We start from the raw sequence: 72,089 nt of genomic DNA on the forward strand, positions 1-72,089 counted from the left end.
GCGGGACGACGGCCATGGTCCTGTTGTTGCCGCTCGCGGGATGGTGAAGGCGAGGGAGATCTGGCGTGAGGGCCTTGCTCCTTTGGGCGATGGATGGTAGAGGAACGGAATCGAGAGGAGGCTTGGGGCTATGGGAGAGCAAGGAGGATCTCCTCCCTTGGATCGTGCGCGCGAGGCAGGGCGCTCCGGCTCGGCAGAGCGAAGGGATCGAGGGAAGGATTGGGTTGGTTGGTGGATGGATCGAACAGATCCCGAGGAAGAAGGTAGGTAGGTGGCGGCGGGCAGGGGATGGATGGGACATTGCTCCTAAATTTTAGGGTTAGGGTCTAGTTATATAGCAGGTAGATTAGTTTAGGGGCTACTCGGGCCCTCCGGTCATAATCAGACGGTCCGAGATGAATATGTTAGGTAGCCCAATAAACAAAACGGAGATGTTTTGTAGACGTTTGGGGATGATCCGGATCCAACGGTGCCGACGGCCCGGGTCGGGTACGGGAAGTTTCGGACACGCACGCGAGGGGGTTTGTGCACTGAGCAAAGAGGGGTCTCCGGACCGTGCGATCGCATTAAACGGCTCTGGACACGAAGAGGGGTAGGCACGGGCCTAGGTGGACTGTGGAGAGCGGGTTGGTCAGAGAGAAGAGGGGAGAGATGTAGCCCGGCACAGTTTCCGAAGACCGAAAACGTCCGACGAAAAGACCGGCTATACTGCCACTATAGTTTAATGGTTGTGCTATCAAACGGACTCCAAATGCGATGAAACTTGACAGGCGGTCTATCTACACTATAATAAGACCGCACGCCAACTTTCAACCCATTCCGAGAACATTTTCTGGCCACTTATAAAATACTATTTAGGAGGTGCCGCGGGCGCGTGCGAGTGTGTCTGGGATCGAAACGGACAACTGACGGAATTGGGGAAACCCGAACGGATGCAAGTTTTGAAAACAAGATGATGCAATGCACATGATGACATGACAAGATGCAACACGCAAACAAATGACAAGGCAACGACAACGAATAACTGGAAGACACCTGGCACATCGGACTCGGGGCGTCACAACACTTCACCTCTACGAGAGGATCTTGTCCCGAGATCTAGGATGGCACCGGAGAGAAACGGAAGAGGAAGGGAAGAGGTAAAACTAAGTTGCTTCTTGGACAAACGAGTGAAACCAAAGAACCTTGCGAGGTTGAGCAAATTGAAAGAAAGAAAGCAACGGAGAAGAACGAAGTTGAAAGCACTCCGTTAAGAAAAAGGAACAAGGAAGAACAAATGTGGGCAGCACTCCGGTTGAAAAGTGATGCAAGACTTGATAAGATGAAAAGAACTTGAGCAGAGGACATAACACTCCGGTTAAATGGATAGGCAAAAGAAAGAAACCTAATCTTGACAAAACAAGATGATGGGTCGAAGAGAGCAACATCACAATGTCTCCGGAAGAAAAGAATAGAAGTTAGATCATTGTAATAAAAGAATGGAGTTGAAAATGCCAACTTCTGCCACAAATGAGCTTGGAAAGCACCCTTCCAAGAAGGTTAAAACGGAGTTGTTGGAAAAAAACAACAACGAAACGAATAAGTTTGTAGTGGGCTTATGGAAAACATCTCAAAATTATGAGGTGAAATTCTGCCGCTATGGAAACAATGGATGTGGATCGATATGAACAAGGAGACGAGAAACTTATTTCACCGGTAGGATAAATTAAGAACTTGGATCATTTATAAGCACCATAATTAGCAACAATCCTTAGGGAAGGCTTTAGGTGAAATATAACCCAAGATAACCCCAAAGAAGATATTGATGGGTTTAAATATCTCATTCTTGTGAATGAAGAATGATATATTACCACCTCAAAAGATAAGGGAGAAACAATTTCACTCTGGATTGCAAGATGAAGAATGCTTGAACTCCTCTGAAAAGAATCTTGATGAACGTTTCGAGAACGGATTAAGTCCTTGATGAACCATCATGTAGAGCCTCCATGAAGAACTTCGGTAAAAGAATGATCAAACAAAAGGAAAGAGAAGTTGAAAACACAAGGTGAAGCCTTGTAATGATATATATGGATCTTCGTGGTGATGAGAGCTTGGAGCTCCGGGAAAAGAAAAGATGAATCAAGTGAAACCGAGAATTTGATGAGCCTCCGGAATAAGGAATTAATCCCTTGGATGAAACAATAATAAGAATTACGTTATGCGTATCCTTCATCAATTTAAATTAATGACATTCCACGGATTTGGCATACCACTTATTCTCATAGAAAAACGATTGAAAAGAGAAATAGTGCAAACTTGAGAAAGGTCTCCAACGATCCACCGGTAGGATTGAAACAATGAATGAATTGATATGATAACGAATGAAGAGAACTCTTGACCGAACCACCGTAAGAATTGAAAATGAAAGAAGAAAAGATAAAGAAACACCAGGAAGAATTAGCAAATGAACAAAGATGCTTGAGAGAATTTAGATACAATTGAACGAAGGGATCCCGGGCTGATTAGAGAATACTTGAATGATGCACCGGTAAGATTTGGAGGCTGAGAGCTGAAAACTAGAATGAATAATCCCGAAATGATGGTATTTGGGGAATCAAACTGAAAAGAATCTTGAATTGCTCCAGATGGGTGAAAAGAATTCCGACAATCAAATACAATGATGAGAGAATGGCAATAAGCTAGAACCATGAATCTTGAAGAGAAAGGAGCAAGATTTAGAGGAAAAATCTTCTTCGGTCTTCAAAAATTCTAGAATGACGACGAGAACACCACCAAGAATCGTTGAGATACTCTAGGATGACGAATAGAAAGGTTGAGCCAACGGTGAAAGAATTTGAAAGATCTTGAAGAAGGACACATGACTGATGATAACTCATTCTTACGTCAAACTTCGAAAAGAAATTTGAGGATAGCTCCGGGAAAATAAGAAGAGTCAGGTAAGATCCTAGGAAAAGACCTGTGGGTTAGGGCCCACTCAAAAGATACACCGTTGAATGATTTAAAAGAGAGATTGCACCGGTTGAATTAAATGGCTTGAATGAGGTAACAACCTCGAAATAGTTTGAATTGAATACAAAGTGGAAACACGAATCTTCGAGATATCCTGAGCACTCCAGAACAATTGAATAGCAAGCGGGGAAATGATTAAGAGGTGCACCGGCATGAGAAGACATTTGAAATGAGGAAAGGATCTGATCGACAAAGCTTGACTTGAATTCACCGGATAAAAAGAGAACGAAGAATGATGAACTAGAAGCTCCGTTAGTATCTTCCTGAGAATCACCGGATAAGAACATTGAAAGAGAGGAGTAAAGAGGCTTCACATCCATAAGATGGATACTTGATAAAGAATTCCGAGTCCTTGAAGAAACAAGGGTGGGAGGGCGGGAAAACAAAGACAACATGGGACGAATAAAACAAATAACGTTGAGAAGACTTTGAGTTGATCTTGCGGATGTTGAAAATGATCAGATCGACTTGACGAGAAACACGCCGGTTGGAAAGAATTGACATGACAACCTCAATGATCAAGAAGGATTAGTATTCACATAGAAATATGAGAACACCACTTAGGCAAGGTATGGAATCAACATTTGACTTTGAAGCAACTCGAATACCACAACTGAAAACAAAACAAAGGATTAGCTTGCAGAATAAGCCAGAACAAACATATGATAGAGATTTCGTCCGAAGTTTTCGTGGTGGGTCCCACACGGGCTCGATTGTACAGTACCATCATGTACAAGGCAGTGCACATGACATACGAAGCGTCCCCGAGTCAGCATAGCCAAGGACTCTTTAAGACACAACGAGACCACTGTAAAACCAACCATGGATAGGCGGACCACTAGACGTCGAACCCCAATTTCATAGCATACATCTGTCAGAAAGATATCCTAGGAGCTACTTGAATTCCCACTTATAAACTCCCGAAACTTTCTAGTTATGTAATCAGGTGTTGGGGATACAGGGGAAGCATAATATCTCACCCAAACTAGCAAATCCTACATCCAGTTGTATCCATCCTTCAACACATAACCAAGAAACCTTTGGAAATCATTTACCTCCACCTTCGAAAAGCATCCATTATACAAGTTATGGCAATACTCCCGAACTCCCGTCCCAGTACTGGGTGGCGTCGAGGTTATCTCACCAACAACTACATAAAAGAGATTTCGATGTCGGCGAAACTCAGGTATTCCAGAACTGCAACGATAAAATTGTGACGACAACACCTCGGAGCTCAACTCCCCGGGACACTGCCACAACCCTTAAATGTCAGGAGGCACCAAGAACAATGTTCTCATCACAAAATCATCGAAACGATTCCAAAATACCCGCGTGATCCTAAAAAAAATTAGTGAAAATTTGAGAAGAGAAGAGTCAAAACTCTACGTCAGGATGCCTCACCAGAGTGATGAAGGGACTGAGGAGTAAAAAGAATCCTACTCTCTGATATATATAATCCTAAAGACTCAAACCATTTTTCTAGACTCAACAACGCCAGCGATTCGATCAAGCAGGGGGCTCCTAAGTTAGGGAAGGCTTTGATACCAACTTGTAACACCCTCGATGCGGCTATATCTCCCACGTGTCGGAGCATGACTTAGAGGCATAACCGCATTGTAGGCATGTCGCAATAGGGGTAATCTTTACACATCCCATGTATTGAATAACAAAGAGGTACAGAGTTGGCTTACAATCGCCACTTCACACAATACATAAATATAGCATTACAACAACCAGATACAATCAAGGTCCGACTACGGAACCAAAATAAAAGAATACTACCCGAAATGCAAAAGATCCCCGATCGCCCCGACTGGCTCCACTACTAATGAACTGAAACGAAACAACACGATGAACAAGATCTTCATCAAGCTCCTCCTTGAGCTTGGTTGAGTCATCTGCACTGGTATCATCGGCACCTGCAACTGGTTTTGGAAGTAAACTGTGAGTCACAGGGACTCAGCAATCTCACACCCTTGCGATCAAGACTATTTAAGCTTATGGGTAGAGAAAAGATATGAGGTGGAGCTGTAGCAAGCACTAGCATATATGGTGGCTAACTTACACAAACGAGAGCGAGAAGAGGATCAAAGCACGGTCGCGAACTAGAAGTGATCAAGAAGTGATCCTGAAACTACTTACGTTCAAGCATAACTCCAACACTGTGTTCACTTCCCGGACTCCGCCGGAAAGAGACCATCACGGCTACACACATGGTTGATGCATTTTAATTAAGTTAAGTGTCAAGTTCTCTACAACCGGACATTAACAAATTCCTATCTGCCCATAACCGCGGGCACGGCTTTCGAAAGTTCAAAACCCTGCAGGGGTGTCCCAACTTAGCCCATCACAAGCTCTCATGGTCAATGAAGGATATTCCTTCTCCCAGTACAACCCGATCAGACTCGAAATCCAGGTTACAAGACATTTCGACAATGGTAAAATAAGACCAGCAAAGCCGCCCGAATGTGCCGATAAACCCCGATAGGAGCTGCACATATCTCGTTCTCAGGGCACACCGGATTGTCCAAGGTTCCGGTAGGCCAGCCCAGAGTTGCCCCTGGTGGCCACCGGCAGCTGACAGGTTGGACCAACACTTAGAGGAGCACTGGTCCGGGGGTTTAAAATAAAGATGACCCTTGAGTCTGCAGAACCCAAGGTAAAAAAAGGCTAGGTGGCAAATGGTAAAACCAATGTTGGGCCTTGCTGGAGGAGTTTTATTCAAGGCGAACTGTCAAGGAGTTTCCATTATAACCCAACCGTGTAAGGAACGCAAAATCAAGGAACATAACACCGGTATGACGGAAACTAGGGCGGCAAGAGTGGAACAAAACACCAGGCATAAGGCCGAGCCTTCCACCCTTTACCAAGTATATAGATGCATTAATTAAATAAGAGATATTATGATATCCCAACATATATCCATGTTCCAACAAGGAACAAACTCCATCTTCACCTACAACTAGCAACGCTATAAGAGGGGATGAGCAAAGCGGTAACATAGCCAAACAACGGTTTGCTAGGACAAGGTGGGTTAGAGGTTTGACATGGCAATATGGGAGGCATGATAAAGCATGTGGTAGGTATCGCGACATAGGCATAGCAAAAGAGCGAGCAACTAGCAAGCAAAGATAGAAGTGATTTCAAGGGTATGGTCATCTTGCCTGAGATCCCGCAAGGGAGAAGAACGAGTCCACGAATAAGACAAACGGACGTAGTCGAACGAATCCTCACAACTCCGGAACGAAACCGAAGCTAACGAGAGAAGCAACCCGGAAAGAAGCAAGCAACATAGTAAACAACCATCACATAAACATGGCATGATGCACAATCAAGTATGATGCATGTCCGTTTAATGAAGCATGGCATGGCAAAGTGCACAAGAAATCCTACAAATTAAGTGGAGCTCAATATGCAACTCCGTTGCATATTGATGGAACACCACATCAATTATTTAGTTCACTCTCGGTTAGGTACTCAACAATATTAAATGTTGTTAACCATGGAAAGGGGTGAAGCATAAGTAAACTAACTATCTAGTCAAGTTTAAATGAGGCCGGAAATAACAAACAACAATTCCGGAAACTCCTCATGTGCATATTTTAAGGTTTGGTACTGTTCTGCCCTAAACACAATTTTAGAGTTGTTAAACATGCAAAGTAAAGCCACCATGTTAAACTAGGAATTTTTCTACCCCATTTACATATAAAGTTTGTTAGGTTTGGAGCTACGGTTATAAAGTTATGAATCAAAGTATTTTAGCATGGCATAGGAGCAAAATTACACAAACAGCATTTTAAACATTTTAAACATAGATGAAAGTTGGATATTATTAAATTAGACAAAATTCTAGACATTTTACATATAAACTTTGTTTTAATCCCATGTACGGGTGAGAAGTTATTAGATGCATGATTCTAGGGACCAAACTGCAAAACTGGTTTTCCCTGGAAAATTAGCAAATTGCAGGGCAAAGGAAAAAAACTATCGGGTCGAATCTGACGGAGCTAGGCTGCTCACCACGGGCTGAGGCCCAGTCGGTGGAGGTGTAAGGCAGGCAGAGCCAGCTAGGCCGAGGCGAGGCCGGCCCAGGCGCGCGCGGATCTGGCGGTTGACTCGATCGAGTCAACGTGGTCGAGCGGGAGCTGGCGCTGGTCGTCGTTCTGAAGGAAAACGGCAGCGGCGGGTTCAAGGCAACGCAGGAATGGACAAGGGCGGTGCAGGGCCGGGACGGCACGGTGACACAGGACTTGGGGGCGCCGGCGGCGGGGATGGAAGCAGGGGCGCGCCGGCGGAGGCTGGACGAAGCGCGCGAGGAGGCAGGCGCTCGTGCCCGACCTCGCAAAGCAGGACGGCGGTGGCGGACTTGGCGCGGAGGCTGAAGATGGCGGGGTTGAGGAGGAGCCCGGGCGCCATGGACGCCATGTGAGGGAGCTCGGGGAAGCAGCTGCAACGGGAGGCGGTGACGAGGTCCTGGCGACGACGGAAGGGAGCTCCTGCAAACCACCCATGGCGGGTCAGGGACAGAGAGAAAGAGAAAAGGGAGTGAGAGAGGGACAGAATAAGAAGGGGAGGAGCGGCGGGGTCGAGCTTTTGCTGCGGGGGCGGCGGAGCTTGCTGTGACGGCGGGAGGCAGCATGGATGCAAAATCAGCGGTGGCTGGTCTCGAAGAAGCGGGACGATGGCCATGGTCCTGTTGCTGCCGCTCGCGGGATGGCGAAGGCGAGGGAGATCTGGCGCGAGGGTCTTGCTCCTTTGGGCGATGGATGGCAGAGGAATGGAATCGAGAGGAGGCTTGGGGCTAGGGGAGAGCAAGGAGGATCTCCTCCCTTGGATCGTGCGCGCGAGGCAGGGCGCTCCGGCTCGGCAGAGCGAAGGGATCGAGGGAAGGATTGGGTTGGTTGGTGGATGGATCGAACAGATCCCGAGGAAGAAGGTAGGTAGGTGGCGGCGGGCAGGGGATGGATGGGAAATTGCCCCTAAATTTTAGGGTTAGGGTCTAGTTATATAGCGGGTAGAATAGTTTAGGGGCTACTCGGGCCCTCCGATCATAATTAGACGGTCCGAGATGAATATGTTAGGTAGCCCAATAAACAAAACGGAGATCTTTTGCATACGTTTGGGGATGATCCGAATCCGACGGTGCCGACTGCCCGGGTCGGGTACTGGAAGTTTAGGACACGCACCCGAGGGGGTTTGTGCACTGAGCAAAGAGGGGTCTCCGGACCGTGCAATCGCATCGAACGGCTCCGGGCGTGAAGAGGGGTAGGCACGGGCCTAGGTGGACTGTGGAGAGCGGGTTGGTCAGAGAGAAGAGGGGAGAGATGTTGGGGATCGTAGCAGAAATTTAAAATTTTCTACGCATCACCTAGATCAATCTATGGAGTAATCTAGCAACGAGGGGAAGGAGAGTGCATCTACATACCCTTGTAGATCGCTAAGCGGAAGCGTTGCAAGAATGCGGATGAAGGAGTCGTACTCGTAGTGATTCGGATCGCGGTTGATTCCGATCTAAGCGCCGAACAACGGTGCCTCCGCGTTCAACACACGTGCAGCCCGGTGACGTCTCCTACGCCTTGATCCAGCAAGGGGAGAAGGAGAGGTTGGGGAAGACTCCGTCCAGCAGTAGCACGACGGCGTGGGGGTGGTGGAGGAGCGCGGGACTCCAGCAGGGCTTCGCCAAGCACTACGAGAGACGAGGAGGGAGAGGGGTAGGGTTGCGCCAAGAGAGAGAGATCGAATCGTGTGTTGGGCAGCCCCCATACCTCAAGTATATATAGGGGAAGGGGAGGGGGTTGTGCCCCCTCTAGGGTTCCCACCCCAAGGGGTGCGGCAGCCCCTGATCCCATCTAGGGTGGCAGCCACAAGGGGGAAAGGGGGAGGCGCACCTGGGGTGGGCCTTAGGGCCCATCTGCCCTAGGGTTTGCCCCCCTACCCTCTTGGAGGCGCCTTGGGCCTTGGTGGGAGGCGCCCCAGCCCACCTAGGGGCTGGTCCCTTCCTACTATTGGCCCATGTATGCCTCCGGGGCCCGTGGCCCCTCCCGGTGGACCCCCGGACCCCTCCGGTGGTCCCGGTACACTACCGGTGATGCCCGGAACATTTCCGGTGGCCAAAACCATACTTCCTATATATCAATCTTTACCTCCGGACCATTCCGGAACTCCTCGTGACGTCCGGTATCTCATCCGGGACTCTGAACAACATTCGGTAACCGCGTACATACTTTCCCTATAACCCTAGCGTCATCGAACCTTAAGTGTGTAGACCCTACGGGCTCGGGAGTCCTGCAGACATGGCCGAGACAACTCTCCGGTTAATAACCAACAGCGGGATCTGGATACCCATGTTGGTTCCCACATGCTCCATGATGATCTCATCAGATGAACCACGATGTCAAGGATTCAATCAATCCCATATACAATTCCCTTTGTCTATCGGTACGATACTTGCCCGAGATTCGATCGTCGGTATCCCGATACCTTGTTCAATCTCGTTACCGGCAAGTCTCTTTACTCGTTCCGTAACACATCATCCCGTGATCAACTCCTTGGTCACATTGTGCACATTATGATGATATCCTACCGAGTGGGCCCAGAGATACCTCTCCGTTACACGGAGTGACAAATCCCAGTCTCGATTCGTGCCAACCCAACAGACACTTTCGGAGATACCCGTAGTGCACCTTTATAGCCACCCAGTTACGTTGTGACGTTTGGCACACCCAAAGCACTCCTACGGTATCCGGGAGTTGCACAATCTTATGGTCTAAGGGAATGATACTTGACATTAGAAAAGCTTTAGCATACGAACTACACGATCTTGTGCTAGGATTAGGATTGGGTCTTGTCCATCACATCATTCTCCTAATGATGTGATCCCGTTATCAACGACATCCAATGTCCATGGTCATGAAACCGTAACCATCTATTGATCAACGAGCTAGTCAACTAGAGGCTTACTAGGGACATGGTGTTGTCTATGTATCCACACATGTATCTGACTTTCCTATCAATACAATTCTAGCATGGATAATAAACGATTATCATGAACAAGGAAATATAATAATAACCAATTTATTATTGCCTCTAGGGCATATTTCCAACAAGAGATGCAGCCCGGCACAGTTTTCGGAGACCGAAAACGTCCGACGAAAAGACCGACTATACTGCCACTATAGTTTAACGGCTGGGCTATCAAACAGACTCCAAATGCGATGAAACTTGACAGCCAGTCTATCTACACTATAATAAGACCGCACGCCAACTTTCAACCCATTCCGAGAACATTTTCCGGCCACTTATAAAATACTATTTCGGAGGTGCCGCGGGCGCGTGCGAGTGTGTCTGGGATCAAAACGGACAACGGACGGAACTGAGGAAACCCGAACGGATGCAAGTTTTGAAAACAAGATGATGCAATGCACATGATGACATGACAAGATGCAACACGCAAACAAATGACAAGGCAACAACAACGAATAACTGGAAGACACCTAGCGCATCGGACTCGGGGCGTCACACCCGATGATCGGCGGGCCACTGAGAACAAATGTATCTTTAAGAAGAAGACATACGTTGATGGTAATGTCACCGTCTATAAAGCTCGACTTGTCGCAAAGAGTTTTCGACAAGTTCAAGGGGTTGACTACGACGAGACTTTCTTCCCTTAGCGATGTTGAAGTCTGTTAGTATTATGTTAGCAATTGCTGCAAATTTTCGATTATGAAATATGGTAGATGGACGTCAAAACAATGTTCCTTAACAGTTTTCTTAAGAGTTGTATATGATGCAGCTAGAAGGTTTTGTCGATCGTAACAAACCTTAACAAAACTCGAAAACACATCTAAAAATGGAGCCCTCCCACCAACAAGGTCCGGGATCCACCGCGCCCCCATGACCCTATAGGCCACCAGAAATGAGGCGGACCGACGCCGGCGGGAGGCGAAGGAACCCTAATTTTTAGGGGAGGAGACGGTTGTGTGAGGCCCGCTATTTTTTGCATCTCCCTCCTTAGAGACAAGTGTAGTGACAATTACCTCTAATTATGCGTAATTGAGAGAAAGAATAGATAAGGATCGTAACATCTAGCATATACAAAGGCATGATATTAATTGATTGTTTCATCTGCTATGTAGAATATTTGTTGGAATAGAGGAGAGGCGACAAGAGGGTGAGCTAAGTCCAAAAGCCGGCGAGCGCTTCATCCTTGTGGCCGCCTCTTCATATCTCTCCACTCATCCCTCCCTTCACCCTCCACCTCTCGTCTTCCCACGCCCCGCCAGGGATGGGCAGCTCGAGCTCGGCTCCAGCGCCCGTGGCCGCATTGGCCGCACCCTTGGCTGCCCACGCCCATGGCTGACTTAGTTTTTTTTTTTTTTTTGACGTTGAAAACTGGGAGCTTTATTAATTTAGAATACAATCTGCAGCTAGTAGAAGTGCTACATCACTTGGGACATCCTGAAACCAAACCAAACATTGGTTAGATGTTCCCTCCTTGCAAATTTAACTACAAATCTGCAAGCTCATTTTGAGTACAACTAATTTTAACTTGCAAATTTAGCTTTTTTTTACATCCAGACTATGTCCGCGGACGACACAAAATTTTATAAGTCAGCGCCATAAGCCTACGTGATGTCCATTTAAGGGACAGCGTTGGAGATGCCCTAAATCATGTGGGGTTTGAAAATTATTGATTTGGAGAAGAGTGACACTGCATCGCTGCTTCATGCCAAGTCTTTTTAACATTTGATACCAACTCTTTTGGTTTAGTCACACTATCATATAAAATTTATTTTATTAGTAGAGATTGAAAAAAAAATGGCTCATTCTTACTGAAGCGGATTTGGTGCCACCACCCGAATGTACAACGAGTCAACGAGTCAACGATGGCCTTGCATGCATCATTGCTAATGGCGTGGAAGTAATCCATACGTAAGGCAATATGCACATTCTTGCATTGTGACATCTGTAGGCCGTCATATGAGCAACCAATAGCTGAGTACAAAGCTTAGAAATTCAGAAACACATAAATTAAGCTATACTTGTCTTACAGAGTTGCAGTTTACATAACCAATAAACGGTGGAGAATACGCAACCAATACTGGTGGCAAATTAATTACCACATTTCAACCTTGGATGGAAGATACAATTCCAGAGATCTTATGCTTCCTTGGGAAGGGGATGGCAGGTACAACATATCATTTCTAGAGCATATGACAACAGGATGTCTTCCGTTTGAATGTCTGCTCTATTGGTCAACCACATATGATGGATCTAGTTAGCTGTGTCCTCAGCTGGTTAATCAATCAATGACGTAGTTCGGGTTAACAGCCAGGATTCTGTGCTCCGATGCCCTTGCTGCAGCACCTTCTGCTGCCGCTGTTCCTTCGTCTATGACTACAAGATGGCCTTCCCTCTGTATCAGCCTCTGCAGATGCACACCCATCCACAAAATTTCAGTAAACATGCAAAGGACTTTTGACTATATGCCTTTCACGTATTATGAACATAGATAAATGATAGGTTTATACCTCTATAATGGCTTTGATGCACTTTACTTCCTCCTTCACCTCTTCTGTAGAACTATATGCACCTTGGGCATTCTGCTGCTCAACATACCAAATGATTAGATCCCCTTGCTTCATGCCAGCCAGAACATCCCCTGCATCACCAAAGTGAAAGAACATCAGTTTCAATTCCTGGGCTAGCTGGGAGTGTGAAAGTTTGCAGTTGTTACAAAATTCTTAAGCATCGCACAATATATTACAAGTGGGGGCTAGGGTATAAAATCACAGGCACATAACTAATCTATTTTCCTGTAAAATTCTTGCAAAATATCTATGAAATTTCCCAGTTCCAAGCATCCCTAAAAGATTTGAGCCATGGAGACTTAAGGAAGAAGCATAATTAGCACATACATAAGCTATAAATTACCAAATAGGTGCATTACCAAATAAGGGTAACGTCTGTGTTTCACGGTATTACCAAATAAACATAGCATTTTAAAACACTTTGTGCTTGAACCTAGAGCCTACCGCAGAGTGCCTTTTCACTTGTCCAGGAAAGGGACCATGCTACTGTAGCTAGAGTGTAAGTGAACGAGTATAGATGGCTCATGGCGTTTGGAATGGCTTCTAATCTAAAATTACAAGATACTTCCATTCTTCATGGGAAGTTGGTAATGGTGAGGTGGCCATGATTGCTGCTAGGGTAAAACAAGAGGAAGCAAGCCATACAAAATCAAGAATATAAGTATGTATCAGCATCAGTACCGTCTTTCTTGACTGATTCTTCGTGTTGCCGCAGTCTCATGACCAAAGCTTGTGTAACTCTCTGGAAATGTTCTTCAGTAATAACCAATTTCTTCTTAATCACCTCTGCTGGTTCATCTTTTAGAGTTTTGACATTGAAAACAAGCGGCAACAATTATTAGAACAAAACAAACTGAGCAAAACCAATATCCATTTTAGAAATAGTGAGAAACTCACCTGGACCATCTTGTTGAGTAGCATCTCCTTGTACTGGCTGTTCATCATCATGATCAAGAGGTGCATCTTGAAAATCAGATAGGTCAACTTCACTTGATTCCACACTGCAAAAATTAATAAGCTTCTTTGTTAATGATATCATCATCAAAATATAAATGCTTCAAAAGGTCAAATAGTAAGCAAACTCACCTTATTATGGATGTTTTGAGTAATTTAACTGCCATGCGAACATGAGCGGGGAGAACCTAAAAGATTTTAATACCAAAAGAAGTTAGCAGCAAATTATGGAGGCAAATCAATCAATGCAAGGTAAATACAGGGAGATTGTAAGTTGATAGTATCAATCACAACAAGTACATTTACTTTACAAACATAAATGGTGATGCTTCAAGAATAAAACTGCAGACAACCAATCCTAATATTGACATATGCATGCAATTAACTTACAATTCTTTCCAAATGGCTTCTGGCAATAGCTTCTGACAGCCTGATTAGCGCCTCCAGTTGCCTAACTGTCATCCTGTAAGCAACCCTAGTACCAGGAGTACTGTCGCCTCTACGGAGGACAACATATGATTCGACCAGAACTTTCTTTGCTTCAGAACTCAACTGCAATGACATAAATAATAACAATAAGTTGATTAATAGCCAAACTCCCTTTTCTTAACTGAGTTAAGGGGCAAACCTGAGGTTTCAAAGACTTTGCAAAAGCAAAGTAGCGCTTCAATTCTGCAGTGCTAAATGCAGGGGAAAGTGCTTCTTCACGTTTTTGATGGACTCTCACAATGTGATGAGCAATGTGGTAGTCAGTGTTTTCATCAGGTTCATCAATCATGATGTATACCAGATCAAATCTTGAAAGAATGGCTGGAGGTAGTGCCACATTGTACTGGCAGGGATTGCAGCAGTATCAGATTCAACGAAGATCTCATGATTCAAACAGAAAGGGATTTGAACCTTCTGGATTCACAAGATAGATTTAATTTAAATTTCTTGACTTACCTTAAGTGGTTTTGACTTGTCATACCGTCCTCCTGTGGGATTTGCTGCTGCCAGTATTGAAGTTCGTGCATTCAAAGTTGCTTGTATTCCAGCTTTTGTTATGCTGATGGTTTGCTGCTCCATTGCTTCATGTATAGCAACCTACAATGGACAAATAAAATTGTCACTCAAGGTTTCACATCAGTGAGAAAAATAAGGCATGGGCAGTAATAGCCAAAAAAATATAGGCCTACCTGATCCTTTATATCCATCTTATCAAATTCATCAATACAACAGATGCCATTATCAGCTAACATGAGTGCACCTGCCTGCAAGAAACAAAATTGGCAGCAACAAGGAAAGACATAAGAACTAGCAAGATTGTACATAAACCAAGTGACACCTAGCCAGCAGTTTACAACAGATTCTAGCTCTGTCCAACTCAGTTCAGCATTCACAGTGAGAAAACATGTTAAAATGCAATAAGAAAAGCTAATACTTGTACATATACGGTATGATCTCTATCAAGAGAGATTTTGAAGAAAATATTTTACCTAAGCAGACTTCTATCAAGCAAATGATGAAATATAATGGCTTCACCTTCATCAAAGCAGACTTTGTGGTAATGATAGAAATGGATTGGGTTGCTATTCAGATTACCTCAATACAAAATTCACCGGTCTCAGGTTCTTTCGCAACAGTTGCTGTCAATCCAGCAGCAGACGAGGACTTCCCTGATGTGTAAACAGATCGCGGAACAATACCAGCAGTGTATCTGAAAATTGGATTACACATTTTAAATTTCATTGACTGGCGAAGCATCAAGTCACAGGACAAATTTGAATTGCAGGAAACAAATTCCACAGCTGCTACAAATCTGAGCATCAGCATTTTAACCAACAGAAATCATGACACCTTATATGGTATTTTGACAAGCAAATCTGTGTGGACCGTTAGTAATTTCTAATCTAGACGATTACATTTCTATAAAGTTGGCCATATTCATGATCTTTTAAAAGATACTCCCTTCGTCCCACAATGTAACATGTTTTTGCAAGCTATTTTAGCTTGCAAAAACATCTTATATTTTGGGACAGAGGGAGTAATATACAACAAACAACAGACATAGATTGGCCAAATTCAACAAAAGTCATTCATAAATTCATTAGTTCTTAAAATGAATCCATAATTCACCAATGGTTCTTCTATTGAATGCATGGAAGCATTCTCTGGATGATACTATGGGTCATAATATCATCACTACACTGAGCCATCCTTATCTCATGGTCATGATATCATTTATGCAAGCATTGGCAATTTATCTTGAGAAGCAGCAGTAACAAGTTTATATAGCCAGAGATCATTGCATTGAATAGCATCACAGGACAAGAAAGAACCATGGGCATAAGAATACATAAGAAAAAAACTTACTTTAAAAACTGAGACTTTGCGCAACTTGGATCTCCAACAATACAGACATTTATGTCTCCTCTAAGGTTTATGCCTTCATGTGTTATCTTGTGAACGCCACCCAAGAGCATAAGGAGAAGTGCCCTCTTTATTTCTTGATGACCAAAGACAGTAGGACATATGCTATCAACTATCTTATTAAAAAAATCAGGAGTGTTTCTCATCCTAACAACCTCATCCTCCTCCTCTTCCTGTTAAAGAGACAGTCAAGAGAAATAGTTTATGTTATAAACCCACAAAAAACAGAAAGGAATGCTCATGGCTGCTACCCAATATGTAATCTAATACTCCCTCCGTCCCACAATATAAGATCGTTTGTCAAGCTGGCTTGAAAAACAATGTTATATTGTGGGACAGAGGGAGTATATAATAGATTCACATGCAAAACTCCATGTTCATAATGTAATAGGTTCACATAACACTTCAGAAAATAAAAATAGTAAGATGAGCTTACTTTGTATGCATGCTCAAATGAAAAATAATAAGACAGGCATTGATCAAACCAACATGACAGAACAATATTGCTATGCAAAGATAAGTACTTGCAATGGTTTTCTTGGAATGGGCAAGTGATTAGTCATATTTTTGAAACAGTACCTCTCCTCTAATTTACTTTATGGAAACACTAGTAGTTCTTGTGGCATAAGAAGAACTTACAGTGAACTTCTGTCTCTCGCTGCCATCACCATCTATGTCACGGTCCCTGATGTCCACGTCCCTCCTGCCATCCGCCACCTAGCAATGTTAAAGAGAGATGAGAAACTTGCATGAGAAATTACCATTTACCAAATTAGATTTCAGTCAGGAGAAAAACTGAGGAAAGCCTATTGCTGAAAATGGTGCGCACCTGCACTGAGTTGGCCACAAAAGCAAGGCGATATGAGAGATCTCGTACTCCAAGGGACTTCAAGCCCTTTACACCTTCTTGGACACCTGACCCATTCTTCCGCTGAGGACCTTCCCGGCGACACTCTGCTCTCTCACCAGGTGAAGTTAATGCCATAACATCTGGAACAGCAACAACCGTTCCCGTAAATATGACCCTGAAATTGGCAAGACAGAACATTTTAATAACATGAACTCAACCAAACCACAACAAAGTAACAGTAAATGGAGTTCCTCCACTCACGTATCCCCAGCTCTAGCTTTCTCAACAATCTCATGCCGCAGAATGACATCCAGGGAACGAGGTAGTGACCCAGCGGGTATCTCTTTTGATGTCTCCTGCATCCTGACCCGCTGCCAATCCGTAAATTTGCTATCCTGACGGAGAAGGGCCCATCTTGATCGGTTTTGGCATGTTGCATTAACGCATATTATTGGCTGAAGTACATGAGTCCATCATTAGATACATTGCTTGAGAAATAATAACTAACAGAAGATAAGGTTGAGAGTAGCGACCTCAGTATACTTGAACTGCTGGTCTACATTTTTAACAACATTTCCACAATCAAGGCACTTGAAGGTGCCTTGCAATAACTCAGGTCGGACCTCACTCGTCCTTGTTACAACCCCCGTTACAGCTGTGAGCTTACCAATCTCTGCTGTCCCCAGCTCTCTCAACCTAATATAGTAGAAAATTCAGTCAAAAAAATTGGCAGCCACCAAGATATTAGATTACACCTATGATCTAACAGAGCAAAGTGTATAGAATTTAGACTGCAGTGTCAACTGGATCTAAAATCAAATTCTACAGACACTGCTCCTTGAATTCATTTAATGTCTGTAGTAGTATTAGTATGCAGCAGTTAAAGACAGAAATTTGAACAATTATAAAGGTTTTGCCACATTTGTACGATTAATTGGTTCATTAACCACACAAAACATACTTCAGAAGCAAGTGCAGACCTTTTCAGCATCGGAATGTTGTAGAAGGCAATATTAATATCCTTGTTGGGGCTGTCATCGGAGATTATTGGCGCACGGTTCTCGCCAGCTCTGTGCTCCATCACAAACCTCTTGCACGCATTGCGAAGGTACGGCTCAAACCTGATGCAATCAAAAACGCCATGAGCAACCATTTCCTCCTTGTAACAAACGAAGAAACAAATCAATGGGTACTAGTAACTCGCAAGAAAAGAAAAACGAAACATCCCCATCTCACCTAAGGTACTCCTCGGAGATGGCCTTCTGGAGGACGTCGTTGAAGCGCATGACGTGCGCGAAATCGACGTACATGGTGGTGGACTCACGCGACCGCATCGCCTCCATCTCTACATCGTAGAACGGCTCCGCCGCATCCGGCTCCTTGAACCTAGGGACCCGAGAAGCCGAAGGTATGAAACACAGAGGACCATGAGGAAACCCTAGAAATGGAGGGGAAGGGGGGGAGGGGGGGGGGGGGGGCGCCGCCGGCGGCGCTGGTCTCACCGCTTAAGGAACTCGAGGAAGATGTTCTCCACCCGCGCCGCCTTCTCGTCCACGAAGAAGCCGCCGAACGCCTCCATGGCCGGCGAACCTTCTGGATCTAGACGAGTGTTTGGTGATTTGGGGGGAAGGGGGGGGGGGCGGTTCTGGCGTCTGAGTGCGCGGTGAGAGAGGCAAGGGTTTCGGGTTGGGGATGAAAAGGGGGAGGGGGGTACTGTTGGCGGGAAGGTGGCGGCGGCTTGGCGCCAATTCTTCCCGCCAAAAACTGGCTGGCGCCTGGAGGAAGGGTTGGGGTTTCTATGGACCTGGTCCGTGCACTGTTTGCTCCCTGACATGTGGGCCACACCACTTGAGGAGAACATGGGCGAGCGGATACTCCGTGCCCCGGGTGCACCGTGCAGGGGAGTCGGTGTGGCGACCAGGTGCCTCGTTCTTGGGCCCGTGTTGGGTTTGTGGTGAATGGGCCGCACGTTGGACTCTCCACGCAATGCGGAAGCAACTAATCAATGGCCCAAGAACGAGGGATATACAGAAACTATCAACGCCAGCAGGGCACCCGCCAGGTTTGGGTACGGGTGGAGTTACCCCATACCCTTATCCATCCCCTTTGAGCTTACCCATCACCCGTACTCATACCCGTCAACAAATACAATTTTTTCCCATACCCATCACCCTGCAGGGTCAATGGGTACCCACGGGTAAAAATACCCACGTGTGCACATATCAACTTGTGCAAGAAATAAGCATAAACGACAACATATCAACATAATTTATAGACATCAATGCATCGTAACAACATCACATACTTATAAACAACAACACATCATAAACGACATTACATTCTTATAAAAAACAGCACTTACTCGTAACAGCAACATATCATAAACAAAAATACATTCCCGTAAAGAACATCACTTATTCATAGGCAGCAACACATAGTCATTTATTTTAAGTCACAAAATCACGACAAAGTATGCAGGTAATTTGATCGTACATAAGGCCACAAAATGAGCATCCCAATAAAGTTTCGACATTGTAACTAGTTCAATTAAAATAAACTCAACCAATCCGACAATAGCATAACGAAGACCTTGGCGCAATAAGTCTTCAATCTTGAGCATAACTCACGGAGTCCATCTCTCTACATCTCAAAGGGCCAAGTCTTGGTTGGAAACATGAATATAGTCATTTTTTCAGAATTTTTCTTGTAGCATATGCACTCAAATACTCAATTGGCAAAGGAAATGTGTTGGTGAATACTAACCTGCATCCCCTCTTGAATGTCTTGAAGGCATGTCCAAAAGCTAGCATCTCCTTTATGAACATCTAGAACAAACAATTTGTAGAGATGATGAAACAATGATTAGCAATAGTTAAATAACGAGTAAGTTTAAACAAATTACATTATTTGCTCACCTTTGCATTTGTTTCTAAGCCAATTTTGGGAGCACACCAAGACTTCCACCATATTAGGAGTTAGGCGGCTCCTATGCTCACTAAGTATTCTGCCACTTGTGCTAAATGCCGACTCTGAAGCAACTGTTGTCACGGGAATGGCAAATATATCTCTGGCAACCTTCCTTAATGTTGGATATCTTGTTCCAGCTACTTTCCACCAATCCAACACACTAAATACTTTTGTGTACGGCACTAGGCCATCTGTCAAGTACATATCTATTTCACCTTGTAGCCGAGCTGCTGCAGGACTTTGCTTGGCAACAATGTCATTGAAAATATTCATGATGGCTGGAGCTTTCATTGAAGAAAGCAATTCTTCACATGGTTTATATTCATCTACTTCCACTTCATACTCCTCTATCAGTGAATGTAGTCTAGCTACTAATGCATCAACCAACTCCACACACTCATAAGAAGATGGCTCAATGCCATGAAGCATCGCAAAGCAAGCAGTCAACATATGCCTCTTGTACCGAGGATCAAGAAGTGTAGCCATCCCCATTAGATCTTGAATGTCCGTCCAATACTTTCAAATTTAGTAGTCATTTCCACAGAGAGTTTTTTGATAATTGGGTTGCTAGAAGTGGCCCACTATCTCATTTTCATTTTAATCTCACAGATTCTAGGGAAGTAAACATTAGCAGTCACATAATTAGTTTCGGAGAACAACTTTGTTATCTCATAGAATAAGCCAAGTCTCTCCACCATCTCTGCAGCAAACTCCCATTCTTTATCACTAGGTAAATGCTCATATTGTTTGTCAACTTGTTTTGCACGTTCAAAAACAACTCTGTATGGTAAAGCTACTTCTAGCATCATGAAAGTGGAGTTCCACCTACTTTTGCAATCAAGAATCAACTTTCTTGTTATTTTAATTTTTTTAAACTTAGCCATCTCCTCAAACTTCTCTATCCTTTTTCCTGTTGCTATCCAATATGCCACACTTTCCCTAATGTTTTCTATAGCTGACTTCATAACATCCAATCCATCCTTAACTATAAGATTTAAGATGTGTGCACTACAATGCATATGCAGCAGAGTACCTTCCAAAGGGAGCTTCTCCTTCCCTATCTTCCCCATAATCATCTCAATTGCCTTGTCATTGGTGGTGCAGTTATCCACAGTCACAGTCATCAGTTTTTCATCAATATTCCATTGAAGCAGGGAATCATAGAGCACTTCACATATCACTTCAGCTGTATGAGGAGCTAGAACATATACAAACCTGCAGTATTCAGCAACATATAGTCATAAACAGCAGCACTTCATAGAAAGCAACACATACTAAACAGCAACACTTCTTAATCAGCAACACATCATAAACAGCAGCACATCATAAACAGCAGCACATCATAAACAACAGTATATGATCAGCAACACATACTATACAACAACACATAGTAGTACCTCATGATAACATTTCGAAGCTTCCAAGATTCATCAATGAAATGAGCTGTAATAGCCATATATCCCTTCTTTTGGTGGTCCGCAGTCCACATATCTGTAGTGATAGCAACCCTAGATTGGTTCATAGTCATGTAATCAGTTGCCTTCTTTCTTTCTTGGTTATAATCTTCCTCAATATCTTGCCTAAAAGAAAAAAGAAGAGGATACCATATGTTACCTCTTCATTGCATAGAATAAGATAAGCAAAAATAAATCAAATAAACCCATGGCAAAGTATACCTAATAGTATTTCTTGTATGTAGCTTGAATAGTGGCCGAAGTGCATGAACAAACTTCCTAAAACCAGCATGGTCCACTATAGACAGTGGATACTCATGCAACACCAACATGTTACCGAGCTCTCTTCTAGCAACCTCTTGATCAAACGTATAGCTCTCCAAAAAAACGTTACCGTCCTCCTTAGCATTCATCCTCAATGATGGCTGACTCAATGTTTTGCCTCCCTTCATCTTCAACATCTTGAGAGTACAAATCTTTAGATGAGAAGCAAGATGCTTTGTGCCTGCTCTAGGTCCTGAAGCAAGTTCCTTGTGACAATAGTTACACTTTGCTTTCCATTGTCCATTGATCCTCATCTTCTTCATTTCCAACCAAACTTTAGAAGTTAGCTTCCGTTTGCCTGCTTCATTGACCTCTTCCACCTCCTCCTCCTGTCCATCTTCATCATCTAAAAGAATGACATGATCTGCATCTTCATCCATTGGGGCAGATGCGTCACAAGGAGCATCTACCTGGCTGGTTGAACTTGTACCACTGCAAAAAGAGCATAAATGAAAAAATACATCAAATTCTTGTAGTCTTCTTAATATAATACTTGATTCTATATGTGCACTGAAAGTACGATGCTCATATATGCATCGTAACATCTCTACATATCATCTATATATATATATGCAAAAAAAGTGTATTCATCGCAGCAACTATAAATAGTTAATTTTTTGTTTTCAGCATTACTTTCTTTTCGGTCGAACGATTTTATTTTGCAGGCAGAGTTAATTTCGATTTGTATAGCACTTTGTGTTTTTATTAACTGCAACTCATCATTTTTCTGACCAAAACGTGCATCTGCAGTGTTGTCTTAAATAGGCCTGAATCTTACTGTATTTTGTTAACTGTAAATAGTCTGAAACAAGTTAGAATGTCTCTGCATTTTTACCCCTGGGAAGGTACATGCTTACAAAAGAAGAAATGATCAGTTACCACCTCACATTAAATAGATCTAAAATCTGCCACCACCGATTCTATCTCTGCTATTACAATGCTAAAAAATCACACAGGGTCTGATGTACGTACTAGCACACAATTTGCTACGCTGAGCTCATCTCAGTAACAAATACATTTTTTCTCTTATATAAAAAGATCTCATTCATCACAGCAGCTATATACATCATGCATAGGCAGAAAACCAATACTTATCAACTTATATATGCAGGAAAAAAACATCGTATCATCACATATCTATACATCTATGTATAGTCTATGAATGCATAAAATCATACACAAAATTCAAACTCACCATGCCAAAAGAGCCTTGCTTTTGTTCTTGTGCTTGGTGACAGTAGAGGGTCGACTAAGCGGGCTAGGGCGAGGCGGCCGGCTTGAAGTGTTGTGACGGGGCTACACCATGGACGCCGAGGCAGGAGGTAGAAGTCCTTTACGTCGGCCCGGGGCTTGGCCCTTTCCTGGCGGACGGAGACGGACGGCACCACCCAACGATGGTGTTAGGCTTGGGACCAGGGTAGCCGCGCCATGCCCATGCTCCTTGTAAGTGCATCTAGTGCCACCCCTAGTTGGTTTTGGAGTATTGACGACAAACCTAGTTGAGGGACTAATGTGTTTGTGAGAATTGCAGAATAACACAGGTAGAAGTCCCTCATGATTCGGTTTTACTAACAGAGATGACCCCTAAAAATGTATGAAGACATTGAAGTCAAAGGTGGTATATGAAGATATTCACATTGAAGACTATGACAAGAGAAGACACGATATGAAGCCTATGGAGCTCGAAGATTTAGATCTTTCGTAGTTCTTTTTCTTTTTGTGTTGAGTCATAGGAACCACCGTACTGTTAAGTGGGGTCCAAGAGAACCAGTCAGAGTGACTGGAGTGATGCCTGAACCAAAAACCTATGTCTTCGAGTGAAGACTATGAGAACGAATCTTGTCCAGAGTCGGACAAGTCAGCTTTGCTTGTAGCCCAAGTAAAGTTGCCGTGTGAGTTTGAAATTTGACCGTTGGAACACGTGTTAGTTCCTTAGTGACCCAGGGTCATTTCGGACAAATCAGGTCGGGTTGCCAAGTGGCTATAAATAGCCCACCCCCTACAACCATAAACGGTTGGCTGCTCAGATTGAGAGTACGGCTTTTGTTGTTTGAGAGCAACCCACCTCGAAGCCTTTGAGAGAGAATTCCTTGCGAGGATAAAAGCCCTAACCACCAGAGCCAGAGAGAATTGGGCATCACTTAAATCTTCTTATCTGTTTGATCTGAAGACTTATTACACTTGAGGACTGTGCATCCTCCAGCCGGTTAGGCGTCGCGTTCTGAGCTTCCAAAAGACATTATGGATTGCCAGTGAACGAAGTCTGTGAAGGTTTGGGAGTCTACCTTGAAGACTTACCAGAGTGATTGGGCAAGGTCTATATGACCTTAGCTCAAGGAGAATACGGTGAGGACTGGGTGTCCTGAGCTGCGTGTTCAGGACTGGGTGTCCGGGACTGTGTGTCCTAAGGTTTAAATACCTAGCCGCTCCAACCAGACGTACAGTTGTCACAGCAACTGGAACTGGTCCAACAAATCATTGTCTTCAACGAGTCACTGGTTTTATCTTCACTTCACTTTACTTACTGTTTTCCTTGTGAAGTCATTGTATGTTTGGTTTATCATTTGTCTTCACTGAGTGATTGTGTGTTCTGTTTGGCTTCACAATATCTTCCTACCCGATCCTTACTACCTAGCTGCTATTAGTCTTTGTGCTTTCAATTCATTGAATACTTGACTATGGTTTGCCTAGTGTAGTCTACCTTCCGCTGCATGGTAATAGGTTTAATTTTATTGTTTGTCTTCAAAACTCCCATGTTCTGAAGACTTTCATAAAAATCGCCTATTCACCCCCCTCTAGTCGATATAACGCACTTTCACTCCTGGCCCTGATGGTTGCCGCCGTCTGACTCAGTCCGCATGAGCGCGAGCTGCATCTCCTTCTCCTGGTCGCCGTCCTCGCGCAAGCTATGGTCCTCATCCCCAAGATCCATGGCGTCCGAGCGGCTGAAGCGCTGGCAACGGCGAGGCAGCGAGTAGCTGGACGCAATGGCAGCAGCGACTAGGGATGCACGAGGAGGCGAGGAGCCGAGATGAGATCAGGAGGAGATAGAAGGATATCAATCTCCGTCTCTTAGAATATGGGACGTGATCTCTATTCATTATTCACCAAAGCCAAATCACCCTAATCACGCAGATTCCTTCTATGTTCTATCATTCCATGTACGTGTGTATGTGGGCTACATGTATCTCGTGGACTAACCGATTTTGTGGGAAGTTAGATTAGATATATGAGTAGTGATTAGTGATGGCCCACTTAACAGATTTTACGCGGGTATATGGGTACACGGGTATGGGTTATTATTGGGGAACATAGCAGAAATTCAAAAAAATTCCTACGTGTCACCAAGATCTATCTATGGAGAGACCAGCAACGAGGGGAAGGAGAGTGCATCTACATACCCTTATAGATCGCTAAGCGGAAGCGTTCAAGAGAACGGGGTTGATGGAGTCGTACTCGTCGTGATCCAAATCACCGATGACCAAGTGCCGAACGGACGGCACCTCCGCGTTCAACACACGTACAACCCGGTGACATCTCCCACGCCTTGATCCAGCAAGGAGAGAGGTAGAGGTTGAGGAAGACTCCATCCAGTAGCAGCACAACGGCGTGGTGGTGGTGGAGGAGCATGGCAATCCTGCAGGACTTTGCCAAGCACCACGGGAGAGGAGAAGGACTTGGGAGAAGGGGAGGGCTGCACCAGAACATTGGTATGGCTGCCCTCCCACCCCCCACATATATATAGGGGCAAGGGAGAGGGGGGGAGGCGCATCCTTGGCCCTTCCTCCAAGGAAGGGCGCGGCTAGGAGGAGTCCCTCCTCCCCAAGGCACCTCGGAGGTGCCTTCCCCCTTTAGGACTCTTCCTTTCCTTATCCTTTGGCGCATGGGCCTCTTGGGGCTGGTGCCCTTGGCCCATATAGGCCAAGGTGCACACCCCTACAGCCCATGTGGCCCCCCGGGGCAGGTGGCCCCACCCGGTGGACCCCCGGGACCCTTCCGGTGGTCCCGGTACAATACCAGTGACCCTGAAACTTGTCCGGTGACCAAAACAGGACTTCCCATATATCAATCTTTACCTCCGGACCATTCCGGAACTCCTCGTGACGTCCGGGATCTCATCCGGGACTCCGAACAACATTCGGTTACCACATACAAACTTCCTTTATAACCCTAGCGTCATCGAACCTTAAGTGTGTAGACCCTACGGGTTCGGGAGACATGCAGACATGACCGAGATGACTCTCCGGTCAATAACCAACAGCGGGATCTGGATACCCATGTTGGCTCCCACATGTTCCACGATGATCTCATCGGATGAACCACGATGTCAAGGACTTAATCAATCCCGTATACAATTCCCTTTGTCTATCGGTACGATACTTGCCCGAGATTCGATCGTCGGTATACCGATACCTTGTTCAATCTCGTTACCGGCAAGTCTCTTTACTCGTTCCGTAACACATCATCCCGTGATCAACTCCTTGATCACATTGTGCACATTATGATGATGTCCTACCGAGTGGGCCCAGAGATACCTCTCCGTCACACGGAGTGACAAATCCCAGTCTCGATTCGTGCCAACCCAACAGACACTTTCGGAGATACCCGTAGTGTACCTTTATAGCCACCCAGTTACGTTGTGACGTTTGGCACACCCAAAGCACTCCTACGGTATCCGGGAGTTGCACAATCTCATGGTCTAAGGAAATGATACTTGACATTAGAAAAGCTTTAGCATACGAACTACACGATCTTGTGCTATGCTTAGGATTGGGTCTTGTCCATCACATCATTCTCCTAATGATGTGATCCCGTTATCAACGACATCCAATGTCCATGGTCAGGAAACCGTAACCATCTATTGATCAACGAGCTAGTCAACTAGAGGCTTACTAGGGACATGGTGTTGTCTATGTATCCACACATGTATCTGAGTTTCCTATCAATACAATTCTAGCATGGATAATAAACGATTATCATGAACAAGGAAATATAATAATAATCAATTTATTATTGCCTCTAGGGCATATTTCCAACAGTCTCCCACTTGCACTAGAGTCAATAATCTAGTTCACATCGCTATGTGATTAACACTCAAGGTCACATCCCCATGTGACTAACACCCAAAGAGTTTACTAGAGTCAATAATCTAGTTCACATTACTATGTGATTAACACTCAATGAGTTCTGGGTTTGATCATGTTGCTTGTAAGAGAGGTTTTTAGTCAACGGGTCTGAACCTTTCAGATCCGTGTGTGCTTTACAAATCTCTATGTCATCTCCTAGATGCAGCTACCACGTTCTATTTGGAGCCATTCCAAATAACTGTTCTACTATACGAATCCTGTTTACTACTCAGAATAATCTGGATTAGTGTCAAAGTTTGCATCGGCGTAACCCTTTACGACGAACTCTTTTACCACCTCCATAATCGAGAAAATTCCTTAGTCCACTAGTTACTAAGGATAACTTTGACCGCTGTCCTGTGATCCATTCTTGGATCACTCTTGTACCCCTTGACTGACTCATGGCAAGGCACACTTCAGGTGCGGTACACAGCATAGCATACTGTAGAGTCTATGTCTTAAGCATAGGGGACGACCTTCGTCCTTTCTCTCTATTCTGCCGTGGTCGAGCTTTAAGTCTTAACTTCATACCTTACAACTCAGGCAAGAACTCCTTCTTTGACTGATCCATCTTGAACACCTTCAAGATCATGTCAAGGTATGTGCTCATTTGAAAGTACCATTAAGCGTTTTGATCTATCCTTATAGATCTTGATGCTCAATGTTCAAGTAGCTTAATCCAGGCTTTCCATTGAAAAACACTTTCCAAATAACCCTATATGCTTTCCAGAAATTCTACGTCATTTCTGATCAACAATATGTCAACAACATATACTCATCAGAAATTCTATAGTGCTCCCACTCACTTCTTTGGAAATACAAGTTTCTCATAAACTTTGTATACACCCAAAATCTTTGATCATCTCATCAAAGCATACATTCCAACTCCGAGATGCTTACTCCAGTCCTTAGAAGGATTGCTGGAGCTTTGCATACTTATTAGCATCTTTCAGGATTGACAAAACCTTCCGGTTGTATCACATACAACCTTTCCTCAAGAAAATCATCGAGGAAACAATGTTTTGACATCCTATCTGCAAGATTTCATAAATAATGCAGTAATCGCTAATATAATTCCAACAGACTCTTAGCATCGCTACGAGTGAGAAAGTCTCATCGTAGTCAACTCCTTGAACTTGTCGGAAAACATCTTAACGACAAGTCGAGCTTTCTTTAATGGTGACATTTACCATCACTGTCCGTCTTCCTTTTAAAATCCATCTGCACTCAACAGCCTTACGACCATCGAGTTGTTCTGCCAAAGTCTACACTTTGTTTTCATACATGGATCCTCTCTCGGATTTTATGGCCTCGAGCCATTTATCGGAATCCGGGCCCACCATCGCTTCTCCATAGCTCGTAGGTTCATTGTTGTCTAGCAACATGACTTCCAAGACAGGATTACGTACCACTCTGAAGTAGTACGCATCCTTGTCATCCCACGAGGTTTGGTAGTGACTTGATCTGAAGTTTCATGATCACTATCATAAGCTTCCACTTCAATTGGTGTAGGTGCCACAGGAACAACTCCTGTGCCCTGCCACACACTAGTTGAAGAGACGGTTCAATAACCTCATCAAGTCTCCACCATCCTCCCACTCAATTCTTTCGAGAGAAACTTTTCCTCGAGAAAGGACCCGATTCTAGAAACAATCCCTTATTGCTTTCGGATCTGAGACAGGAGGTATACCCAACTGTTTTGGGTGTCCTATGAAGATGCATTTATCCGCTTTGGGTTCGAGCTTATCAGCCTGAAACCTTTTCACATAAGCGTCGCAGCCCCAAACTTTTAAGAAATGACAGCTTAGGTTTCTCTAAACCATAGTTCATACGGTGTCATCTCATCGGAATTACGTGGTGCCCCTTTTAAAGTGAATGTGGTTGTCTCTAATGCCTAACCCATAAACTATTGTGGTAATTCGATAAGAGACATCATGGTATGCATCATATCCAATAGGGTGCAGTTATGATGTTCGGACACACCATCACACTATGGTGTTCCAGGCTGTATTAGTTGTGAAACAATTTCCACAATGTCTTAATTCTGTGCCAAACTCGTAATTCAGATATTCATCTCTATGATCATATCATAGATCTTTTATCCTCTTGTCACGACGATCTTTCAACTTCACCCTGAAATTACTTGAACCTTTCAATAATTCAGACTCGTGATTCATCAAGTAAATATACTCAACATCTACTCAAATCATCTGTGAAGTAAGAACATAACGATATCCACTACATGCCTCAGCACTCATTGGACTGCACACATCAAAATGTATTACTTCCAACAAGTTGCTTTCTAGTTCCATTTTACTGAAAACGAGGCTTTCAGTCATCTTGCCCATGTGGTATGATTTGCATGTCTCAAGTGATTCAAAATCAAGTGAGTCAAAACGGTCCATTTGCATGGAGTTTCTTCATGCATATACACCAATAGACATGGTTCGCATGTCTCAAACTTTTCAAAAACGAGTGAGCCCAAAGATCCATCAACATGGAGCTTCTTCATGCGTTTTATACCGATATGACTTACGTGGCAGTGCCACAAGTAGGTGGTACTATCATTACTATCTTTTGGCATGAACATGTGTATCACTACGATCGAGATTCAATAAACCATTCATTTTAGGTGTAAGACCATTGAAGGTATTATTCAAATAAACAGAGTAACCATTATTCTCCTTAAATGAATAACCGTATTGCGATAGACATAATCCAATCATGTCTATGCTCAACGCAAACACCAAATAACAATTATTTAGGTTTAACACCAATCTCGATGGTAGAGGGAGCGTGCGATGCTTGATCATATCAACATTGGAAACACTTCCAACACATATCGTCAGCTCACCTTTAGCTAGTCTCCGTTTATTCCGTAGCTTTTATTTCGAGTTACTAACACTTAGCAACCGAACCGGTATCTAATACCCTGGTGCTACTAGGAGTACTAGTAAAGTACACATCAACACAATGTATATCCAATATACTTCTATCGACCTTGCCAGCCTTCTCATCTACCAAGTATCTAGGGTAATTCTGCTCCAGTGGCTGTTCCCCTTATTACAGAAGCACTTAGTCTCGGGTTTGGGTTCAACCTTGGGTTTCTTCACTAGAGCAGCAGCTGAATTGCCGTTTCATGAAGTATCCCTTCTTGCCCTTGCCCTTCTTGAAACTAGTGGTTTCACCAACCATCAACAATTGATGCTCCTTCTTGATTTCTACTTTTGTGGTGTCAAACATCGCGAATATCTCAAGGATCATCATATATGTCCCTGATATATTATAGTTCATCACGAAGCTCTAGCAGCTTGGTGGTAATGACTTCGGAGAAACATCACTATCTCATCTGGAAGATCAACTCCCACTCGATTCAAGCGATTGTTGTACTCAGACAATCTGAGCACAAGTTCAACAATTGAGCTTTTCTCCTTAGTTTGTAGGCTAAGAAAATCGTCGGAGGTCTTATACCTCTTGACGTGGGCACGAGCCTGAAATCCCAATTTCAGCCCTCAAAACATCTCATATGTTTCGCGACGTTTCAAAAACGTCTTCGGTGCCTCAACTCTAAACCGTTTCAACTGAACTATCACGTAGTTATCAAAACGTGTATGTCAGATGTTCGCAACATCCATAGACGACGTTCGAGGTTCAACACACTGAGTGGTGCATTAAGGACATAAGCCTTCTAAGAAGCAATGAGGACAATCCTCAGTTTACGGACCTAGTCCGCATAATTGCTACTATCAACTTTCAACTAAATTTCTCTAGGAACATATCTAAACAGTAGAACTGAAGCGCGAGCTACAACATAATTTGCGAAGACCTTTTGACTATGTTCAGGATAATTAAGTTCATCTTATGAACTCCCATTCAGATAGACATCCCTCTAGTCATCTAAGTGATTACATGATCCGAGTCAACTAGGCCGTGTCCGATCATCACGTGAGACGGACCAGTCATCATCGGTGAACATCTTCATGTTGATCGTATCTACCATACGACTCATGCTCGACCTTTCGGTCTTCTGTGTTCCGAGGCCATGTCTATGCACATGCTAGGCTCGTCAAGTTAACCCTAAGTGTTTTGCATGTGTAAAACTGTCTTACACCCGTTGTATGTGAACGCAAGGATCTATCACACCCGATCATCACGTGGTGCTTCGAAACGATGAACTTTAGCAACGGTGCACAGTTAGGGGAGAACACATTCTTGAAATTGTTATGAGGGATCATCTTATTTACTACCGTCGTTCTAAGTAAACAAGATGTATAAACATGATAAACATCACATGCAATCAAATAATAGTGACATGATATGGCCAATATCATATAGCTCCTTTGATCTCCATCTTGGGGCTCCATGATCATCTTGTCACCGGCATGACACCATGATCTCCATCATCGTGTCTTCTTGAAGTTGTCTCGTCATCTATTACTTCTACTACTATGGCTAACACTTTAGCAATAAAGTAAAGTAATTACATGACGTTTAAGTTGACATGCAGGTCATAAATAAATAAAGACAACTCCTATGGCTCCTGCCGGTTGTCATACTCATCGACATGCAAGTCGTGATACCTATTACAAGAACATGATCAATCTCATACATCACATATATCATTCATCACATCCTTTTGGCCATATCACATCACATAGCATACCCTGCAAAAACAAGTTAGACGTCCTCTAATTGTTGTTTGCATGTTTTACGTGGCTGCTATGGGTTTCTAGCAAGAACGTTTCTTACCTACGCAAAAACCACAACGTGATATGCCAATTGCTATTTACCCTTCATAAGGACCCTTTTCATCGAATCCGATCCGACTAAAGTGGGAGAGACAGACACCCGCTAGCCACCTTATGCAACTAGTGCATGTCAGTCGGTGGAACCAGTCTCACGTAAGAGTACGTGTAAGGTCGGTCCGGGCCGCTTCATCCCACGATGCCGCCGAACCAAGATAAGACTAGTAACGGCAAGCATATTGAACAAAATCAATGCCCACAACTACTTTGTGTTCTACTCGTGCATAGAAACTACACATAGACCTAGCTCATGATGCCACTGTTGGGGAACGTAGCAGAAATTCAAAAAATTTCCTACGTGTCACCAAGATCTATCTATGGAGAGACCAGCAACGAGGGGAAGGAGAGTGCATCTACATACCCATGTAGATCGCTAAGCGGAAGCGTTCAAGAGAACGGGGTTGATGGAGTCGTACTCGTCGTGATCCAAATCACCGATGACCAAGTGCCGAACAGACGGCACCTCCGCGTTCAACACACGTACAACCCGGTGACGTCTCCCACGCCTTGATCCAGCAAGGAGAGAGGGAGAGGTTGAGGAAGACTCCATCCAGCAGCAGCACAACGGCGTAGTGGTGGTGGAGGAGCATGGCAATCCTGCAGGACTTTGCCAAGCACCACGGGAGAGGAGAAGGACTTGGGAGAAGGGGAGGGCTGCACTAGAACATTGGTATGGCTTCCCTCCCACCCCCCACATATATATAGGGGCAAGGGAGAGGGGGGGAGGCGCAGCCTTGGCCCTTCCTCCAAGGAAGGGTGCGGCTAGGAGGAGTCCCTCCTCCCCAAGGCACCTCGGAGGTGCCTTCCCCCTTTAGGACTCTTCCTTTCCTTATCCTTTGGCGCATGGGCCTCTTGGGGCTGGTGCCCTTGGCCCATATAGGCCAAGGTGCACACCCCTACAGCCCATGTGGCCCCCCGGGGCAGGTGGCCCCACCCGGTGGACCCCCGGGACCCTTCTGGTGGTCCCGGTACAATACCAGTGACCCCGAAACTTGTCCGGTGACCAAAACAGGACTTCCCATATATAAATCTTTACCTCCGGACCATTCCGGAACTCCTCGTGACGTCCGGGATCTCATCCGGGACTCCGAACAACATTCGGTAACCACATACAAACTTCCTTTATAACCCTAGCGTCATCGAACCTTAAGTGTGTAGACCCTACGGGTTCGGGAGACATGCAGACATGACCGAGATGACTCTCCGGTCAATAACCAACAGCGGGATCTGGATACCCATGTTGGCTCCCACATGTTCCACGATGATCTCATCGGATGAACCACGATGTCAAGGACTTAATCAATCCCGTATACAATTCCCTTTGTCTATCGGTACGATACTTGCCCGAGATTCGATCGTCGGTATCCCGATACCTTGTTCAATCTCGTTACCGGCAAGTCTCTTTACTCGTTCCGTAACACATCATCCCGTGATCAACTCCTTGATCACATTGTGCACATTATGATGATGTCCTACCGAGTGGGCCCAGAGATACCTCTCCGTCACACGGAGTGACAAATCCCAGTCTCGATTCGTGCCAACCCAACAGACACTTTCGGAGATACCCGTAGTGTACCTTTATAGCCACCCAGTTACGTTGTGACGTTTGGCACACCCAAAGCATTCCTACGGTATCCGGGAGTTGCACAATCTCATGGTCTAAGGAAATGATACCTGACATTAGAAAAGCTTTAGCATACGAACTACACGATCTTGTGCTATACTTAGGATTGGGTCTTGTCCATCACATCATTCTCCTAATGATGTGATCCCGTTATCAACGACATCCAATATCCATGGTCAGGAAACCGTAACCATCTATTGATCAACGAGCTAGTCAACTAGAGGCTTACTAGGGACATGGTGTTGTCTATGTATCCACACATGTATCTGAGTTTCCTATCAATACAATTCTAGTATGGATAATAAACGATTATCATGAACAAGGAAATATAATAATAATCAATTTATTATTGCCTCTAGGGCATATTTCCAACAGTTATGCTATCCCATACCCATACCCACTCTGCGCGATGGGTTTAATATTTTTCTATTTATATATCCATGGGCAATTTTTTATTTCATACCCTTAGCCTAATAGGGTTTTTACCCGGCGGGTACACGGGTAATGGGTACCCATTGCCATCTCTAAACGCTAGTACAGCGGACTAATGCAAGCCGGGAGCCCAAGTCAGCTCTTTGGCAACCTCCGCCACTGGATCACGTGAAGTTTAATGTTGATGCCGCTGTTTCAAGGTGGAAAATTTGGTGCGGTTGGAGTAGTATGCAGAGACGTGGCTGGCACTTTCCTGGGTGCCTCTTCTTTTACTTTTCAACACATTTGATCATGTTGCATTGGAAGCATTGGAGGTAATAGAGGCGCCGGCGCTCACGGAGGATTTATATGTGCATAAGATATAAGTGGCGTCTGATTGCAAGATCGTGGTGGATAAAATCAAGCAAGGTACAACGTCGAATCATGCGGCAATCGTACATGAAATTATAGAGCGATCGAATGCTTTTATTGCTTGTAATTTTGTCCATAAATTGAAGAGCTCAAATTTCGAGACTCACAATCGCGCTAGGCATGTACTTTCGCTCGGGGCTAGGCCGCCGTGTCTGATTAGGCCTCCCAGGAGATTTGAATTTTATCCCTGTAAATGTTGTAACAATTTAAATAAAGCATGGCGAGGATATCTTAAAAAAAACTAATTAACGAGCGCTCCTTCGGGAGCCTCACAACGATCAGCGCCATTTGGCGCGCTTTTAGCCGCCCGCCATGTGTCGCGGTCTGGGCGGTTCCTTCGGATTTTCTTTTGTTTTTCGCATGCGTTTTCGGTTTTTTAAACGGGATTTTTAGGTTTTTTCGACGTTTCGATTTTCCACCGGTCTTCCTTAGCTTTTAGAACAATACAAAATCAAAAAAATTACGCAAAAAAACGTGTTTTATTTTTTCCATCCGCGAGGGTCACGGCTTTGCTTCCGCGAGAGGTATGGTTTTGCTTTCGTGAGAGTCACGGTCGTGCCTCTCGGAAACGGAAAAAATGTGTTCTTTGTTTTTTTTTCTTTTGCGAGAGGCGCGGTTTTGCTTCCTTGAGAGACACGGTCGTACTTTTACGAGAGTCATGGCCGTGTCTCTCGGAAACGGAAAAAAATAAATTTTCTGTTTTTGCTTTTGCGAATGGTTGTGTTTTCGCGGGTCGTGCCTTTCGAAAACAAAAAAACGTCTTTTTTCTTTTTTTTCTTTCTGAGAGTTACGGTTTTGCTTTCATGAGAGGCATGGCCGTGTCTCCTCAGAAAAGGAATAAAACGTGTTTTCTCTTTCGGAAATGGGAAAAACCTGTGCTCACGGTTCGGTTTCTTCGTCCGTTTTTTTGTGGAAATAATGTCAAAACCTATCAACAGGGGATCTAGTTTTGAAGATCTTGACGCTGAGAATTCAACAGTGAAAATGATTCGAGATTTGGACGCACGGTTTAAGAGATAAAATATTTTGAATAAACAAATCTAGAAAAAAGAAAAACTTCCAGATTGCGATAAGTGACGCACATGTATCGTGCCAATTGTGATAACCTGAGAAGGTGGGAGTGATCTTTGCAATGAGTATTACTCAATTAGTGATTTCGTCGCAACGTTGCATACACAAACTACCCGCATCGTTCATGGACCCAACTCCTATTTGAGGCGAATCCTATTTGGCGCTGTAGGCGCCTGTTATAGACCAGAGCAACTGGTTGATGAGCGCTCCTTTCGGATCCTTGTAACGATCACTTGCGGTGGGCTGACAGCTCATAGGTGTGGTCACGTGTCCCGTTCTGGACGCTACCTCTGAATTTTGTTTTTTTATTTCTGCATGCATTTTCGATTTTCTAACTGTCTTTTTTCTTTTTGGTTTTCCATCCCTCTTCCTTAGCTTTTGGACCTAAAAAGGAAAAAAAATTGGTTAAAAAATGTGATTTTTGCTTCTGCGAAAGGCACGGTTTTGCTTGCGCGAGACGCACGGTAGCGTCTCTTGGAAAAAATGCGTCCTGTTTTTTTCTTCGTCTTCTTCCGCAAGAGGTACGGTTTTGCTTCCGCGAGAGACACGGTTGCCTTTCGAAAACGAAAAGGAAACATGTTTTCAGTTTTTTTTCTTTCGCGAGAGGCACAGTTTTACTTCGGCGAAAGGCACGGGTTGTACTTCCGCAAGAGGTGCGGCCGTGCCTTTCGAAAACGAAAAGAAAAATGTTTTCTGTTTTTTTTCCTTTCGCGAGATGCACGGTTTTGTTCCTGCGGGAGGCACGGCCCTGCCTCTCCAAAATGAAAAAAAAATGTATGTTATGTTTTTTTTCTTTCACGAGAGACACGGTTGTGCTTTTGCGAGAGGCATAAATGCGCCTCTTTCAGAAAAAGAAAAAACCGTGCTTTTGGTTTGGTTAGAAAAAGTTCGTCAAACCTATCAATATATGATCTAGTTTTGAAGATTTCAACAGGAGGAATTCAACGGTAGAAACGGTTCAAGATTTGAACGCACAATTTACGAAATAAAATGTTTTGAATAAACGAATTTACAAAAAAGGGAAATACCCAAATTGCAACAAATAGCGCACATATAACACGTCACTCATTGATCTTTGCAAAAAATACTCTTCAATTAATTTCGGTGATAGACAAATTTACTAAACCAAAAGCACGGTTTTTTCTTTTTCTGAAAGAGGCGCATTTATGCCTCTCGCAAAAGTACAACCGTGTCTCTCGTGAAAGAAAAAAAACATAACATACATCAATATATGATCTAGTTTTGAAGATTTCAACAGGAGGAATTCAACGGTAGAAACGGTTCAAGATTTGAACGCACAATTTACGAAATAAAATGTTTTGAATAAACGAATTTACAAAAAAGGGAAATACCCAAATTGCAACAAATAGCGCACATATAACGCGTCACTCATTGATCTTTGCAAAAAATACTCTTCAATTAATTTCGGTGATAGACAAATTTACTAAAACGCGCGCACTGCGAATCGAACAGGCGACCTCACTCGTTGACACTCGTTCATGCAACCACCGCGCGATGAAGGAGGATCTGCTAAACTTCGACTCTTCTCGTTTTTATTCCTTCCTTCTCTATTTTCCCCCCTTTTTTCTTTTTTCCATTTTAGTTTTTTCTTGTTTATTTTTTCTTCCAGGTTTCCTTCCTCATCGTTTTTCGTTTATTCTTTTCTTAATTGCGTGAACATTTCCAAATTGATGATGTTTTTTTAATTTCATGAAATTTTATTTTCAAAATTAATGAAATTTTTTAGTGATTTTTTTAACAATGATGATTTGTTTTCAAACTCGATGAACTTTTTCTAGTTCGATGAACATTAATCAAATTTGATGAATTCTATTTAAAATTGATGAACTTTTTTTAAATTCAATGAACTTTTTTCGAAATTAGATGAACTTATTTTAAAATTGGATGAACTTTTTTCAGTTTTGTGAACATTTTTTCAAAATGGTAATTTTATTTTCAATATTTTGATGAAATTTTTTCAATTTTTTTGTGAACTATTTTTTACATTGATGAACTTTTTCCAAAATCATTGAACTTTTGTTTAATAGGGCAACGTTTTTCTTCATGTTCACATGCTTTTCCTGAAATCTGTGACGTTTGAGCGGCTATGAGCATTTAAATAATTAGCGCTGAGTTTTTTGAATTGGAACCAGATGTTCTAGTGCTTAGCCGAAGACCGGAAGGTAGTGTTTGTCACGAGTTCGATACGCCACGGGAATGTAGTATTTTTTTAATTCTTTTTGCGCATTTCAGCACCATTTTTGTGGCGGTTACCCTTCGTGGGCTGGCCCAGTTCAATGTGTAGCGTGCGCCGTTTCGCGCCTAGGAGCTCCCCTATTTGGCGCCCAAGGCGAGCTCCTACTCGGAGTTGTCCTGGATTCGCACAGGTTTCGAGCGAGCGACGCGATCTGCGCCGGCCCATTAATCATTTCAGCAATCCCAATTTTGCAAACCTTGTATAGATGACTAGACGGTTTTTTTCGGTCTTGGGAATCTTTTAGAAGTTTCCTGAACCGTTTTTTTCCTTACTTTTTTCTGTTGCTGTTTCTTTTTTGTTTTTCTTCTTTCCTGTTTCTTTTTTTTTGCTTTTTATCTCCTTTTTTGTTTACTATTTTTCCTTTTCAATATTTTTTAGATGTCCATCTTTTTCAAACTTTTTTTGCAAATCTAGAAAATGTTCACGTTTCCAAAAATGGTCACCTTTCAAAATTTGTTCAGGAGTTTCAAACAATTTTCACGTGTGCAAAAAAAGTTTGTGTTCCCAAAAAATGTTGCCATTTTCAAAAAATTGTTCCCAAATTTCAATTTTATTCGGGGAGTTCAAAAAAATTGTCTTTTGAAAATGTGCGCTTTTCCGAAAGTTGTTCACATTTTCAAATTTTGTTATTAGATTCAGAAAATGTTCCATTTTAAAAAAATTATAAAAATGTTCAACTTTTCTGCAAATGTTTGAGCCTTTTCAAAATATATTCATTTTTTTATTTTTTACTTTTATAAACACGAAAACAACATTTCTAATTTTATAAAGTTGTTTGGAAAATTCAAAAAATGTTTGTTTTTCCAAAAATTATTCACATGTTTAAACTTGTTCACGAGATTTAAAAACTTTTCACTGTTGCCAAAATATTATAAAAAATGAAACTTGTTCACATATTCAAATAATGTTCTGAATTTCAAAAGTTGTTCCGGTTAAAATTTATTCACAAATATGAAAAATGTTCATGTTTTCTAAATTTGTTCGTAAAGTCAAAAAATTGTTCGCATTTTCAAATTTTGTTTATGACTTTGAAAAACGTTCCTCTTTTCTAAAAATGTTATCGTTTTAAAAATCCATTCACGTTTTCAAATCTTGTTCAAGATAAAAAAAATTCCTTTTTTTCCCACAAAGTAGAGTTTTCTAATTTTTGTTCACGGATTGAAAAGTTTTCGCATTTCTAAAAATAATCCCCTTCTAAAAAATGTTCACGTACAAAATTTAAAAAGTTTCTGATTTTCTGTTGTCTTAGGTTCTTTGAGTCTCGCGCTTGTACATAAACAAGATAGGTCATTAGTAGAGATGGCAATGGGTACCCATTACCCGTGTACCCGCCGGGTAAAAACCCTATTAGGGTAAGGGTATGAGATAAAAAATTAACCATGGATATATAAATAGAAAAATATTAAACCCATCGGGCAGAATGGGTATGGGTATGGGATAGCATAACCCATACCCGTGTACCCATATACCCGCGTAAAATCTTTTAAGTGGGCCTTCACTAATCACTACTCATATCTAATCTAACTTCCCACAAAATCAGTTAGTCCACGAGATACATGTAGCACACATACACACGTACATGGAATGATAGAACATAGAAGGAATCTGCGTGATTAGGGTGATTTGGCTTTGGTGAATAATGAATAGAGATCACGTCCCATATTCTGAGAGACGGAGATTGATATCCTTCTGTCTCCTCCTGATCTCATCTCGGCTCCTTGCCTCCTCGGGCATCCCTAGTCGCCGGCGCCATTGCGTCCAGCTACTCGCTGCCTCGCCGTCGCTAGCGCTTCAGCCGCTCGGACGCCATGGATCTTGGGGATGAGGACCATAGCTTGCGCGAGGACGGCGACCAGGAGAAGGAGATGTAGCTCGCGCTCATGTGGACTGAGTCAGACGGCGGCAACCACCAGGGCCAGAGATGGCACCCGCCGGGTTTGGGTACGGGTGGAGTTACCCCATACCCTTACCCATCCCCTTTGAGCTTACCCATCACCCGTACCCATACCCGTCAACGGGTACAATTTTTTCCCATACACATCACCCTGCAGGGTCAATGGGTACCCACGGGTAAAAATACCCACGTGTGCACATATCAACTTGTGCAAGAAATAAGCATAAATGACAACATATCAACATAATTTATAGACATCAACGCATCGTAACAACATCACATACTTATAAACAACAACACATCATAAACGACATCACATTCTTATAAAAAACAGCACTTACTCGTAACAGCAACATATCATAAACAAAAATGCATTCCCGTAAAGAACATCATTTATTCATAGGCAGCAACACATAGTCATTTATTTTAAGTCACAAAATCACGACAAAGTATGCAGGTAATTTGATCGTACATAAGGCCACAAAATGAGCATCCCAATAAAGTTTCGACATTGTAACTAGTTCAATTAAAATAAACTCAACCAATCCGACAATAGCATAACGAAGACCTTGGCGCAATAAGTCTTCAATCTTGAGCATAACTCACGGAGTCCATCTCTCTACATCTCAAAGGGCCAAGTCTTGGTTGGAAACATGAATATAGTCATTTTTCAGAATTTTTCTTGTAGCATATGCACTCAAATACTCAATTGGCAAAGGAAATGTGTTGGTGAATACTAACCTGCATCCCCTCTTGAATGTCTTGAAGGCATGTCCAAAAGCTAGCATCTCCTTTATGAACATCTAGAACAACAATTTGTAGAGATGATGAAACAATAATTAGCAATAGTTAAATAACGAGTAAGTTTAAACAAATTACATTATTTGCTCACCTTTGCATTTGTTTCTAAGCCAATTTTGGGAGCACATCAAGACTTCCACCATATTAGGAGTTAGGCGGCTCCTATGCTCACTAAGTATTCTGCCACTTGTGCTAAATGCCGACTCTGAAGCAACTGTTGTCACGGGAATGGCAAATATATCTCTGGCAACCTTCCTTAATGTTGGATATCTTGTTCCAGCTATTTTTCATCAATCTAACATACTAAATACTTCTGTGTACGGCACTAGGCCATCTGTCAAGTACATATCTATTTCACCTTATAAAGAGCTACTGCAGGACTTTGCTTGGCAACAATGTCATTGAAAATATTCATGATGGCTGGAGCTTTCATTGAAGAAAGCAATTCTTCACATGGTTTATATTCATCTACTTCCACTTCATACTCCTCTATCAGTGAATGTAGTCTAGCTACTAATGCATCAACCAACTCCACACACTCATAAGAAGATGGCTCAATGCCATGAAGCATCGCAAAGCAAGCAGTCAACATATGCCTCTTGTACCGAGGATCAAGAAGTGTAGCCATCCCCATCAGATCTTGAATGTCCGTCCAATACTTATCAAATTTAGTAGTCATTTCCTCAGAGAGTTTTTTGATAATTGGGTTGCTAGAAGTGGCCCACTGTCTCATTTTCATTTTAATCTCACAGATTCTAGGGAAGTAAACATTAGCAGTCACTTAATTAGTTCCGGAGAACAACTTTGTTATCTCATAGAATAAGCCAAGTCTCTCCACCATCTCTGCAGCAAACTCCCATTCTTTATCACTAGGTAAATGCTCATGTTGTTTGTCAACTTGTTTTGCACGTTCAAAAACAACTCTGTATGGTAAAGCTACTTCTAGCATCATGAAAGTGGAATTCCACCTAGTTTTGCAATCAAGAAACAACTTTCTTGTTATTTTAATTTTTTTAAACTTAGCCATCTCCTCAAACTTCTCTATCCTTTTTCCTGTTGCTATCCAATATGCCACACTTTCCCTAATGTTTTCTATAGCTGACTTCATAACATCCAATCCATCCTTAACTATAAGATTTAAGATGTGTGCACTACAACGCATATGCAGTAGAGTACCTTCCAAAGGGAGCTTCTCCTTCCCTATCTTCCCCACAATCATCTCAATTGCCTTGTCATTGGTGGTGCAGTTATCCACAGTCACTGTCATCAGTTTTTCATCAATATTCCATTGAAGCAGGGAATCATAGAGCACTTCACATATCACTTCAGCTGTATGAGGAGCTGGAACATATACAAACCTACAGTATTCAGCAACATATAGTCATAAACAGTAGCACTTCATAGAAAGCAACACATACTAAACAGCAACACTTCTTAATCAGCAACCCATCATAAACAGCAACACATCATAAACAGCAGCACATCATAAACAACAGTATATGATCAGCAACACATACTATACAGCAGCACATAGTAGTACCTCATGATAACATTCCGAAGCTTCCAAGATTCATCAGTGAAATGAGCTGTAATAGCCATATATCCCTTCTTTTGGTGGTCCGCAGTCCACATATCTGTAGTGATAGCAACCCTAGATTGGTTCATAGTCATGTAATCAATTGTCTTCTTTCTTTCTTGGTTATAATCTTCCTCAATATCTTGCCTAAAAGAAAAAAGAAGAGGATACCATATGTTACCTCTTCATTGCATAGAACAAGATAAACAGAAATAAATCAAATAAACCCATGGCAAAGTATACCTAATAGTATTTCTTGTATGTAGCTTGAATAGTGGCTGAAGTGCATGAACAAACTTCCTAAAACCAGCATGGTCCACTATAGACAGTGGATACTCATGCAACACCAACATGTTACTAAGCTCTCTTCTAGCAACCTCTTGATCAAACGTATAGCTCTCCAAAAAAATGTTACCGTCCTCCTTAGCATTCATCCTCAATGATGGCTGACTCAATGTTTTGCCTCACTTCATCTTCAACATCTTGAGAGTACAAATCTTTAGATGAGAAGCAAGATGCTTTGTGCCTGCTCTAGGTCCTGGAGCAAGTTCCTTGTGACAATAGTTACACTTTGCTTTCCATTGTCCATTGATCCTCATCTTCTTCATTTCCAACCAAACTTTAGAAGTTAGCTTCCGTTTGCCTGCTTCATTGACCTCTTCCACCTCCTCCTCCTGTCCATCTTCATCATCTGAAAGAATGACATGATCTGCATCTTCATCCATTGGGGCAGATGTGTCACAAGGAGCATCTACCTGGCTGATTGAACTTGTACCACTGCAAAAGGAGCACAAATGAAAAAATACATCAAATTCTTGTAGTATTCTTAATATAATACTTGATTCTATATGTGCACTGAAAGTACGATGCTCATATATGCATCGTAACATCTCTACATATCATCTATATATATATATATATATATATATGCAAAAAAAGTGTATTCATCGCAACAACTATAAATAGTTAATTTTTTGTTTTCAGCATTACTTTCTTTTCGGTCGAACGATTTTATTTTGCAGGCAGAGTTAATTTCGATTTGTATAGCACTTTGTGTTTTTATTAACTGCAACTCATCATTTTTCTGACCAAAACGTGCATCTGCAGTGTTGTCTTAAATGGGCCTGAATCTTACTGTATTTTGTTAACTGTAAATAGTCTGAAACAAGTTAGAATGTCTCTGCATTTTTACCCCTGGGAAGGTACATGCTTACAAAAGAAGAAACGATCAGTTACCACCTCACATTAAATAGATCTAAAATCTGCCACCACCGATTCTATCTCTGCTATTACAATGCTAAAAAATCACACAGGGTCTGATGTACGTACTAGCACACAATTTGCTACGCTGAGCTCATCTCAGTAACAAATACATTTTTTCTCTTATATAAAAAGATCTCATTCATCACAGCAGCTATATACATCATGCATAGGCAGAAAACCAATACTTATCAACTTATATATGCAGGAAAAAAACATCGTATCATCACATAGCTATACATCTATGTATAGTCTACGAATGCATAAAATCATACACAAAATTCAAACTCACGATGCCAAAAGAGCCTTGCTTTTGTTCTTGTGCTTGGTGACAGTATAGGATCGACTAAGCGGGCTAGGGCAAGGCGGCCGGCTTGAAGTGTTGCGACGGGGCTGCACCTTGGACGCCGAGGCAGGAGGTAGAAGTCCTTTACGTCGGCCCGGGGCTTGGCCCTTTCCTGGCGGACGGAGACGGACGACACCACCCAACGATGGTGTTAGGCTTGGGACCAGGGTAGCCGCGCCATGCCCATGCTCCTGGCCCTGGTGGTTGCCGCCGTCTGACTCAGTCCACATGAGCGCGAGCTACATCTCCTTCTCCTGGTCGCCGTCCTCGCGCAAGCTATGGTCCTCATCCCCAAGATCCATGGCGTCCGAGCGGCTGAAGCGCTAGCGACGGCGAGGCAGCGAGTAGCTGGACGCAATGGCGCCGGCGACTAGGGATGCCCGAGGAGGCAAGGAGCCGAGATGAGATCAGGAGGAGACAGAAGGATATCAATCTCCGTCTCTCAGAATATGGGACGTGATCTCTATTCATTATTCACCAAAGCCAAATCACCCTAATCACGCAGATTCCTTCTATGTTCTATCATTCCATGTACGTGTGTATGTGTGCTACATGTATCTCGTGGACTAACTGATTTTGTGGGAAGTTAGATTAGATATGAGTAGTGATTAGTGAAGGCCCACTTAAAAGATTTTACGCGGGTATATGGGTACACGGGTATGGGTTATGCTATCCCATACCCATACCCATTCTGCCCGATGGGTTTAATATTTTTCTATTTATATATCCATGGTTAATTTTTTATCTCATACCCTTACCCTAATAGGGTTTTTACCCGGCGGGTACACGGGTAATGGGTACCCATTGCCATCTCTAACCAGGGCCAGGAGCATGGGCATGGCGCGGCTACCCTGGTCCCAAGCCTAACACCATCGTTGGGTGGTGTCGTCCGTCTCCGTCCGCCAGGAAAGGGCCAAGCCCCGGGCCGACGTAAAGGACTTCTACCTCCTGCCTCGGCGTCCAAGGTGCAGCCCCGTCGCAACACTTCAAGCCGGCCGCCTTGCCCTAGCCCGCTTAGTCGATCCTATACTGTCACCAAGCACAAGAACAAAAGCAAGGCTCTTTTGGCATCGTGAGTTTGAATTTTGTGTATGATTTTATGCATTCGTAGACTATACATAGATGTATAGCTATGTGATGATACGATGTTTTTTTCCTGCATATATAAGTTGATAAGTATTGGTTTTCTGCCTATGCATGATGTATATAGCTGCTGTGATGAATGAGATCTTTTTATATAAGAGAAAAAATGTATTTGTTACTGAGATGAGCTCAGCGTAGCAAATTGTGTGCTAGTACGTACATCAGACCCTGTGTGATTTTTTAGCATTGTAATAGCAGAGATAGAATCGGTGGTGGCAGATTTTAGATCTATTTAATGTGAGGTGGTAACTGATCGTTTCTTCTTTTGTAAGCATGTACCTTCCCAGGGGTAAAAATGCAGAGACATTCTAACTTGTTTCAGACTATTTACAGTTAACAAAATACAGTAAGATTCAGGCCCATTTAAGACAACACTGCAGATGCACGTTTTGGTCAGAAAAATGATGAGTTGCAGTTAATAAAAACACAAAGTGCTATACAAATCGAAATTAACTCTGCCTGCAAAATAAAATCGTTCGACCGAAAAGAAAGTAATGCTGAAAACAAAAAATTAACTATTTATAGTTGTTGCGATGAATACACTTTTTTTGCATATATATATATATATATATATATATATATATAGATGATATGTAGAGATGTTACGATGCATATATGAGCATCGTACTTTCAGTGCACATATAGAATCAAGTATTATATTAAGAATACTACAAGAATTTGATGTATTTTTTCATTTGTGCTCCTTTTGCAGTGGTACAAGTTCAATCAGCCAGGTAGATGCTCCTTGTGACACATCTGCCCCAATGGATGAAGATGCAGATCATGTCATTCTTTCAGATGATGAAGATGGACAGGAGGAGGAGGTGGAAGAGGTCAATGAAGCAGGCAAACGGAAGCTAACTTCTAAAGTTTGGTTGGAAATGAAGAAGATGAGGATCAATGGACAATGGAAAGCAAAGTGTAACTATTGTCACAAGGAACTTGCTCCAGGACCTAGAGCAGGCACAAAGCATCTTGCTTCTCATCTAAAGATTTGTACTCTCAAGATGTTGAAGATGAAGTGAGGCAAAACATTGAGTCAGCCATCATTGAGGATGAATGCTAAGGAGGACGGTAACATTTTTTTGGAGAGCTATACGTTTGATCAAGAGGTTGCTAGAAGAGAGCTTAGTAACATGTTGGTGTTGCATGAGTATCCACTGTCTATAGTGGACCATGCTGGTTTTAGGAAGTTTGTTCATGCACTTCAGCCACTATTCAAGCTACATACAAGAAATACTATTAGGTATACTTTGCCATGGGTTTATTTGATTTATTTCTGTTTATCTTGTTCTATGCAATGAAGAGGTAACATATGGTATCCTCTTCTTTTTTCTTTTAGGCAAGATATTGAGGAAGATTATAACCAAGAAAGAAAGAAGACAATTGATTACATGACTATGAACCAATCTAGGGTTGCTATCACTACAGATATGTGGACTGCGGACCACCAAAAGAAGGGATATATGGCTATTACAGCTCATTTCACTGATGAATCTTGGAAGCTTCGGAATGTTATCATGAGGTACTACTATGTGCTGCTGTATAGTATGTGTTGCTGATCATATACTGTTGTTTATGATGTGCTGCTGTTTATGATGTGCTGCTGTTTATGACGGGTTGCTGATTAAGAAGTGTTGTTGTTTAGTATGTGTTGCTTTCTATGAAGTGCTACTGTTTATGACTACATGTTGCTGAATACTGTAGGTTTGTATATGTTCCAGCTCCTCATACAGCTGAAGTGATATGTGAAGTGCTCTATGATTCCCTGCTTCAATGGAATATTGATGAAAAACTGATGACAGTGACTGTGGATAACTGCACCACCAATGACAAGGCAATTGAGATGATTGTGGGGAAGATAGGGAAGGAGAAGCTCCCTTTGGAAGGTACTCTACTGCATATGCGTTGTAGTGCACACATCTTAAATCTTATAGTTAAGGATGGATTGGATGTTATGAAGTCAGCTATAGAAAACATTAGGGAAAGTGTGGCATATTGGATAGCAACAGGAAAAAGGATAGAGAAGTTTGAGGAGATGGCTAAGTTTAAAAAAATTAAAATAACAAGAAAGTTGTTTCTTGATTGCAAAACTAGGTGGAACTCCACTTTCATGATGCTAGAAGTAGCTTTACCATACAGAGTTGTTTTTGAACGTGCAAAACAAGTTGACAAACAATATGAGCATTTACCTAGTGATAAAGAATGGGAGTTGGTTGCAGAGATGGTGGAGAGACTTGGCTTATTCTATGAGATAACAAAGTTGTTCTCCGGAACTAATTAAGTGACTGCTAATGTTTACTTCCCTAGAATCTGTGAGATTAAAATGAAAATGAGACAATGGGCCACTTCTAGCAACCCAATTATCAAAAAACTCTCTGAGGAAATGACTACTAAATTTGATAAGTATTGGACGGACATTCAAGATCTAATGGGGATGGCTACACTTCTTGATCCTCGGTACAAGAGGCATATGTTGACTGCTTGCTTTGCGATGCTTCATGGCATTGAGCCATCTTCTTATGAGTGTGTGGAGTTGGTTGATGCATTAGTAGCTAGACTACATTCACTGATAGAGGAGTATGAAGTGGAAGTAGATGAATATAAACCATGTGAAGAATTGCTTTCTTCAATGAAAGCTCCAGCCATCATGAATATTTTCAATGACATTGTTGCCAAGCAAAGTCCTGCAGCAGCTCTTTATAAGGTGAAATAGATATGTACTTGACAGATGGCCTAGTGCCGTACACAGAAGTATTTAGTATGTTGGATTGATGGAAAATAGCTGGAACAAGATATCCAACATTAAGGAAGGTTGCCAGAGATATATTTGCCATTCCCGTGACAACAGTTGCTTCAGAGTCGGCATTTAGCACAAGTGGCAGAATACTTAGTGAGCATAGGAGCCGCCTAACTCCTAATATGGTGGAAGTCTTGATGTGCTCCCAAAATTGGCTTAGAAACAAATGCAAAGGTGAGCAAATAATGTAATTTGTTTAAACTTACTCGTTATTTAACTATTGCTAATTATTGTTTCATCATCTCTACAAATTGTTGTTCTAGATGTTCATAAAGGAGATGCTAGCTTTTGGACATGCCTTCAAGACATTCAAGAGGGGATGCATGTTAGTATTCACCAACACATTTCCTTTGCCAATTGAGTATTTGAGTGCATATGCTACAAGAAAAATTCTGAAAAATGACTATATTCATGTTTCCAACCAAGACTTGGCCCTTTGAGATGTAGAGAGATGGACTCCGTGAGTTATGCTCAAGATTGAAGACTTATTGCGCCAAGGTCTTCGTTATGCTATTGTCGGATTGGTTGAGTTTATTTTAATTGAACTAGTTACAATGTCGAAACTTTATTGGGATGCTCATTTTGTGGCCTTATGTACGATCAAATTACCTGCATACTTTGTCGTGATTTTGTGACTTAAAATAAATGACTATGTGTTGCTGCCTATGAATAAATGATGTTCTTTACGGGAATGTATTTTTGTTTATGATATGTTGCTGTTACGAGTAAGTGCTGTTTTTTATAAGAATGTGATGTCGTTTATGATGTGTTGTTGTTTATAAGTATGTGATGTTGTTACGATGCGTTGATGTCTATAAATTATGTTGATATGTTGTCGTTTATGCTTATTTCTTGCACAAGTTGATATGTGCACACGTGGGTATTTTTACCCGTGGGTACCCATTGACCCTGCAGGGTGATGTGTATGGGAAAAAATTGTACCCGTTGACGGGTATGGGTACGGGTGATGGGTAAGCTCAAAGGGGATGGGTAAGGGTATGGGGTAACTCCACCCGTACCCAAACCCGGCGGGTGCCATCTCTGATCATTAGCACCGTTGGTTAGCAATGCACGCACAGGTACATGAGATCGTGAGATCGAACCCATGCGAGCGCATATATTTTTTTGCGAATTTTAGCGGCTACAGTGCCGATGTTTTTTTTTTTTGAGACATACAGTGCCGAAGCTGGTTTACAACGCTCGCGGCAGCCTCTATTGGGCCGGCCCAGTCGCGCTCATCCTTGTGCATCGCGTCTCTGTTTGACGCAAAACGCGTCAAATAGGACCCTCCTACTCGGCGCTCTAAGCGCCAGTTAGGGCTGCTGGCTCTAACAAGAGACAGAGTGGGGCGGCCTAGAAAACGGCTGAAAAAACATACTGGTTTTTTCATCGATTTTAAAAAAAGTTCATCGAAAAAAGATAAAGGTTCATCGATTTGAATAAAAAAGTACAAGAATTTGAAAAAAAAATCCATCAAGTAAGGAAGAAGAAGAAAAAAAAAGAGAATGAAAAAGGGAAAAATAAAAAAGGAATGAAGAATAGACGAAAGAAGATGTAACTTACCAGATTGGCCTATGTGGTGGCGCGGTTACTCAAGTGCTCCTCGATACGTGAGGTCACTCGTTTGATTCAGGAGATGGGTCGGCCTAGCCTGGAGGGAATGTGTGCGCCCGTTAGTGCAGCGTCAAATAGGGATTGCCCCGGTTAGAGTGCTTTTTGCAAACCGGTGCACACCCCTCAACAACACTGTAAATCTAAATGGGCCGGTCCAAGTATGTCTTTTTTCACCGTTTTTTTGGAACCTTTCCGTGCTTGTTATGATGGTCTGTGTGGGTGGGTTTTTTCTGGTTATTCCCCAGCACGGCTTTTGCCTGTTTTTCTTAATATTTTTATTTTTCTTGTTCATTTCATTTTGTTTTATGCTTTTCCCCATTTTTTATTATCAAATTCATGAACTTTTCACAAATCTATAACTTTTACCAAATATGAAAAAAAATCCAGTTTTCATGATATTTTTTTCAAACCCATGATTTTTTCGGAAATTAGTGAACTTTTCAAATCTTTGAAATCTTCTTTTAAAATTCACAACAAAAATGTAATCTTTTTTGGAATTTAGTAAACTTTTAAAAAAATTGTGAAAATTTTGAACTTTTTCCAAATCTCATGAATTTTTTCCATTTTTCTGAGCTTTTCCATTTTTTAAAAAGTCAATGGTCAACCGGTGTTGGTCGTCCCGTCAACGGTCGCAGGTCCACTGGGTAACCTTAAAACAAGAAATGCTGCGTCGGCCCATATACTCCAGCGCTTGAGCGCCAGTTATCTTAGCCAGCGCCTAAGGCGCCAATTAGGAGCGCTTGCTCATTGACCCGATCGGACGTCGATCTTCTTCTCTCGGGGAGCTTTCTAATCTATCTTATTGTACATTTCACCTTGATTACTTCTACACTAGTTAAATACTCATGTGTTGCCAAGAAATAACTTACATAAATAAGCGCACCAAATACCTCGTGTTGATAGTTGTCCCAAACTCTCTTCATTTTCCCGATAAAAGGCCAAGACCATACAATCAAAAGAGTTCATGGCTGTTTGGATTGCCACCCAAGTTGGCCACACTAATAAATTGAGCATGTCCTTAGGGCAACTCGAATGCGCTGACGCAAACGGATGTGGATTTGGTTTGCTTTTCGTCTGTTTGGGTCGGCCGTAGGGGGGACGTCTTGCCTCGTTTGTGTGTTTGCTAGTCAGTGCACCCAACGTAACGATGCATTTCGTCCGCGCAACTGATGACCCACAAGTATAGGGGATCAATCATAGTTCTTTCAATAAGTAAGAGTGTCGAACCCAACGAGAAACAGAAGGAAATGACAAGTAGTTTTCAGCAAGGTATTCTCTGCAAGCACTGAAATTATAAGTAACGAGTAGTTTGATAGCAAGATAATTTGTAACGAGCAACTAATGGTAACGGTAACAAAAGTGCAGCAAGGTAGCCCAATCCTTTTGAGACAAAGGACAGGCTAAAACGGTCTCTCATGATAAGAAAAGCGCTCTTGAGGGTACACGGGAATTTCATCTAGTCATTTTCGTCATGTTGGTTTGATTTGTGTTCGTTACTTTGATAATTCGATATGTGGGTGGACCGGTGCTTAGGTGTTGTTCTTACTTAAACAAATCTCCTACTTATGATTAACCCCCTCGCAAGCATCCGCAACTACGAGAAAAGTATTAAGATAAAATCTAACCATAACATTAAACTTTTGGATCCAAAGCAGTCCCTTACAAAGTAGCGCATAAACTAGGGTTTAACTTTCTGTCACTCTCGCAACCCATCATCTAATAACTACTCCACAATACATTCCCTTAGGCCCAAATATGGTGAAGTGTCATGTAGTCGACATTCACATGACACCACTAAGGGAATCACAACATACATACCATCAAAATATCGAACACATATCAAGTTCACATGATTACTTGCAAAAAGATTTCTCCCATGACCTCAAGAACAAAAGTAACTACTCACAAATGATAATCATGCTCAAGATCAAAGGGGCATTAAATAGCATAATGGATTTGAAAACATATAATCTTCTACCAAATAAACCATATAGTAACCAACTACAAGATGTAATCAACACTACTAGTCACCGACAAACACCAACCTAAGGTTCCGGTACAAAGATTGAACACGAGAGATGAATTAGGGTTTGAGAGGAGATGGCGCTATGATGTTGACGGAGATTGCCCTCCCCAAGATGCGAGAGTGGTTGGTGATGACGATGACGATGATTTCCCCCTCTGGGAAGGAAGTTCCCCCGACGGAATCGCTCCGCCAGAGGGCAAAAGTGCTTCTGCCCAAGTTCCACCTCGGGACGATGATGCTTCGTCCCGAAAGTCATCTCTTTATTTTTTTCTAGGTCAAAATGACTTATATACCAGAAGAGGGGCACCGGAGGTGGGCCAAGGAGGGCACAACCCACCAGGGCGTGCCTGGGCTCCCTGGCGCGCCCAGGTGGGTTGTGCCCACCTGGTGGGCCCCCTCTGGTACTTATTTGCTCCAATGATTGTTATATATTCCACAACAATTCTCCGTGAAGTTTCAGCTCATTTGGAGTTGTGCAGAATAGGTAGCCTGGCATAGCTTTTTCAGGTCCAGAATTCCAGCTGCCGGTATTCTCCCTCTTTGTGTGAACCTTGCATATTATGAGAGAAAATGCATTAGAATTATTACAAAAAGCATTATTATGCATAAAAATATTATAAATAACAGTAGGTAAACATGATGCAAAATGGACGTATCAACTCCCCCAAGTTTAGACCTCGCCTGTCCTCAGGCGAAAACCAAAATCGAAAACATGTCCACATGCTTAGAGAGGGAGATGTCAATAAAAATAAAATACGGACATAGAAGCATCATGTATATTATTATAACATTAACAAACTTTATCATAGAACTTTTATCACATAGCTTTTATCATAAACTTCTCATGAATAACTAACAATTCATCACAACATCGAAGTATAAAGCATAAACTCTATTGGAAACAAACAAACTATGTTCTCACTCAACTTTGCAACTACAATTCATCATCTTTTCAAGAAGGGTCACGTATCAGAGCCCTTTTGGCAAGTCCACATACTCAACCATCATATAGTCTTCTATGATTGCTAACACTCACCGCATACACGCGAGCAAAAAGTTTCAACCGGACACATAGAAAGATAGGGGCTTATATATTTCGCCACCCAACACACTCACCTCAAGGGTGATGTCAACAATAATAACTCATGCTACCCATATCCAACTGGATATATGTGCCTAGATCTTTCCTCACCACATGATGCTTGCCAAAAGAGGAAATAAAAAGGAATAGAGAGACAAAATTTGACTCTTGCATAAAAGTAAATACATAAAAGTAAAAGATAGTCCCTTCACAGAGGAAAGCAGAGGTTGCCATGCGCTTTTTTGTTTGTATGCTCAACCTCTTAGTGCAAAAGAATGTCACGTTATATTGCCCCTTATGATATGCAGTCTGTCGTTTTTATTCTTTGCCATCACAAGTTTGTACAACACTCAATTTTCTTTTACACTAAATGATCCAACGCTTTTAGAAGCAATTTTTATTGCCTTATTGCACCGATGACAACTTACTTGAAGGATCTTACTCAATCCATAGGTAGGTATGGTGGACTCTCAAAACAAGATTTGGGTTTAAGGGTTTTGGATGCACAAGTAGTATCTCTACTTAGTGCGGAATTTTTGGCTAGCAAAGATGGGGGGCAAGCACCACATGTTAAAGGATCTATGACAATATAACTTCTATGTGAATATGAACAAACATAAATCATTATGCTTCTTCCTTGTCCAACGCCAATAATTTTGGCATATATATTTTGATGGGGGCTCACAATCACAAAAGATGTCTAGGATAGTGTATTTGCATGTGAATCTTCTCTTCCCTTATTAATTCTTTCATGAATTGCACAATTGACCAATGCTATGTTTGTAAATCTCCAATAATTTTTTCTACTTATACTCTTCCTTATGTGATGTCATTACTTACCATAAGATTAGCATATGATATTTTTCATTCATTTCCTTTCCTTTTAATTGTGAAAGTAAAGAGAACAAAACTTCAAACCAAACTTTATTATATATCTCGCACATGATTACAACGATAGATCACTAAGCAAATACTCGAAAAGAAAGGATCGAACTGAACTTATATTCAACTAAAGCAAAAGATAACTGAAGATCGAACTAAGATAAGTAAAGGCAAAAGATAGTGGAGGTGATACGATACCGGGACACCTCCCCCAAACTTGGCACAAGCCAAGGGGAGTGCCCATACCGGATACTCAAGTTTCCTTTGGCGATGAACACTTCAAAAAGAGACACATTGATGTCTAATACACAACTTTATTCTTATAGACACGTGTTGAACCTCCAAGCGCAGAGTTTTGTAGGACAGTAACAATTTTTCCTCAAGTGGATGACCTAAGGTTTATCAATCCGTGAGAGGTGTAGGATGAAGATGGTCTCTCTCAAACGACCCTGCAACCAAATACAAGAAATCTCTTGTCTCCCCAACACACCCAATACAATGGCAAATTGTATAGGTGCACTAGTTCAGCGAAGATATGGTGATAAAAGTGTAATATTGATGGTAGAAATATATTTTTATATTCTGAATAAATAAAAACAGCAAGGTAGCAAATAGTAAACGGGCACAAAAACGGTATTGCAATGCTTAAAAATGAGGCCTAGGGTCCGTACTTTTGCTAGTGCAATCTCTCAATAGTGCTAATATAATTGGATCATATAATCATCCCTCAACGTGCAACGAAGAACCACTCCAAAGTTCCTATCTAGCGGAGAACATAAGACGAAATTGTTTGTAGGGTACGAAACCACCTCAAAGCTATTCTTTCCGATCAATCTATCCTAGAGTTCGTACTAAAATAACATAGAGCTATTCTTTTCGATTGATCTAACCAAGAGGTCGTACTGAAATAACACCAAAGCAAATTCAGATTCATAATATTCAATCCAACACAAAGATCTTCAAAGAGCGCCCCAAGATTTCTACCGGAGAAACAAAGACAAGAACGTGCATCAACCCCTATGCATAGATTACCCCAATGTCACCTCGAGAATTCGTGAGTTGAGTGCCAAAACATATATCAAGTGAATCAATACGATACCCCATTATCACCACAAGTATTCAATTGCAAGACATATATCAAGTGTTCTCAAATCCATAAAAGTATTCAATCCGATAACAGCAAAATCTCAAAGAGAAAAACTCAATTCATCACAACAAGATAGAGAGGGGAAAACACCATATGATCCAACTATATTAACAAAGCCCGCGATACATCAAGATCGTGACATCTCAAGAACATGAGAGAGAGAGAGAGAGAGATTAAACACATAGCTACTGGTACAAACCCTCAACCCCGAGGGTGGACTACTCCCTCCTCATTGTGGTGGCCGTCGGGATGATGAAGATGGCCATCGAAGATGATTCCCCCCTCTGGCAGGGTGCCGAAACAGGGTCTAGATTGGTTTTCGGTGGCTACAGAGTGATAGAGGCTAAGGTGTCCCGATGTTTCGATGAGATGGTGGCTATCGTTTTCTGTGGGAGTCGACCTTGACGATCCGACTACGAACGTGCAAGACGTCGCGCCTTAGCAATCGCTAAACCAACTTCCGAGGGTTATTGATCACGCCGGAGCACGATCAACCTGACCACGAGGGTCTGTTTCCTGCGAGCAAACGAAGAACAAGCAAGAAACTGAGATTGCAATCAGGATATTGCGAATATAAGATGAAAGCTTTATTGATCAAGGTGGGGTTCTGTGACGTCTTGGTCTGGTCGTTGGACACAAACGAAGTACGCGAAGTTGCAGCTATGGCGAACTTTTAATCTAAACAAAACCCAAAGTCTAAACGACGCCCTAAGGGCTGTATATATGGAGGAAGAGGGGGGAATTTCGTGGCCCTTGAGGGTGGGGTCCGAAACCAACCTAACTCTTGTTTCCCCACACATACGGACTCTAAAAATAGCCTATACTTAAGTATTTCGAAATTACATGGGCCTGGCCCATTAATAAGGTGACGCAGCACCTAGAATAGCCTATGGACGAATATTATGAAGTGGCATCTTGTATATTTCGTCCAAGGCTTCATGCACTCCTTATGGCGGCTTCAAAGTCCTGAAATCATCACTTGTAACTCCGTTCTTGATCCCCTTGCGCATGCCATCAACTCCATGCGTGTTCTTGCTCCAATGTTCATCCTTCTCCAAGCTAGGCCCTTCATTTGTAAGCAAAACAAATGTATCCAATTTAGGCAGCATCATAATCTCATGAACATTAGAATCATTACCAAGAAACGAAAGTACCTGGTAATTTAATTGGCGTGCGCGAGCTCTAGTAATTGGTCCAGTATATGTAACAGTAGGGGCTGTGGGTGTAACAATGGTATTGATGTCCTCATCATCCTCCCCTTCTTGAAACGAAGTCGTCCTCGACGGAAGCGCATCTTCCTCACCCAAATAAGGCTTCAAATCTGCAATGTTAAAAGTGGGACTAACCCCAAAATCTACAGGTAGCTCAAGTTTATATGCATTATCATTTATTTTCTCTAACACCTTAAAAGGACCATCAGCACGTGGCATTAGCTTTATTTGCGCAGATTAGGAAATCTATCTTTACGCAAATGTAACCAAACAAGATCTCCAGGCGCAAACACAACATGTTTTCTACCCTTATCTTCAGGAAGTTTATATTTAGCATTCATACGCTCAATGTTTTCCTTAATTAACTCATGCATTTTTAAAATCAATTCAGAACGTTCTTTAGCATCAAAATTAACCTTCTCTGAAGATGGAAGAGGCAACAAATCAATAGGTGCACGAGGTAGGAAACCATACACAATTTCAAAAGGGCACATCTTAGTAGTAGAATGCAATGAACGATTATAAGCAAATTCAATATGAGGCAAGCATTCTTCCCACATTTTCTTGTTATTCTTCAAAACAGCCCTAAGCATAGTAGACAATGTTCTATTGACTACTTCAGTTTGTCCATCAGTTTGGGGGTGACAAGTAGTACTAAAAAGCAGCTTAGTCCCCAACTTAGCCCATAAACATCTCCAAAAGTGGCTAAGAAATTTAGTATCACGATCTGAAACAATAGTATTTGGCACACCATGTAAGCGAATAATTTCACGAAAGAACAAATCATCAACATTAACATCATCATCGCTTTTATGACATGGTATAAAGTGTGCCATTTTCGAGAACCTATCCACGACAACAAATATGCTATCCCTCCCCTTCTTTGTTTGAGGTAAACCTAAAACAAAGTCCATAGATATATCCTCCCAAGGAACACTAGGTACAGGCAAAGGCATATATAAACCATGAGGATTGAGTCGTGACTTAGCTCTTTGACATGTAGTGCAGCGAGCAACAAAACGCTCAACATCCCGTCTCATCTTTGGCCAAAAGAAATGTGTAGCAAGTATATCCTCCGTCTTCTTGACGCCAAAGTGTCCCATTAATCCTCCTCCATGCGCCTCCTGCAACAACAAAAGACGAACGGAGCTAGCTGGAATGCATAGCTTGTTAGCACGAAACACAAATCCATCGTTAAGAACGAACTTGTTCCAAGTTCTCCCTTCCTTACAATTCTGCAATACATCTTTAAATTCAGCATCATGAACATATTGATCTTTGATGGTCTCCAAACCAAATATTTTAAAGTCAAGTTGTGAAAGCATAGTATAACAACGAGACAAGGCATCAGCAATAACATTTTCTTTACCCTTCTTGTGTTTAATGACATAAGGGAAAGTCTCAATGAATTCAACCCATTTAGCATGTCTACGGTTCAGTTTTGCTTGACTTTTAATGTGTTTCAAAGATTCATGATTAGAATGTATAACAAATTCCTTGGGCCATAAATAATGTTGCCATGTTTCTAAGGTCCGAACAAGAGCATATAATTCTTTATCATAAGTAGAATAGTTCGGACTAGGCCCACTCAATTTTTCAGAAAAGTATGCAACAGGTTTTCCATCTTGTAATAACACACCTCCTAATCCAATTCCACTAGCATCACATTCAAGCTCAAAAGTCTTATTGAAATTAGGAAGTTGGAGTAAAGGAGCATGTGTCAACTTATCTTTCAATACCGTGAAGGCTTCTTCCTGTGCGGTACCCCAAACAAAAGGCACATCCTTCTTTGTAAGCTCGTTGAGAGGTGCAGCAATGGTGCTGAAATCTCTCACAAAACGCCTAGAGAAACCAGCGAGGCCAAGGAAACTCCTCACTTGTGTGACCGTTTTGGGCTGCGGCCAACTCTCAATAGCTTCAATCTTGGCTTTATCAATTTAAATTCCCTGTGGAGTACAACATAGCCAAGAAAAGATACTCGGTCCGTGCAAAAGGTGCACTTTCCAAGGTTTCCAAACAAACGTGCATCACGTAGAGCAATAAAAACAGCACGTAAATGTTCCAAATGTTCCTCCAAAGATTTGCTATAAATCAATATGTCATCAAAGTAAACTACCACAAATCGTCCAATGAAAGCACGTAAAACTTCGTTCATTAACCTCATGAAAGTACTAGGTGCATTAGTTAACCCAAAAGGCATGACTAACCACTCATATAATCCAAACTTAGTTAAATGCTGTTTTCCATTCATCACCCAATTTCATACAAATTTGATGGTATCCACTACGCAAATCAACTTTGGAGAATATTGTAGAGCCACTCAGTTCATCAAGCATATCATCTAGCCTAGGAATAGGATGACGATAACGAATAGTAATATTATTAATACCTCTACAATCAACGCACATACGCGACGTACCATCCTTTTTCGGCACTAAAATGATAGGAACAACACAAGGACTAAGGGATTCGCGTATATAACCTTTGTCGAGCAGTTCTTGTACTTGACGCATAATCTCCTTCGTCTCCTCTGGATTGGTACGGTATGGTGCACGGTTGGGTAGCGAAGCACCGGGAATTAAGTCAATTTGATGCTCAATCCCTCGAATAGGTGGTAATCCTGGTGGCACGTCTTGTGGAAAGACGTCAGCGAACTCCTCCAAAATGTTAGTGACAGCAGGGGGAAAAGAGGAAGGCACGTCCTCGAATGAAAATAATGCCTCTTTGCACACAAAAGCATAGCAAACAGATTTGCTAAAATCTAGCTCATCAATATCAGATTTGGTGGCAAGTAAACATGCACTTTTCAATTTAATTTCAGAAACAACAGTAGATGGTTTATTATTAGGCTTCATTTGGTGCTCAAATTCTTTTGCCACAATCTGATTTTCACTCTTATTTGTCTCCTGTTTTGCTTTATTAGCTCTACTAATATCATCTTTCAAAATGGGATCAGGAGTCATAGGAAGCAAAGTAATATTTTTATCATTATGAACAAGAGTATACTGATTGTTTCTACCATGGTGTACAGAATTTTTATCAAATTGCCATGGTCTACCAAGTAATAAGGAACATGCTTGCATAGGTACCACATCACAATCAACATAATCAGCATATGTAGAGATACTAAAATGCACACGAACAGTACGTGTTACCTTAACCTTGCCGCTGTTGTTGAACATTGGATGTAGTAAGGATGTGGATGTGGTCTTGTGGTGAGAGATAGCTTCTCCACCATCTCCATGCTAGCCAAGTTATTGCAGCTCCCTCCATCTATGATCACGCGAACAGAATGTTCCTTCACAACTCCCTTTGTATGGAACAAATTATGCCTCTAATTTTGCTCAGCTTGTGTAACCTGCACACTCAAAACACGTTGAGCAACTAAACATTCATACCTGTCAGCATCTTCAGGAGCCATGTATTGTGTCTCATGATCAGAATCGTCTCCACCGTGTTCTTCACGTGTAATAAGAGCCAAAGTCTCCTCATCATAGTCACTAGCGGACTCATACCCACCATCCTCAGTAACAATCATCACACGCTTAGATGGGCATTCTCTCGCATAATGACCTCCACCCTTGCAACGTCGACAAATAATATCATGTGTTTGCCCTGTTGATGCCATGGATGAAGAAGAGCTCTTTGCAGGCCCAGAAGGTGTGCTCTTGGCAGATAGTGGTGATTGTGCCTGCTTTATTGTATCACGGTTGGAGGTGGCAGCCGACGGAGGCGCCGGTGTAGCAGAACGTGTGGAAGTAGATGATGCACGTGGTGTCCATGATGAAGGCCGACCTGCAGAAAAGTTAGTCCGCGCCAATGCCTGTCGATCCTGCACTTCACGTTCAGCTTTACAAGCAAGATGGAATAAACGAGTGATATTAGTATACTCCTTATACTCTAGAATCGTCTGAATCTCTCTATTTAATCCACCCATAAAACGTGCAAGCATAGCTTCATTCTCCTCAACAATACCACATCTAATCATGCCAGTTTGTAATTCCTGATAATATTCTTCTACAAAAATTTTTCCCTGTCTTAAGCGCTGCAATTTTTGAAGTAATTCACGTTGATAATATGGTGGAACCCAACGAGTACGCATAGCAGTTTTCAAAGCAGCCCAAGTAGCCGGAATAGGATATATTCTACAATGCTCAGACCACCAAACATATGCAAAACTAGTGAATGCACAAACAGCAGCAGGAACACGTCTCTCATCGGGATATTGTAAACATGTAAATTGTTGTTCAGTTTCTAACTCCCAAGTAAGATATATATCAGGAACATATCTACCCTCAAATGGTGGAATATTCAATTTTAGTTTAGGGAGATGGTCATGATCTCGTACCTGAGGGTGAGCCCTACCATTGGCATTATTTGCATGTGGACGACCTGGTGGTTGCTGTGCTGGTGGTGGCACGTAGTTCTGATTTTGATCAACCTCATCCTCATAATATCCCACATAATCATCCTCCTCCACATCAGCAGTAGGAGCCACAGAAGTATCAACAGCAGCACCAGCAGTTTGGCCCGACTGAAGAGGGACACGGCTCGCTCGGCGGAGGGCTGTTTCCCGACGTGGAGGTAGTCGATGTTGTTGCTGTTGTTGCAGAGGTGCGGCAGGAGCAGCCGATGGTGGTGGTGGAAAACGCGAAAGCAATTCAGCAAACTTGTTATCGAGCTTTGTTTCAAACGTCTTCTCCATGCCATCTATCTTCTCCATGGCCTCTTCAAATCTGTTTATCACATCTTGCACCTATCCACTCATCATTTGCTGAAACGTATCATGAAGCTCCTTGTTCGTCAAGTTCTCCCAGTCAGTCTCGTCGGCTTGTGATCCTGGCATGGTTAGCAGCAATAGAAACACACAAGAATATGATCCTATAGACTACTAACAAGTGGTGGTGGTGGCGGGTGTCACAAATCCGTCAAGCAAATCTCAAATTCTTACCAGTTCTTACCCAGCAGCAGGCGGTGATCGGCAACCGTTGTAGTCAAAACTCTCAAAAGCTTGGATAGAGCGATTGCCAGAGAGAGTCAAACGCACAACGTAGATGTATGTGGAGCTGGGAAGGCTTATAGTATGGTGGCAAAAAGGGTCAGCAATAATCAATTCAGAGATGCAAAGTTGAATAAACGCTCAACGATGGTACTGTGCTGGTCCTAGGCTAGACCGTGCTAGAGACGCGAGCCTAGAACACTAACAAAATCACGGCGCTGCACGTAAATAAGGGAAAAGCACACTCTGGAACTCTTTTTTTTCGCTCTTTTTTTTGCGCTCCTTTTTTTGCGCTCCTTTTTTTGCGCTCCTCTTTTTTTTGCGAAAAATCACTATAATGGCGAGTGTCTCAAAACTCTTCCCTCGTCAAACTGATAGGATGGGCACGAATTTTTTTTCACTTTTTTTCGGAAATCAGGGCAGCGACGACGAAAAAGTGTGACAAGCACTATGATGGCACGTGGCTCAAAAGACTCAGAAAAGCCTAAAAATAGGATAGGGAAAAAAAATTTGCCCGTGAAAATTTTGGCCTAAAAACTGCCCGGGGGTCTCCAGACTTTTTTTTTCCGAGACCTACGCAGGCAAGGAAACACGAATCAGAATTTAGATTGATCTCAAGAACAAACCTAATATGAGAAGAACTCGGATTGGTGGTGGATATATGGTTGTGGTATATGGCAGCGGTGGTGGTATATGGTAGCGGTGGTGGTATATGGATACAGATTGGTGGTGGTATATGGATACAGATTGGTGGTGGTATATGGATATGGATTGAGAGCAGTGGCGGATAAGCAAAAGTGGTAGATGGGCGATGATGATGGTGCGGCGGCGTGACAACTTATGACCAGAACTCGAAACTCTAAAAGACTAGACTCTAAGACCAGCAACTTGACACGACGATGCAACCGCAAATTCAACAAAGCAAAAACCCTAAAAAGATTATGCAAAGGCTCAGATTGGTTCGGATATGATGAACTAACCCTAATTTTTTTTCTGGCTTTTTCGTGGACTGTAGGTATGAAGAACAGACTCGATCTAATCTATGAAAAACTATAAAATCTCATCGAGTAACCTGGAAATCTGATACCACTTGATAGAGGCTGAGGTGTCCCGATGTTTCGATGAGATGGTGGCTATCGTTTTCTGTGGGAGTCGACCTTGACGATCCGACTACGAACGTGCAAGACGTCGTGCCTTAGCAATCGCTAAACCAACTTCCGAGGGTTATTGACCACGCCGGAGCACGATCAACCTGACCACGAGGGTCTGTTTCCTGCGAGCAAATGAAGAACAAGCAAGAAACTAAGATTGCAATCGGAATGTTGCGAATATAAGATGAAAGCTTTATTGATCAAGGTGGGGTTCTGTGACGTCTTGGTCTGGTCGTTGGACACAAACGAAGTACGCGAAGTTGCAGCTATGGCGAACTTTTAATCTAAACAAAACCCAAAGTCTAAACGACGCCCTAAGGGTTGTATATATGGAGGAAGAGGGGGGAATTTCGTGGCCCTTGAGGGTGGGGTCCGAAACCAACCCTAACTCTTGTTTCCCCACACATACGGACTCTAAAAATAGCCTATACTTAAGTATTTCGAAATTACATGGGCCTGGCCCATTAATAAGGTGACGCAGCACCTAGAATAGCCTATGGACGAATATTATGAAGTGGCATCTTGTATATTTCGTCCAAGGCTTCATGCACTCCTTATGGCGGCTTCAAAGTCCTGAAATCATCACTTGTAACTCCGCCCTTGATCCCCTTGCGCATGCCATCAACTCCATGCGTGTTCTTGCTCCAATGTTCATCCTTATCCAAGCTAGGCCCTTCATTTGTAAGCAAAACAAATGTATCCAATTTAGGTAGCATCATAATCTCATGAACATTAGAATCATTACCAAGAAATGAAAGTACCTGGTAATTTAATTGGCGTGCGCGAGCTCTAGTAATTGGTCTAGTATATGTAACAGTAGGGGCTGTGGGTGTAACAATGGTATTGATGTCCTCATCACAGAGCCTTGCAGCGGCGAAACTTCTGATCTAGGTTAACACCCATGGTTTCTGGAATATTTGTGAATTTATAGGGTAAAGAGGAGGTGCGGGAGGCCACCGATGGGTTGTGCCCCCCTCGGGGCACCCCTTAGGTGCTGCTCTGGCCCATCTTGGGTGTTCTGGTCCATAAAAAATCTCCAAAAAGTTTCGCGGTGTTTGGACTCCGTTTGATATTGATTTCCTGCGATGTAAAAAGGGAGAATTACATTTTTACCCCTAGTTGGTTCCTACCCACGGGTTTTGCCCTTACTTTTCGAGCTTGCTCAGTTTTGCCCTTACTTTTTCCATCGAGGTCCCTCGAATGCCCTTTGATCGTTTGACCAAAACTTTGAAAATTCATAACTAATTCATATGAACTCAGAAAAATGCAAATAAGATATCAAAATGTTCAGATAAACATTACCTTTCTGGGCATATCATTTGCATTCAGGATAAAAGCATCGTTTAAACTACACGAGGTAATTAATGTTATTAACATTATTAAAAATAAATAAGTATAAACAATATTTTTTTTGTGAATAAAAATTATATGCAAATGTAGGTGATGTTTTCTGAGCATCCTGATACCTTATTTGCATTTTCCTGAGTTCGTATCAACTTGTTATGAAGTTTCCAAATAATGGTCAAAGTCGTTAGAACATTCATAACAAGTTGATATAAACTCAGAAAAATGCAAATAAGTTATCAGGATGTTTAGAAAACATCACCTACATTTGCATGTAATTTTTATTCATGAAAAAATATATTGTTTATACCTATTTATTTTTAATAATGTTAATAAAATTAATTACCTCGGGTAGTTTAAATGATGCTTTTGTCCTAAATGCAAATGATATTCCATAAAGGTAATGTTTATCTAAACATTTTCATATCTTATTTGCATTTTTCTGAGTTCGTATGATTTAGTTATGAATTTTTAAAGTTTTGGTCAAACAGTCAAAGGGCATTCGAGGGACCTCGATGAAAAAAGTAAGGGCAAAACTGAGCAAGCTCAAAAATTAAGGGCAAAACCCGTGGGTAGGAACCAACTAGGGGTAAAAATGCAATTGTCCCATGTAAAAAACAAGTAAAAAACAACAACTGTCACTTGGCACTATGTCAATAGGTTAGTCCTCAAAAATGATATAAAATGATTATAAAACATCCAAAAATGATAATATAACAACATGGAACAATCAAAAATTATAGATACGTTGGAGACGTATCAGCATCCCCAAGCTTAATTCCTGCTCGTCCTCGAGTAGGTAAATGATAAAAACAGAATTTTTGATGTGGAATGCTGCCTAACATGTCATCTCATATTGTTTTCTTTATAGCATGGACATTTGGACTTTTATATGGTTCAAAGCTATATTCTAGTTTTGACATGAGACTTAAATACTCAAGCATATCAACAAGCAACCATGTCTTTCAAAATATCAACGCTAAAATAAGTTATCCCTAGCCCATCATGCTCAATCATTGATCCATTCATGAAACTCACTCGCATATTAGCTACACCCAATGCTCAAGTACGGTCATAGTGCCCCCTAGTTGGTGCTTTATAAGAGAAGATGGAGACTCAAAATTAAAAATAAAAATTGCATAAAGTAAAAGAAAGGCCCTTCATAGAGGGAAGTAGGGATTTGTAGAGGTGCCAGAGATCAAAGCGAAAATTGAGAGATAAAAACATTTTGAGAGGCACACTTTTCCCACCAACGAAAACAACTTAGAGCTCCCAACACTTTCCATGCTAGATATATCATAGGCGGTTCCCAAACAGAAAATAAAGTTTATTCCTTTTTCCACCATACTTTCACTTTCCATGGCTAACCGTATCCACGGGTGCCCTCCATACCAACACTTTCCAAGGAAATTATATTTGACAACATAAAGTAAATTCATTTTTCATTTCAGGACTGGGCATCCCTAATACCTTTGCCTTACTCTTGTGCAATGACAAGAGAATAAACACTCATCGTGAGAATAACACATCTAGCATGGAAAATATTGGCCACCCCTCACCGCCTTGCGAGCGGTACGAGCACACAAAAGAGAAATTTATTTTGAAAATTAGAGATGGCACATAAAAATTTGCTTAGAACGGCAAAATAATACCGCATATAGGTGGGTATAGTGGACTCATGTGGCAAAACTGGTTTAAAGGATTTTGGATGCATAAGTAGTGATCATACTTAGTGCAAAATGAAGGCTAGCAAAAGATTGAGAAGCGACCAACCAAGAAACGAATAATATCATAAGCGAGCATTGAGCATAATTAACACCGAATAATGCACCACAAGTAGGATGTAATTTCATTGCACAACTATTGACTTTCATGCTTGCATAGGGAATCACAAACCTTAACACCAATATTCTTACTAAAGCATAATTACTCATCAACATGACTCACATATATATCACATCATCACATCCCAAAACTATTACGAGGAATCAAGTTTATTTTGTCGAATGATCTTCATGAAAGTTTTTATTATATCCTTCTTGGAAATCTATCACTTCAGGACTAATTTTCACGTGTTGCTTTTGAAAAGCTCAAACAAATATAAGTGATCATGAGCATAATATTTCTTTCTCTCAAATTAATTTAAGTGAAGCAAGAGAGAATTTCTTCAAAAATACTAAAGCACACCGTTCTAAAAAAGATATAAGTGAAGCACTAGAGCAATTCCATAGAAAAGAGCTTTGTTGATGGGGTGTGAATGCCGCTTACTTAGCCTCCCTGTCAACTATTTGAGGACTCTATTTTATTTAAAAAAACTTTTAGATCAAAGTACTTTATTAAAACATTAATCAAAAACAAAATAAAATGACATTCTAAGAATATCACACATCATGTGAACAAGCAAAAACTTAGGCTCAACCGATACTAACAGATAATTGTTGAAGAGGAAAGGTGGGATGCCTATCGGGGCATCCACAAGCTTGGATGTTTGAGACTTCTTGAAATATTATCTTGGGTTGCCTTGGGCATCCCCAAGCTTGAGCTTTTGTATCTCCTTAATTCTTCTCATATCATAGTTTTCCTAAATCTCAGAAGCTTCATCCACACAAAACTCAACAAGAACTTGTGAGATAAGTTAGTATAAACCAATGCAAAAACCTTATCATTCTCTACTGTAGCAAATCACTAAAATTATTATTCAACATTTCACACTAAATGCCTCTGCATATTTAATACTCATATCCTCAAATAGAATCATTAAACAAGCAAACATATGCAAACAATATATGCAAACATAACAACAATCTGCCAAAATAGTACAATCCGTAAAGAATGTAAGAGTATCAATACTTCTTAAACTCCAAAGATTATGAAAATTTACCACATTGTAGAAAATTTATCAGAGCTCATTTTTTAAATAGTTTCAACATATTATCACATTCTGACTTTTCTAGGGAATTTTTGCAACAACGGTGAACTTTCTGTTTTCAAACGGCAACATGTAGACTTGCAAAATAAGCATGGTAAAGGCTATCATTGCCACTTTTATTGAAATAAAAGATGCAAACCATTATTCTAAATAATAGCAAGCAAATCCTAACAAAACAAAATGACGCTCCAAGTAAAACTCATATCATGTGACGAAAGAAACCGTAGCTCCAAGTGAGGTTACCGATAATGTCGGAGACGAAAGAGGGGATGCCTTCCAGGGCATCCCCAAGATTAGTTGCTTGGATCTTCCTTGAATATTACCTTGGGGGTGCCTTGGGCATCCCCAAGCTTAGGGTCTTGTCACTCCTTATTCTCCTCATATCGACATCTCACCCAAAACTTGAAAACTTCAATCACACAAAACTTAACGGAACTTTGTGAGATAGGTTAGTATGATAAAGAGCAAATCATTTCACTTTGGTACTGTAAAAGACAAGATTCATAATTGTTTCCACACAATGCATACTGTATCATATCATTTCCACAATTTATATTGAGCAATATAAGCCACAGAAACTAGAAAACAAGCAAACTATGCATTGAAAACGAAATCTGTCAAAAACAGAACAGTCTGTAGTAATCTGCACTCCAACCATACTTCTGCTACTCCAAAAATTCGAAAAATAGGAAAACCTGGGTAATTTGTCTATTAATCTTACGCAAAAAGAATCAACATTTTATCACGCTTCTGTTAAAAATGAGAATTGTTTTCCTGAGCGTAAAAGTTTCTGTTTTTCAGCAAGATCAAATCAACTATCACCATAGACCATCCCAAAGGTCTTACTTGGCACTTTATTGAAACAAAAGCAATAAAAAATGATTACTACAGTAGCCTAATCATGTGAACACACAAAAACAATAGGTAAAAGTATTGGTTTGTCTCCCAACAAGCATTTTTCTTTAATGCCTTTTAGCTAGGCATGATGATTTCAATGATGCTCGCATAAAAGATAAGAATTGAAACATAACAAGAGCATCATGAATCACATGGCAAGCACATTTAAGTCTAACCCACTTCCTATGCATAGGGATTTTGTGAGCAAACAATTTATGGGAACAAGAATCAACTAGCATAGGAAGCCAAAACAAGTGCAACTTCAAGATTTTCAACACATAGAGAGGAAACTTGGTATAGTCTGCCAAAACAGTATCAATACTTCCCTAACTCCAAAAGTTATGAAAATTTACCACACTGTAGAAAATTTATCAAAGCTTATTTTGCAAAAAGTTTCAACATTTTATCACATTCTGACTTTTCCAGGGAATTTATCAAAGCTCATTTTTTAAATAGTTTCAACATTTTATCACATTCTGACTTTTCTAGGGAATTTTTGCAACAATGGTAAACTTTTTGTTTTCAAACAGCAACATGTATACTTGCAAAATAAGCATGGCAAAGGCTATCATTGCCATTTTTATTGAAATGAAAGATGCAAAACATTATTCTAAATAACATCAAGCAAATCCTAACAAAATAAAATGATGCTCCAAGCAAAACACATATCATGTGACTAATGAAAACATAGCTCCAAGTGAGGTTACCGATAATGTTGGAGAAGAAAGAGAGGATGCCTTCCGGGGCATCCCCAAGCTTAGTTGCTTGGATATTCCTTTAATATTTCCTTGGGGGTGCCTTGGGAAACCCCAAGCTTAGGGTCTTGTCACTCTTTATTCTCCTCATACCGACATCTCACCCAAAACTTGAAAACTTCAATCACACAAAGCTTAACGGAACTTTGTAAGATAGGTTAATATGATAAAGAGCTAACCATTTCACTTTTGGTACTGCCAAAGACAAGATTCATAATTGTTTTCACACAATGCCTACTGTAGCATATCATTTACACAATTATATTGAGCGATATAAGCCATGGAGACTAGAAAACAAGCAAACTATGCATAGAAAATAGAATCTGTCAAAAACAGAACAGTCTGTAGTAATCTGTACTCCAACCATACTTATGCTACTCCAAAAATTCTAAAAAATTAGGACATGCTACTCCAAAAATTTGTATATTAATCTTCTGCAAAAAGAATTAACATTTTCTCACGCTTTTGTTAAAAATGAGAATTGTTTTCCTGAGCGCAAAAGTTTTTGTTTTTCAGCAAGATCAAATCAACTATCACCATAAGCCATCCCAAAGGTCTTACTTGGCACTTTATTGAAACAAAAGCAATACAACATGATTACTACGGCAACATAATCATGTGAACACACAAAAATAGTAGGTAAAAGTGTTGGGTTGTCTCCCAACAAGCGCTTTTCTTTAATGCCTTTTAGCTAAGCATGATGATTTCAATGATGCTCGCATAAGAATAGTAATTGAAACACAGAAAAGAGCATCATGAAGCATATGACTAGCACATTTAAGTCTAACCCACGTCCTATGCATAGGGATTTTGTGAGAAAACATATTATGGGAACAAGAATCGACTAGCATAGGAAGGCAAAGCAAGCATAACTTCAAGATTTTCAACACATAGAGAGGAAACTTGACATTATTGCAATTCCTATAAGCATAAGTTCCTCCCTCATAATAATTTTCAGTAGCACCATGAAGAAATTCAACAATATAACCATCACATAAAGCATTCTTTTCATGACACAAAAGCATAGAAATTTTACTACTCTCCACATAAGCAAATTTATTCTCATGAATAGTAGTGGGAGCAAACTCAACAAAATAACTATCATGGGATTGAAAATTAAAATCATGATGACAAGTTTCATGGTTATCATGATTCTTTATAACACACATGTCATAACCATAATCATCATAGATAGCAACTTTGTTCTCATAATCAATTGGAACCTCTTCCGAAATAGTGAATTCATCACTAAATAAAGTCATGACCTCTCCAAATCCACTTTCATCAATATAATCATCATAAATAGGAGGCATGCTTTCATCATAATAAATTTGCACATAAAAACTTGGGGGGGGGGCAAGAAATATCATCTTCATCAAACATAGCATCCCCAAGCTTGTAGCTTTGCATATCATTAGCATCATGGATATTCAAAGAATTCGTACTAATAAAACTGCAATCATGCTCATCATTCAAATATTTTGTGCCAAACATTTTATTGACTTATTCTTCTAACAATTGAGCACAATTTTCTGATCCATCATTTTCAAGAAAAATATTATAAAGATGACCAATAATATGATGCAACCTCAATTCCATTTTTTGTAGTTTTCTTTTATGAACCAAACTAGTGATAAAACAAGAAACTAAAAGATTAAATTTCAAGATCTAAGGATATACCTTCAAGCACTCACCTCCCCGGCAACAGCGCCGGAAAAGAGCTTGATGTCTACTACGCAACTTTATTCTTGTAGACACGTGTTGGGCCTCCAAGCGCAGAGTTCTGTAGGAAAGTAGCAATTTTCCCTCAAGTGGATGACCTAAGGTTTATCAATCCATGAGAGGTGTAGGATGAAGATGGTCTCTCTCAAACAACCCTGCAACCAAATACAAGAAATCTCTTGTGTCCCCGACACACCCAATACAATGGCAAATTGTATAGGTGCACTAGTTCGGCGAAGAGATGGTGATAAAAGTGTAATATGGATGGTAGAAATATATTTTATAATCTAAATAAATAAAAACAATAAGGTAGCAAATAGTAAACGGGCACAAAAATGGTGTTTCAATGCTTAAAAATAAGGCCTAGGGTCCGTACTTTCGCTAGTGCAATCTCCCAACAGTGCTAACATAGTTGGATCATATGATTTTCCCTCAAAGTGTAATGAAGAATCACTCCCGAGTTCCTATTAGTGGAGAACAAAAGATAGGAATTATTTGTAGCGTACTAAACCACCTCAAGCTATTCTTTCCGTTCGATCTATTCAAGAGTTCGTACTAAAATAACACAAAGCTATTGTTTCCGTTCGATCTATCGTAGAGTTTGTACTAGAATAACACCAAAGCATATTCATATTCATAATACTCAATCCAGACAAAGAACTACAAGAGTGCCCCAAGATCTCTACCAGAGAAACAAGGACAAGAACGTGCATCAACCCCTATGCATAGATTACCCCAATGTCATCGCGGGGATCCACAAGTTGAGTGCCAAAACATATATCAAGTGAATCAATACGATACCCCATTGTCACCACGAGTATTCGATTGCAAGACATATATCAAGTGTTCTCAAATCCATAAAAGTATTCAATCCGATAACAACGAGATCTCAAAGGGAAAAACTCAATTCATCACAACAAGATAGAGAGGGGAAAACACCATATGATCCGACTATATTAACAAAGCCCGCGATACATCAAGATCGTGACATCTCAAGAACACAAGAGAGAGAGAGATTAAACACATAGCTACTAGTACAAACCCTCAGCCCCGAGGGTGGACTACTCCCTCCTCATCGTGGTGGCCGCCGGGATGATGAAGATGGCCACCAAAGATGATTTCCCCCTCCGGCAGGATGCCGGAATGGGTCTAGATTGGTTTTCGGTGGCTACGGAGCCCTGCTATGGCAAAACTTCTGATCTAGGTTAACCCCGAAGGGTTTCGGAATATTTGGAAATTTATAATGTAAAGAGGGGGTGCGGGAGGCCACCGAGGTGGGCACAACCCACCTGAGCCCTCCAGGGGGTGGGTTGTGCCCCCCTCGGGGCACCCCCCAGGTGCAGCTCTAGCCCATTGGGTTCCTTTTGGTCCAAAAAAAATCTCCATAAAGTTTCACGGTGTTTGGACTCCGTTTGATATTGATTTTCTGTCATGTAAAAAAACAAGCAAAAAACAGCAACTGGCACTGGGCACTGGGTCAATAGGTTAGTCCCAAAAAATGATTTAAAGTTGCTATGAAATGATTGTAAAACATCCAAGAATGATAATATATTGGCATGAATACTTCATAAATTATAGATACGTTGGAGACGTATCAATGCCACTCCTTACTCGGTCACGGTTCATCGCCGCAGAGAGACCGGTCGACCAGTATGTACGTACACGTTCACGACTAGAATGACAATGCTACGTATGCTTTGACCAGCTGGGTCCCGACTGTCAGGGAGGATAAGGAGGCATTTCCTTGCATGCGAAGATATAGCTGGTGGGCCCAGTTGTCAGGGGGAAGAATCAATTTTTTTCGTAATATTGACACACTCCCTTGCGTGTGAAGATGTAGCCGGTGGGTCCCATCTATCAGTGGCAGGAATAAGGAGGCACTCCCTTCCGTGCGAAGATATACGTGGTGGGTCCCAGCTTTCAGGGGGAGGAATAATTTTATTTTCGGGCAATAAGGAGGCGGTTGCATGCGTGCATCCATGGACCTGGTGCATCCCCACTGTCAGCCCTCCACGTACAATCCTCTTCCGATGACTCTCGTTTGTTGACCACGTTGACCATGTCGCACCGAGTGCATAGTGATGGACGACGGCGAGGCCCCGGATAGCAACGAGCCGGAGATGGGAAGACGCGGGAGTGGAGTCGCAGACGAAGAGGTGTACGAGGGTTAACTGGTTCTGGTGCGACATGGTTCAGCAGTCGGTGGAGAAGAACAAGAGGTGTGGAGGGGTGGAGGGATGGCCTGGCAGCGGTGGGGTAACACTTCACAGCAAAGCGTGCTAAGAAGAGTTGCTAGCAGTAGGAGGCGAGGGCAGGTGGTCCCGACGGCACTGGAGGAAGAAGACGAGAAATTGAAGATGGATGTCGGTCGTTGGATGTAAATCCTACGGCTATCGATGTCAGGATCATTCGTTGACTAAGTTGACAACGACTTGCGTTGGCTTCGACCTATTGGCCCACATTTCAGCCTCCAAAAATGTGGCACATATTCAAATCATTTTTTCAAAATTTACGGTCCATTTGATCTTTTTTTTCAAAAATTACAGTCCATCTGCTGGGCTGGGTGAACAAATAATGTAGCGTCCATGCGGCTCATTTTTTATAAAAAAAACTACAACCCATTTTCACTTTCTTGAAATACACGAATTTGTTGGGCTGGCTGAACAAATAATGTAGTATCCATGCGACCCATTTATTTTTTCCCTAAAAAATTACAGCCCATTTGCACTTTCTCGAAATACATGATTTTGCTGGGCTAGTTCTAATTATAATGTTGGGTTGGGTGTAGCAATGTTATCAAAAAATAAACAGGGACAAAGCATTTTGTTATAAATATATTTAAATAATAAGTGATTTATTATTACATTGGTCCTTAACTCTTACCAAGCTTTTGTACACAATCACCAGGATTTTCGTTGCCTTAATATAAAAAGATCCAAGATTTTATTATTAAAAAATATTTTTATAAGTTAATAAGATGTGGGATATTTTCTTCTTATATATGTAAGTATCTGTTAAATATATGATGACAGTAACAATAATATATAATAACATATAAAATAATATAAATATATATAATATAGTTAGAAGGGAAATATAAGTTGGACCTGGCGTTCCTATTCTTATATAGAAAAATGGAACAAACCTCTGCGTTTTCTTCAAAAAATACATAAGTTGGGCTACAGATGTTTCAGGAAAAATAAAACCTAGGATGGGAGGTCCATA

At 41.7% G+C, this 72,089-nt stretch overlaps 1 protein-coding gene across 1 annotated transcript; it reads right to left on the bottom strand.

Moving 5' to 3' along the window:
- Nucleotides 1-12,016: 12,016 nt before the first annotated feature.
- On the bottom strand, nt 12,017-18,500 carry LOC123042222 (DNA replication licensing factor MCM6). Its single transcript, XM_044464724.1, has 18 exons — nt 18,318-18,500; nt 18,052-18,201; nt 17,796-17,936; nt 17,349-17,511; nt 17,077-17,270; nt 16,795-16,990; nt 16,605-16,682; nt 15,909-16,138; nt 15,138-15,252; nt 14,732-14,806; nt 14,499-14,639; nt 14,182-14,385; nt 13,944-14,105; nt 13,686-13,741; nt 13,497-13,600; nt 13,281-13,397; nt 12,540-12,670; nt 12,017-12,436 (listed from the first exon to the last, which is right to left on the bottom strand). The coding sequence occupies exons 1-18, from the start codon at nt 18,392-18,394 to the stop codon at nt 12,311-12,313; spliced, it is 2,460 nt and encodes an 819-aa protein (XP_044320659.1). The 5' UTR covers nt 18,395-18,500; the 3' UTR covers nt 12,017-12,310.
- Between the last annotated feature and the right edge of the window lie 53,589 nt (nt 18,501-72,089).

This window comes from Triticum aestivum, chromosome 1A, assembly GCF_018294505.1.
Source record: "Triticum aestivum cultivar Chinese Spring chromosome 1A, IWGSC CS RefSeq v2.1, whole genome shotgun sequence".
NCBI lineage: Eukaryota > Viridiplantae > Streptophyta > Magnoliopsida > Poales > Poaceae > Triticum > Triticum aestivum.

Coding starts and splice junctions, on each gene's coding strand:
- LOC123042222 (XM_044464724.1), bottom strand. CDS start 18,394: ATGGAGGCGTTCGGCGGCTTCTTCGTGGACGAGAAGGCGGCGCGGGTG. Junction 17,271..17,348: donor AGCAGTTCAAGTATACTGAG/GTCGCTACTCTC, acceptor CATGTACTTCAG/CCAATAATATGCGTTAATGC. Junction 13,601..13,685: donor CTCAAAACATCCATAATAAG/GTGAGTTTGCTT, acceptor TAATTTTTGCAG/TGTGGAATCAAGTGAAGTTG.